At 39.5% G+C, this 72,089-nt stretch overlaps 1 protein-coding gene across 2 annotated transcripts; it reads left to right on the top strand.

Moving 5' to 3' along the window:
• Nucleotides 1–25,748: 25,748 nt before the first annotated feature.
• FAM174B (family with sequence similarity 174 member B) lies at nt 25,749–58,799 on the top strand. Of its 2 annotated transcripts, none has more exons than XM_020964352.2 (3): nt 25,749–26,301; nt 44,801–44,944; nt 57,857–58,799. In XM_020964352.2, exons 1-3 carry the CDS (start codon nt 25,982–25,984, stop codon nt 57,858–57,860), a joined length of 468 nt encoding a protein of 155 aa, XP_020820011.1. In that variant the 5' UTR covers nt 25,749–25,981; the 3' UTR covers nt 57,861–58,799. The 2 variants fall into 2 exon arrangements, with proteins under 2 accessions (XP_020820011.1, XP_020820020.1); XM_020964361.2 differs by having other exon boundaries at nt 25,753–26,301; nt 44,801–44,932.
• The last annotated feature ends 13,290 nt before the right edge of the window (nt 58,800–72,089 follow it).

Genomic DNA, 72,089 nt, shown 5'->3' with positions numbered 1-72,089 from the left:
ATATTCCATTATATCCATATATCCTAATTTGTTTAGCCATTTCCCAGTTGATGGGCACCCACTGTGTTTCCAGTTCTTTGCTGTAACAAAAAGTGCTAATATAAATATTTTTGAAGGCATGAATCCTTTGCCTCTGTCTTTGATCATCTTGCAGAACATGCCTAGAATTAGTATCACTGAGTTAAAGGGTAAGCACAGTTAGTAACTTTTTAGGTAGTTTCAAATTACTTTCCAGAATGGAAGTGGTATTGCTTTCCGATAATAGTGTATGCATGTCCTACCATATCCCCTTCCCCAAATGGTCATTTTTTCTTATCAGTCATTTTGCCAATGAATGGGTAAGAATGAGGTCCAGGAGATGGATCTTTTGTTCTAAGTTATTTATTCTCCTTCTAATTTTTTCCTCAAAAGTTCTAACTTAATTCCTTTCCTTTTTTTTTTCTTCTAGGCACTTTAAGAATTCTTTTTGCTAAGCCATTCTTTTTTTAAAAATAAATTTTTATTTCAATTGTTTTATTGTTTCTGTTTCTTATATCATCATAGTTATTCCCCCTTGCTCCCTTCCCTCCAGCCGTCCCATGTGACAAATAGCATTTTTTTAAAGTGAAAAAAAAAATTGCTGGCATTGATTAATACATTGAAGAAGTCCAAAACCATGTGTAACACATATGGACCTCCCACCTCCACAAAGGGGTGATTTGGGGGGGAGTGTCTTCTTAAATCTCTCATTCAAGTCATATTTGATCTTTATAATTTTGTTATATTCACTTTTGATTTTTTGGTATATGGCTGTTCTTTCCATTTACATTGTTGGAGTTACTATGTGTATTGTTTTCTTGACTCTGCTTACTTCACTCTGCATCAGTTCATATAAATGCTTCCATGCTTCTCTGTATTTATCACATATATAATTTCTTGCAGCATACTAACGTTCCATTACATTTATGTACCACAATTTGTTTAGTCATTCCCCAATCTATGGTCCTGTACTTTGTTTCCAGTTCTTTGCTATCACAAAAAGAGCTGCTAGAAGTATTTTAATGTATATGGGGACCCATATCCACTACAGAGGAGTCAGTATTCTATAGCTTGCAGGCCAACTCCTGTAAAAACCATGATTAGCTCATGGGCTATACAAAACAGATGGTTGACCAGATTTGGTCTTTGGGCTATAGTTTGCCAAACCATGGTTAACACAATACTTTTCCCATATTAGGCACATCATAAATGTCCATTTAATTATTATGTGAGAGACTTAAATTGACATAAGCTGCATAATGTGAATGCTAGAAAATTATTTAAAGTAATATTTTGTTTTATATATAATTTTTAGGTTTACAAAATGCTTCCTTCACAACCACCTTGTAACATTGGTAGTATGTTTAACAGGGATACATCTGATTGCAACTTCCATGATGTCTGAGTCTAGGAAATGATTGCTTATTGGGAGTTCCCAGGAGTCAATTTCCCAGGGGACTATGTGCTTGTCGCTCAGGGCAATTGTGCCACGAGGCAAGAACTCTGTTGGGGTGAAGAAAAGACAACACTTATAGCACCCAGGAGCTCAGGCATCTCAAATGTTCCAGAGACTGTAGGGAGCAAGGAAAAGAGATTATGTATGTATGTATTATGTGGAAAGGCAGTGAGATTGGGGGTGTTCAAAAGTGCTTACAGGCAAAGCTGGCTAATCTAGGTCTGGACTTGCCAGGAACTTTGCCATGTCTTTCCCATGGAACATCAATCTTTTCTGAGTTTGTTTTCCTTGCTCCCAGTTTGGTACCACACAGGCTTCCCGAGTATTCTCATTTTAGAAGTGAGAGAACTGAAGCTTTGAGAGGTTAGGTGATTGGCTCAGAGTTATACAGCTAGTAATGAGGTCTCTTTGGACTCTTATTGATTGCTTACCTAGAGGACTCACTAACCCTCCTTTCAGTACTGCACCTGAGGATTTTTCCAGACATTAAAGTCAACCTTACTGGCCAAGGCAACTATGTTTACAGAACTTCCTTGTATCAGTTTAGTAACCTTGTTAAAAATAAAAATAGTGATCTACCATTCCTTAAATGTTTACTGTGCAGTAGGCATGGTGCTAAGTGTTAGAGATACCAAGAAAAGCAAAACAGGGTCATTGCCTTCAAGAAGCTCTGTTCTAATTTGAGAAATAATATGCAAACAACTATGGACATATAGGAAATATACAAGGTGTCCCAAAAGTCTAAAACTTTATGGACACCCTACATTTATATATATAGATATGTTGTATACATATCTACATATACGTGTATGTATATATATTTATTATATATACACATTTTATATATATAGCAAAGAAAGGTAATCTATCTACAGTCTGTCTTATCCATCTGTCTGTCCATCTGTCTGTCTGTCTGTCTATCTATCTATCTAGTAAATGAGAAGGCACTGATAGAGATTAGGAGGGGACTGAGGAATGCCTCCTGCAGAAGGTAGGATTTAAGCTGAGATTTGTTTAGAGCCGTTTTTTTTTTACAGGTATTTGGAGAGGTTTGGGTGAGAGCTTAAGAAAGTTACTGCTTTTACTCCACCATCTTGCAAAGTCCTTTCTTGAGCTGAGATTTGAAGGGAGGTGGCCCCGTGGATAGAGGGCTGGGCCTAGAGTCAGGAAGACTAATCTTCGCGATTCAAATCTGGCCTCAGACTGGCTGTGTGACAAGTGACTTAACCCTATTTGCCTCAGTTTCCTCATCTGTAAAATGAACTGGAGAAGGAAATGACAAACCACTCCAGTATTCCTGCCAAGAAAACCCCAAACAGGGTCACAAAGATACTACTATAATGATTGAACAACAGCAGACAAAAAGGTAAGGATAGTAACAGCACCTACCTCCCAGTGTTGTGAAGATCAAATCAGATAACATTTGTAAAGCAACTTGCCCAATGCCTGGCACGTAGAAAGTGTCATATAAATATTAGCTATTAATTTTGTTATTCATTTGGAACATAGGGCACTGAGGGGTGGGAAAGAGGGCAGAACTGGATGCTTAGGTGGGTGGAGGAAGGCATTGTTAGCATCAGGACACTAGGCAACTGGGAGTGGTAGAGAGGGCTCCAGGAGAGAGTTGTGGGACCCAGAAAAGTATAAGTAAGTAATCTGGCTTCAATATTTTGCCCAGGGCAAGTCCTGCTACTACCCCTCCCAGATCTGGGTAGGAAGAGTTTCTTCAGCAGCCAATTGTAGAAGCACAGGTCTTTAAATCCTTGTGAGGTTCTTTTCCCCCCAACCCTCACTGTTTAATGGTGCTTGAAATGCTAGGTGAGAAGGGTGGGGCTAACCACCACTGCATCTGGCTGTAATTCACACCTGTGCTTCCAGGCACCCTTTCCTTGATCAGCTAAACACATATGTGGGTCGGCCTGAATCCTGAGGCTATTTAATATCCAAGGAGTGTGGTCTGATCTTGGATCCAGCTATACTGAAAGTACAGTGAAAGGGGGATGATTGCTCTGGGCCTCATGCTATGGAGAGTGGAGGGTAGGGGAGACAGCCCATAAGGCTCATCTAGCCTGTTTTACACACACACACACACACACACACACACACACACACACACAGATGTGTATGTAGGTATATATCTACTCTCTTCTGTATATTTTGTATATTCTGTATATAGTAAAAATAAAATTTATATATATGTATTATGGGTATTATATATGTATATATATGTATATATACATATACACATATGTATATATAGGGGAACACCATGTCAAAAGAGAGCCTTTTGGGTCTTCATTTTATTCTACTGAGTTAAATGCATTTCAGTATTCCACAAACAGTGAATACAGAGGGATCTTGAATTTTTTTTTAGTCAGTTGTGTGACCATGAAGATTCAGAAAACATATATACTATATATACACATACAACTTACATATGTGTTTATATGTAATACACATATGTGTATGTATGTGGATACACATAGAGACAAAGAGAGACAGAGACAAAGACAGAGTCCTCTGACCATTCTGTAACTCCACCCCATTTCCTTTCCCTAAAGCCCTAACCTAGGATTTATGACTTTTCTACATCAAAGCTTCCTTTCATTGTTTCAACCTGATTTTACCTATATAAAACTTTTTTTTTCCACATTGAGAGCACACAATGAGATTTGCTCTGGGCCTCACCTTTCCCTAGACATGACTGCTCTTCAACTGAGTCCTACTCACTAGTGTGCACATGTGTGTGTGCATGTGTGTGTGTGTGTGTGTGTGTGTGTGTGTGTGTGTGTGTACATGTGCTGATCTGCTAGATGCCTCTAGCCTGCCTTGACTTCTGTGGTTTGATCACTGCCTGGCACACCTCTTGGTACTTGCTTATTTGAAACCATAGTAAACTACTCTGGTCCCTGCCTTAGTTTTCTAATATCTGTTTCTTCCTCCTTTTCTGCTTACGCATCCTCATTTCTCTTGCTCCTCACCCCCACCCTTATATTACTTGTGGCCTTGTGAGACATGCTTAAGGAGTAATTAATAGGGAGTAGGGTGTGTATGTGTTCATGGGTGCGTGCAGGTGCCGGCTTCTGTATAGAGAAAGGCCAAATGACAGCTTCTCTTGTTTTCCACTCCACTGATACTGTTCTCTTTAGCAAATTACTTTGCAGACTTCTTACATTGTTTCATTTTCAAGATATTGCAGAGACCTGGATTTAGTGTCAGAAGAACTGCGTTTGAATCCTGATTCTGTTTCTTTTTAGCAGTGGGACCTCAGATAAGTTCTTTCATTCCTTTGTGTCTCAATTTCTTCATCTGGTAGGGGAATCTCTTCCAGCTCCATTTCCTGTGGTCTTAATAGCTTCTGATAGCAACAGGTTTTAAAGGGAAAGCGCTACAATTTTTCTTCATTTCTTTCTAGATATAATTTATGGAAAAGTACAGAGGGCAAGGGTTCTCTCATTTGATCCTTATAATAACCCTGGGAGGTAGGTGCTATTGTTATTTCCATTTTGCAGTTGGAAAATCTGAAGCAGAGGTTAAGTGACTTGCTCAGGGTCCCAGTGCTAGTAAGTGTCTTTGAGTCTTTGAGACTCTAAGTCCTGTACTCTAGCCATAGGCCACCTGGCTACCAGAATTTCAGGCTCACCTGAGAAATCTAAAGCAGTACAAATTTATCTGGCGGCTAGGTTGTGAAGTGGATAGAGTGCTTGGAGTCAGGAAGAACTGAGTTCAAATATGACTTCAGACACTTAGCTGTGTGACCCTGAGCAAGTCACTTAACCCTGCTTGGCTCAGTTTCCTCCTCTGCAAAATGAGCTGGAGAAGGCAAACAACTCCAGTATCTTTGCCAAGGAAACATCAAAAATAGGTCATGACAAGGTGGACACAACTGAACAACAACAACAAATGTATCTAGGGGTAGGAATGGGCCAAATCATTCAAGAGGACGCCTAGGTTTTGGTTCTCATATGCTTTACATATGTACATACCTTACTTAGTTCCTTACAACATTAACCTTATTTTCAGTAACCATACGTTTAAGTCCATTGACAATGAATACAACACATTTTAGAAGTTTTTTCTTTGTTTGCTTTTTGAGACTGGAGCTCCCTATCTTGACCAACCTGGAATTTCAGCCACCTCTCACGGCCCACTGATAGGCCAAAGTGATTTGACCTGCTCCATTTCCAACCTGGGACGGTTTGCCCCTTCCTTGTCTTCAGGACCTTACCATATTGATGATGGACTTAGTGTAGGCACTTAATCAGCTTTAGCTTAATTGTAGTTCTGACCTCCAAAGCTGAAGTGAACCACCAGCCTCAGCTTTCTGGTAGCAGGGAATATAGACATGCCCTACCAAAGCTGACTAATTGTTCAGAAATGGTTCCTTGGAAGTTTTGATTTGGGGTATGAGATAATAAACTACTGAATTTCTTAACAAGGGTATAGGACCTTGTGGTGTACTTAACATGCCTTGTGAGTAAGAACTTTCTTTAGAATGAAAGCCTGGCTTAACCTGTGATTAGAGAAATTTAAAAAAGAATGCTCTGTTCAGTTCAGCAAGAATTCTTGAAGAAACCAAATCTAGGCAAGTGAGAAAAGGAATCTGAAGCAGAAATAAGCCAGAGAAGTCATCATGGAATCAGGTGGAACACATTCATAAGGCAGCAGGAGGCATCAGTTAGATCTGAGATCATGGGTCTCATGCAGACTCTCTCCCCACCACTCATCGTGTTCATTTATCATGGTGGCTTATGATCTATGTCATCTCCTTGGCATCAGCACTGCCATTATCTAGTCAGAAACCAGGTCAAGAACAGGAGAATACACCCACCAGTGTCAAGTGGAAAACCTGTGCATTAAGAAGGTACTGTTTCCTAAGAGGAAGGCTTTCTTAACCTACTGTATAATCATTGGACCGCAACTCAAAATGGAGGCATTTTAATAAGTGGGCTTTATTCTAGTGCTTATATCTGGTAATACTACTGTATTTTCTTGGCATTCAGATAATTATACACTTAATCTAAGACAAGGTTGCAGTGAATCTTTTTTTAAAAGCGAGCTTTTATTGATGTCTTTTGTTTTTTCATCAGTATAGTTTCCCTCAGTATTCATCCCTCCCATCCTCCCAGGGATCTATCCCATACAGCAAAATAATATTTTTAAAGACAAAAAAAAAAACCCCAACAGGAAAAAGAGTAAAAAATCAGCACAAGTTGAAAACGTTTAGATATTGTACCTCCCTGAAGGCCTGGGTTGGGAGTGTCCTCCTGTGTCTCTCTTTTGAGTCCTGCTTGATTTTAGTAATTTTGTTACATTTGCTTTTGATTTTTTTTTCGGTGTTTGATCTTTCCATTTACATTGCTGAGGTCATTGAGTATATTGTTTTCTTGCCTCTGCTTACTTCACTTTGAATCAGTTCATGTATATCTTTCCATGATTATTATAACATTCACCATTTCTTGCAGCATAGTAATTACTCCATTATGTCCTTGTACCAGAATTTGTTTAGCCATTCCCCAATTAATGGGCATGTATTTTGTTTCCAATTCCTTGCTATCACAAAAAGTGCTGCTATAAATATTTTAGTGTATATAGGGACTTTCTTCTTACCAATGGTTTCCTTGAGGTATAAGCCCAATAATGGAGTCTCTCTCTGGGTCAAAATTACATAATTCCAAATTGCTTTCCAAAATGATTATACCAATCCACACTAAATTGAAGGCAGTGGAAGCAGGCACTTTGGAGTGCCTAAAGACTGGTCAGACATTGAAGATGCCAAGGCCATCCACTGCATCCCAGTCCATTGCCAATAGTCCTGACTTTTGTCTTGCCATTGGACTTTGATGACTCTGGAAGAGAGTATGAGGCTGACAACTTTGTGCAACTCTACCTCACTTAAATCCAGTTCACACACACGAATCAAGACATTACTCGATGATGGTGATGTCATTGATCCTTTTCCAAAAAAGAAGGACAAAAAACAATAAGCAAATCACAGTTGTATCATTCATGACCCCTTCAACATTGAGTATTTTCTTTTTTTTTTTTTGCCATTTTTGCCAATTTGCAGAGGATGGGGTAAAAGCTCAGATTTATTTTGATTTGCATTTTTCTGATTATTAATATAAAGCATTCTTTCATATGGTTATGAATAGTTAGCAATTTTTCTTCAAAAGCTATTTGTTCATATCCTTTGATCATTTATCTGTTTTTTGTTGAGTCATTTTTCAGTCAATGTCTGCCTCTTTGTGACCCCATTTGGGATTTTCTTTCTTTTCTTTTCTTTTTTTGGCTTTTTTTTTTTGTGAGGCAATCGCGGTTAAGTGACTTGCCCAGGGTCTAGTAAGTGTTTTAAAGCCTGATTTAAACTCATGAAGATGAGTCTTTCCTGATTTCAAGCCTCATGCTCTCTCCACTATGCCACTTAGCTGCCCTTTGGAGGATGGCTATTAGTTTATACACACACACACACACACACACACACACACACATATATATAATGTTAGTTTGTCCCTATTTATATATCTGCCTATCTTCTCATTTGTTTGTTTGTAACACCCATTGTTATAGAATGCTCTCCTTATTGGTGGGGATGAAGGCCTTGCCCTGTACGAGAGGCAGGATGGAGTTGGTAAGACACAGAGTTTCAGTTCTCAAGAGACATCCCACTTTGGTATTGGTCAAGCTTCAAATCTTTTTCCAGTGTCCAGCCAGCTTGCAGATTTGAGAGAGATGGAAGAGCCCAACCCTACTTCAGATTGTTGAAGGAAAAGACTTTGGGAAGATACAGGAGGAGCAGGCAGTCGCCATCTTGACCTTATAACAACAACAACAACTCTAGAAATGCTGGGAATTTTCCCTTGGGTGAGATCCAGGACCTTTTCTTTTGGTTGAACTGAGTTATTTCACTCCTGACGGGAGAGCTCTTTCACTTTATGTTGTCTGGTGTATATTCTACTATGTATACCTCCTCTGATTTCTGGTTTGCTATGATGTGGACAAATGGACTTCTTTGCTATTTGCTAAATGTGTTCATTGTGGAACTGGTATTAGGTAGACAAAGGGTCAAGCCTTGGACATAGATCTTGGGGTCCCCCTCCCCACAAATAACAAAATGATCAAGAGTTGGCTTGCACCCAATCATATCCCCTAGACAAACAATATGTAAGGGAGCAGGTATACTTCTAGCCTGTTGTTACCTCTCTCTATGGAAAGCAGAGTGATGGCCTCTGGACTCAACCTCCTAATTCCCCTCCTGACAGGAATAAAAGTTTTCCTTGAAGAAGGATAGAGGGAAAAGAGGTTAGATGTTATTTATTCTTCCTTTTTTTTAGCCACACAATGACACTTCTATTCTCCATTTAGGGGATAGCATCTTTGCCATATGTGGGCCCCTTTATATATACGGGACTCACCACCATCACTAGTCTATTCTTTCCTTACATATTCATTGCTTATATATTTTGGATACCAAACTGTTTTCAGAGAAATTTGATACAAAGATTCCCCCCCCCATTTTGCCACTTCCCTTCTCATCCTAGATGCATTAATGTTGTTTGTGCAGAAGCTTTTCCGTTTCATGTAATCAAAGTTAGCCATTTTATATTTTGCAATTCTCTCTATCCTTATTAGGTGCAGCTAGATGGATAAAGTGCAAGGCCTGGACTCAGGGAGACTACTCTTTGTGGATTCAAATCTGGCCTCAGACACTTACTAGCTATGTAACCCTGGGTAAGTCACTTAACCCTGCGTGCTTCAGTTTTCTCCTCTGTAAAATGAGCTGGAGAAGGAAATAGCAAACCACTCCAGTATCTTTGCCAAGAAAACCCCAAATAGGGCCACGAAGAGTGGGGCAACTAACACTGAAAAGGTAGGAACTATTTATCCTCAGAGGCTGATGAGCTTTATTTATATATTGGTCTTCTATAAAAAGATAGATAGAGCATCTCTTAAGTACTTATTATTATTGTCAGACACTGAGCTAAAAGCCAGGATACAAATACAAAAAGCAAAATATCCTTTCCCTCAAGAAGCTTATATTCAATTGGAGGAAGATAACACATAAAAGGGAGCTGGGAAGGGGAAGAGGTAGAAAATGAAGTGACCTGGAGGCCTGGTTCTGGGCAAGATAAGTGGAAAGCTCATCTATTCTGTGCCCCAGGGTCAATGTTCAGTGTTCCATGGTGGGGGGGGAGGGGAGGAGAAGGATTTGAGCTTTGACGGAAGTGACTTCTAGCTTTGGGAGCTCTAAATATATTACTGTTGAATCATCCATCTACTGATATGTGTTACATATTGGTAGGGCTGTGAAGTTCTAGACTGCTTCCCTTCCCTCATCCCCCCATTTCTACCAGTGAGACCAAATTTTACCTTTTTTTTCCAAGCTATGGAACTCAACCTAATATATCACTTTGCCAAGGACTGAATCTGTGTCACAGTATGTTCCATTTTGTAAAGCTGCTGGATAGTAAAGATGCGTAGTAGTACTAGGACTCAGTGGACCAGGGCCTAGGCATGTGATTTTGGTCTAGTCCTCAGAGTCTCAATTTCTTGACCTTCTTGACCTCACCTTCTTCTTCTTCTTCTTTTTTTTTTGGTGAGGCAATTGGAGTTAAGTGACTTGCCCAAGGTCACACAGCTAGTGAGTATCATGCATCTGAGGTCAGATTTGAACTCAAGTCCTCCTGATTTCAGGGCCAGTGCTCTATCCACTACAACACCTAGCTGCCCCTTGACCTCACCTTCTTGAGGACCTAGAGGGCCACATGTGGCCTTCAGACTGCAGGTTCTCCACCCCTGCATTAGACTTTGGGCAACTTCTCCTTAGGACTCTATCTTATTGAGCTGAATTACCTCACTCCCAATGGGAGAGCTCTTTCACTCTGTTCTGTTATATATTCTCATGTATACTTTCCCTGATTTTTGTTTTACTACTGATTTGGATAAATGTTTTTCTTTGATAATTGCTATTTGCAGTGTATGTTCATCGTGGAATTGGTTTTTGGTGGGAAAGGAGTAAAGTTTTGGATATGGAGCTTGGGGGTCCTACTCTTCTTTGCCAGTAATGAAACAGTGATCAGAAGTTAGACAGAACCTGAAAACTTCATCTTCTAGACAAATAATATTTAAGAGAGAAGATGATGGATATAATTCTAACTTAGTACCCTCGCTCTCTGAGGAGAGCAGGGAGGTCTCTGGCTTCAGCCTCCTGGTTCCCCTTCTGACAGAAATTAAAATCTCCCTTGGAGAATGGGGGGAGGGGCAGAAGAGCTAGAGAAGTCTATTCTGTTTCCTTTTGAGTCATACCCCATTGATGACACCCCACATTATATGTGGGGGACAGCCCCTTGCAATTACATCTGTAGAATGAGGGTGTTGGGCTAGGATCTCCAAAGTTCCTTCTAGATCTAAATTTTGTCAATTTGACTTTCGAAACTATTCTAGTTATTCATGTTCAAAACGGATTCCCAGATTAAGATGACTTGGAAGAAGAGGAAGTCATGGAGTGACAGCTTTAAGGATTGAAAAATGTATTTGGACCAAGGTATATTTCTGTAGCTGAAGTCTTTTCAACAGTTTACATTCTTATTAGATGTTTATATTATATAGCATTTATTTATATATGTGTGTTGATGTTATATTTGAAAAGCTAGTAAACCCAGGGTGCCTTTTATTTATTGTAATTCTGTTAAGCATGATGTCACCAAAGGGCACTGTGAAATCATGCAGTTCCAAGCAGAAAGGGAAATTTGTCCAAGTTATGCAAATACTATTTGAAATAATGGCAATCAGCCATGAGAAAAATCCCTAAATGCATTATATTCAAAATAGCTTTCAAAGATGTTTTTTATTACTAACTGGTTACTGCAAACATACTTTCACCAAAATACAGTAGAAAATATGCAACTTCCTGACAACAGGGAGTTGTGAAGTCACTTCCCAAAAGTATTTGTACTTAATGTTGATGAGCTATTTTTATGGCCAAACAGCAAACACTTTATGGAATGACAATCTATTACCTTGCTAGCATCCTTGAATTATTGGTGCATTAGTAGATTATGTTTTTGGTAACACCTGTTAAACCATTTACAATTTTTATTTCACTATGGGTAGGACATGCTTGCCTATTTAAATGATGGTTGATTGGCTTTTAAATGATAAGCTGTGTGTGCAGACTCTATTGTTCCAAAGTCAAAACTCTATTTCATATTATTTTAGCAATTTGTTGTTATTAAGTGGAGAGCTAACCCTGGGACTTCAGGACCACGGGAGGAACTCCCAGTGTGGAAAGCCCCTCTAGCATAGATAATGGCAACTATTCTGAAATTTGTTAGATTGCCTGGGGTTTGAAGAAATTGAGAGACTTCTCCAGGATTATGCATCTAATAAGTATCATAGATAGGACTAAATCCGGGTCCTTCTGACTCTAAGGTTGGTCTGCTGTTCACTCTACCAACTTACTTCTCTTTTTAAACATATACTATAAAAATTATAGTTTGATAATAGCCTATAGCAGGTATCTTATTAGATATTCAGTCTTGAAGATAAAAGAATACTGTTCCATTCAATCAATCAGTCAATAAACACTAAGTCTCACTGTGGCAAGTGTTGGAGATAGGACATTATTTGTAATAAAACAATTGATAAAAATGAATATTCCCCTAACAAAGGCTAATTGGAATGCCTATCTGTCCTTCCTTTTTTCTAAGGTTAATCTCTCTGCTTGTGTTCTTGATCCTAGGAATCCTATTCTTGCTTCTTCAAGGACCCTGCTCCATCAGTTATTGCCCCTTTTCTTTATATGTTCTATCTCTCTTTTCTGTGGGTTTCTTTTCTACTTATAAACATGTTTCAGTCTCCCCCGTTTTAAAATAACACTTCCCTGGCCCTTGCTGCTAACTTAGCCTATATAATCTTTCAGTCTGTTACTTTATTGCAACTTTGTAAAAGAATTATCTGTACTTGGTACTTCCACTTATTAACTTTTTTACTCCTTATTCACTTACAATCTGGTTTCTGCCTCCATGAATTCACTGAGACAACTCTGCCAAAGGGGACAAATGACCTAATCCCCAAATCCAATCTCATGGTCCATTTTCAACTTTTTCTGCTGTAATTGACACTGCCTGCCACCCCATTCTCATCTCTGTGAGAACTTCTGACTCAGCTACCTTCCTGCTAATACCTTTTCTATGTTCTTCAATAATTCTTACTCCCATACCTGTGTTCTAAGCATTGACATTCCTCAGGGATGTCCTTCTTAAGTGTGGTACCTAGAAGAGAACACAATGTGGTATGACAACCAGAGAGAACAGCTGAATGATCACCTCCCTAATCCAGAGCTCTATAACTCTCCTGACTTATATTGGGTTCATGTTTCTTTAAAATTGCTAGATCTTTTTTTTTTAAAAGATGAGTTGCTATCATCAGGGATGGGGAACCTGTAGCCTCAAGGCCACATGGGGCCCTGTAGGTCCTCAAGCGTGGCCCAAACAACAGATTCAATCAAAGGGCCACACTTGATGACCTAGATGGCCCCATGAGGCCTCGAGGCCGTAGCTTCCCTACCTCTGATTTTAGCCCCTAACTTTTTTTTTTTGAAATTGACTTTTTTGAACCCAAATGTAGGGGTTTACCTTTATCATAATTGCATTTCATGTTATTTGACTTGGTCCAATGTTTTAGCCTGTTTAGGTCCTTTACTCTGTGATGTGTCATATATTCCTCTCAAGTTGGTATCATATGCAACCTTTATCTAAGTCATGTTAAAAAATAGTAAACACAACAGAGCCAGGCACAGATCCCTATAACCCAGCAATCAAAACATCCAACCAAACTGATATGGAGTTACTAATGATATTCTTTGGGTCCTACAGTAGTATATGCTGATAGGTAAATGTTTAATAACTGGCTCTGTGTGTGTGTGGGAAATGTGCACTTAACATACCTTTATGTTTAATCTACATTATTGACATCTTCTACATTGCATTCTTAAGTCTAGTAATCAACAAAACAATAAATTAAAGCTTTCATTTGTATTATTTACCAATTTCTGAGATCAAAGGCACACACTAAAAATTTAACAATGGGCTCAAGAGCCAGTTTGTGTTGGCTCTAGCACACCCCTGGTCCTACCATTGAACCAGTTTTCTATTCCTTATTCATTCATTCATTCATTCATTCATTCATTCATTCATTCATTCATTCACATTTTAGGATTTTTCCAGGAATTAAAGTCAAGCTAATTGGCCTATACTTTGTATATGCTGTTCTTCTTCCTCTTGCCACCTTTAAAAAAAATCAAGATGACATTTACATTTCTGCTGTCTTCCTGTACCTCTTTATATCATCTTTCAAAGATCTCTGACTAGTGTTCAGTTCTACTAGTGATGAACTGGCTAAGGAAAGCTATGTATTCTCTTATTATCTCCTTACTTTTCTTGGGTATCAACTTCCTATTAGCCATTTTTTCATTCTGACCTTTCACGTCCAATGATCATTCCCTTTGGCAGAAAAAAAAAACCCAGAAGAGAAACAGAAGTTGGGTAGCTTTACCTTCACACAGTAATCCATCACAGTCTCATCCATCCTGAATGTCAGTCTTCATCCTTTTTCTTTTGATCCTTTCCCCCCCATATAGCTTTTTAAACATTCTTTTTGTGACTCTAACTTTCCTCATCAGTCTCAGATCATTCTGAATGTTAGAACTCCTCGAATTATTAGTACAGGATTGTGTCATGTTTTTATATCCATCCTGCCTTCCATCTTTTGCATGTCTTTTAAAAAATAGGTTAGTTGACAAATTTGCTGTTCAACTCTCTGACAACTCTCCTTTCTCCTCCACTGGAACTGTTTTTGTGTTTTCTGAATTTTATTCTTGAGAGCTTCCTATCCCTCTTTTGTTGCTTTTCCCTACATAATTTTAACCCATTGGATTGTATTTATCCTTTCTCTTAACCTTTTAAGATCTACTCTCCCCAAACTGAGGACACATATTAGAATATTTCTGACTTTCCATCCTTCTCCATCATAAATTCAGAGGTGTAGTAGTCACTTCCTTCAAAGGTACCCATGTTTTGTTTTTTTTTTAATCACAGCAACCAGTTTTTCTTTGTTAGTGAGAATTAGATGCAGTACTGATGTTTCCCTACTTGGTTTTTCCACCTCTAGAAGCATTTCAACACTAATGAAAGTCAAGAAGTTATTAGCAGCTCTGATTTGGTCAGAAAAAATGTACAGTTAATTTAAATCCCTCTAGCACCTAATATTTACCTTTGTGAAATGCTGTAATAGGGAAGACCTGATTCAGGCTGGTTTGGTAGCTCAAATTCAAGAGTGGAATCAAATGAGACACTTGTAGAACACCTAATAGTTACCAAATGGAAGAATATTTAGCCTTAGTGGGGGAAGGATATTCAGCAAAGATATAGTATTGGGCATAGTTTTCCTGCCTCTGTGTTATCAGGTCCATCAGTCAAAAAACTAAGGGAGAAGTTGCTGACTTTTCATGCTCTGGCTATTTTTTCTTTTTTAACCTGGGCCATCAGAAAGCTTAATCAAAAGCCTGACCTTTCAGTGCTCTCAGCCAATTAAGATAATTCTAATACCTTTTAAAGAAAAACTAGCCTAGCTTGCATAGCGGTGGCCCCAAGACATTTCTCCCATCTCAGGTGCCATTACTCACCTCTGAGCTAGGCTTATAGTCTGTTTCCCAAACATCTTCTCTATTTCCTTTTTCTGTTCAGATGATCTATAATGTATTTTGGTGATCATATTGCTTCTGTTTCTGCTTCCACTAATATTTACTTAAAAGCTCTCCATTTTTCTCTGTGGCCCAGGTATTCTGAACGGTAAGACTTCATTATATAGCTCTGACCATGCTTCTTTACTCCAGCCATTTTCTAAATTGCCATGCCCATGTACTTTCCCCTCCCTTTCCCTTCACTCTGGGCAGTATAATAGAATCAACACTTCCCTTTGTTCTGGAAAGGTCTTGTCTTATTGTTCCATTTATAATCCCTGTGACTTCTCAGATCAAAATACCCTTTCCTGACTTTCTCATTAGAATGTAAACTCTTTGAGGGCAGGAACTATCCCTTTTAGGGAAGGGAGTTATGCTTACAGCTAGTGGGGATGAGAAAAGGCTTCATGTAGAAGGTGGTACTTGAGTTGGGTTACAGAGTCAACATATTAAGCCATATAGGATCACAGGATTTAGAACTAGAAATGGTGGAATCCTAATAATGCCACCCCCAGCCCCAATATTCTAACTTCCTTATGGGCCCCACTGAACAACACGCATGTGCTGATTTAACCACACAATCTGACTCAGGCCCCCAGACTCAATACAACCATTGCCCCTAGCTAGCCACTGCCCCCAGATCCAATTCACATGTTTAAACTGTATGTGTCCTTGTACTCAACCACAATCACATCATAAATTTAGCCCAAGATAGGACCACAATACCTACCTGTCCATTTTGACCAGATAGGACCACAATAGCTAGCCAATTAGAAAGCAGCATGACCAGAATGTTTGACAATCGAACCATAGGAGGGACTCCTCCCCATTATCTAATCCCTTAACAAATGCCTCCTGCCTTTTTAATATTCATAATTTCTGTCGTATAATCAGCACCAATACACTATAAATTTGCTTGTGTTGTCTTACTAAGTTGCTCGTTCCTCTTGGAACCTAGCCTGCTTCTGAAGGGTGTTGATCCTTAATAAATGCCTGTACTTGATTAGAGGTATTCTGACTGAATTGTTTGAGATGGTGCCGCCACAATACACCATGAAACCCCAACAGAAGGAACCCTAGAATTCATTTAGACCAAGCCTCTTATTTTGCAGATGAGTAAATCAAGGCTTTTACAAGTTATATAGCTCATCCCAGATTATTTGATGGCAAATAGCAAGAACAAGATTAAAAACCACATTCTTTGTTTTTTAGATTCAGAAATCTCATTTTCTTTATAATATACCACAGGATTGAAAAGCTGATCAATTCATGGTGCTTAGATCTCAGCTGAGGTACCACAAAACTGAAGGGGAGCTTATAAACATGCTCTTTCAAAATGTCACTGGTCTACTCATAACCTTGCATGGCTACCATTAATAAAGTCATGTTGTAAACAAGAAGTAACACAGGGCTAGATTTATATCTCCCTTAAGCTAATTCTGTGTCTTAACTTGACAAAAGAAATAGGACTTTTTATTGGGAGTGGAATGATACCAAGGGAGTTGTTCTTTAGGTTTAAATGAAGCCAGAGGTTCTTAAAGAGGCTGAGGTCACTTAAAGGGGAGCTGTCCAAAATAGACAAACTCACTTTTGGCAACCCTACCTCCCAAGGGCTGAGTGCCTTCATAATTGTGCTTATGACTGCCTGCTTCTCACACTAATATAACATATCTATGTCCCTATCTTTTAAAAAATTTATTTTTCAGTTTTCAACATTCACTTTTATAAGATTTTGAGTTCTAAATCCCACCCCCCCACCCCAAACACAGCATGCAATCTGATATAGGCAATACATGTAGAATCATATTAAACACATTTCCACAGTAGTCATGTTGTGAAAGAAGAATCACAACAAAAGGGAAAAACCACAAGAAAAAAAAGAAAAGAAAATAGTTTGCCTTGATCTGTATTCAGACTCCATAGTTTTTTCTCTTGATATAGATAGCATTTTCCTTCATGTCTTGGAATTGTCTTAGATCATTGCATTGCTGAGAAGAGCTAAGTCTAACAAAGTCGATCATCGCACAATGCTGTTACTTTCTACAATGTTCTCCTGGTTCTGCTCACTTCACTCAGCGTCAGTACACGCAAATCTTTCCAGGTTTTTCTGAAATCCTCCTGCTCGCTATTTCTTATGGAAGAATAGTATTCCATTACATTCATATACCATAACTTGTTCAGCCATTCCCCAACTGATGGACATCCCCTCAGTTTTCAATTCTTTGCCACCACAAAAAGAGCTTCTATAAATATTTTTTTGTACATGTGGGTCCTTTCTCCTTTCTAAAAATCTCTTTGGGATACAGACTTAGTAGTGGTATCACTGGATCAAAGGGTATTCACAGTTTTATAACCCTTTGGCCTGCCTCTGTCTTTTAAGAACATTCCAAAGTGCAGACATTTCTTAACATCCTTCAGTCTATCAAAACTTATTTGTCCTATGTTCTTTTATTTCTGGATGCTGTTTCCCTATTGGTAATTAACGAATTAATTCAGTATAATGTGATAATGCTTAACTATAGCTTTCTATCACTTGCCTCATCATAGTGTATGGTGTGTTGCATATGTGTGGAGAGGGTTAGTTAGGGTAGGGAGAGGGAAAGGCAAATGGGTTCTGAAATGCTATATGAGCAGAACATAAGCTCTAGAAAAACTTCAAGTATAAGCCTAGGGATCCAGGACCAGTCCAACTAAGTTTCTAGAGGATTATCATCAGAGCTTGGTTCCTAAGTAGTGATTTTTTTTGGGGGGGGAGGTTGGGAGGGGGCTACAGAAGCTTAAGAAAACTCTGTTAAGACATGGAGGAATTGGGAAGACCTGAATTGGTGGAAAAATTACCCATACCAATGAGATTAGGACTCCTTAAAGAACAATGGGATCATGGGTTAATGCATTCCATTTATGTAATTCATATTTACATTTTAAGAGAGACTTTATGGAAACAATGCCTTAATTCAAAGGAATGGTGTTAATAGTTGGAAGTCATTAGGAATAGGTCTGTTGGAAAGAAGTTCTTTTGGTTGGTCCTAAATCTAATAATGATGTTAATAATATCTGACATGTACATAGTGATTTAAACTTTGCAAAGCACTTTATATATGTTATCTCATTTGCTCCCCAAAACCACTCTGTAGTGGTGGTGCTATTATTATCCCCATTTTATAACTGAATAACTTCCCCAGAGTTATATAGTGAATTAAGTGTCTGAGGCAAGATTGGAATTCAGGTCTTTCTGACTTAAATATACTGCTCTATGCACTACTTCATGCTTCCTGTTGATAGGATAATAGACATAGCACAAGGAAGCAGCAACTGGCAAGTTTTCATGGCTTCAGCTAGATCCAGTCCCATAATCACTATTTATAAACTGCAAGTCAAAGATGACTCCCTATGTAAAGGCTTTAGTTGGGTAAAGTTGGTAGCACCGTATGGACTTGTTTAGCTGGTCTTTGCTCCCTGGAAACCCACAGAGACTTTAATACAGACCAGGCACATGTTTGAATGAATAAGTAGCTACAGACAGATGGAACAATCTTTCCATTCAAAGGTTTTGTGGATATTTCCATCTCTGCATTATTCATTTCAATACTGCGAAATGGCTCCTTTTGAAATAAAAAAAAAATAGGTGGGTGGCACTTTTACATGCTGCTTGATTGGTTTATTAAAACTGGTATTATTTCATTATGTATTTGTGCCTCTGGGAGGATGCTTGAGAAATAGTTTTTTACTTGGCAAAACCCTGTCATTTCCATTATTTTTTGGGAAAATTCTTATATACCAACAAGACTGTATAAAAATTGACGAAATGACAAATGTAAAGAACTTGAACATAGTGCTGTTAACTTAGCCTGACCTGAATATATGGAAGAATCATTTCTTTTCATTAGCTACAATTTAAAGTTAATGGTCCTTTCACTTGATATTGATACGATGCTTATTACCATAAAGAATAGACCCAAATGTCATTTTAGAAAGCAGGAAACTGAACTGATTAGCTCAAAGAATGAAATATGTAAAGTCACTTCTTGTAAAAAGTGTATGATATTGACAGAAACAGAATGACAAGTAGACCCTTTTTTTTTATCTAATGGTAATTTTTTTTCCAGTGTTTTCATCTTTATAAAAAAGTAATCCAACTTCCAGAATTGGGAAAAAAAAAGAAATTATACAAACCTTAATTAGTTTTGATCCCATTTCTCATAATCACATCTGACAATATTATCAGAGGTTGGCTTTCCTTCCTTTTTTCTCTCCTTCTCCTCATTCTTATTGGTATCTTCTGATGTAGAAATTACGTGTTCATGTATTTGACAAGGTAAGGTTTAAAAAAATAATTCAATAAGTTATATATACATGCATACATATATTTCAAATTATTTTTAGATCTATGTACAAAAATGCTACTGGCTAGGGAAAGCCCATACTAATTCCAAAGAAAACATAGATCTTTTGTACCTATCAAGAATGAACAGAGACAGAACTTTGACAATATTTTTCCTGCTAAAATGTAGAGACAGCGCTTAGTGTATTTTAGCTTCAGGACTTGTACAAACTGTCTGGCAACTGGCACATGATTCTTTTATGAACACTGTATAACATTTTCTTTGAAATATTCTTGCTGGAGGCTATTTTACTTCCATGCAAAAATGATCAATAATTTATAAAATTAGGTATGAATATCAGATGATAAAACTTTCATTTCCCATTGGAAAGTAAAATTAGTGGCATCAGGCTATCCATCAAAACCAACATAGCACTGACAAAGGGAACAAGTTGAGAATGGGGATCTGATCCTTATGAATGAATTCAGTTCTTAAAAAAAAGTTAGTTTTTCATGTAATTACATCATAGAGAGATTTTCTAATTCAAGATGGGACCTTTATAGTCTGAGTTATGGGAAAAATTGACTTTGGTGTGTTATTAATTTATTTACAATATCTGGGAATAATTTTTTTGGGGGTGGTGAGGTCAATAGAACTTTTAAAAAAAGTTTTTTTGCTTAGGCAATAGGGTTAAGTGACTTACCCAGGGTCACACAGCTAGTAAGTGTCTGAGACTAGATTTGAACTCAGGTCCTCCTGAATCCAGGGCCAGTGCTCTATCCACTGCACCACTAGCTTCCCCTCTAGGTCAACAGAACTCATTGAGTGCTGTGTTGCTCTCAGTTTGTGTCAAAAAAGAAATAGGCTAACGGATTATTTTAAAGGCTAGCGGGACTTCTGTGGGCAGGAACGTTAGGATAAATTTGTCCTCTACTGTTCTTTTCCTTCTCTGATAGTATCACATGTCATCCAAGTCCCTTTATTATAGCTCTGGGCTCACTTAGACAGCGTTTGTTCTTGAAGTCTTCTCAATAATAACTTTATAACTTATTTTGCTCCCACCAAGTAGTCTCTCTGGGAAAACCACAATCTAATTTCTTTTAAGTTCTCCTAAGAGTATTTAATTTTCCTCTAAGCACTAAGCTTAGAAAGCATGGAACACAGCATTATTAAAGTGCAGGTGAAGATACAGAAGTGACTAGTCTTTTATCTTGAATAGCAAGAAAATAGTTGTAGCCTACATTCTGTTGAGTGCCATTTTCTTCCTCAATCTCCAAACAGCTGAATCTCATGATGCCCACAAAATGAAATTATTACAACAAATTAATTAATTAAATGAATAAGCTTGATGGATGGCAAAATCAGTGTTTCTCCCATCAGCAGCTCACTTCGTCACTCTGGCATTGATATACCTGGTTTGCATCCTCTCTCTCTCTCTCTCTCTCTCTCTCTCTCTCTCTCGGATTTGCTAGCTTAACCACAGAGCTATAATGAACACCTCAGCCTTTGCTGTCTCTGCCACTTTTTCTTCTTGCCACTATGAACTGTAAGGCCCATCTGTCTTCCTTGTAGCTCACTCACTTCCCCAGGAACTACTGCTCGCACTGTTTTAATGAGCATTTATTATAGGGCTTTTCTTCCATTTATTGCGTGGGAAAATTCCCTTTAGTAATGATTAAATTATTCTGAGGTACTACCTCATACCTGTTAGATTGGCTAGTAAGACAGAAAAGGTAAATGACAAATGTTGGAGGGAATGTGGGAAAAATGAGACTTTAATGCACTATTGGAGTTGTGAACTGATTCAACCATTCTGTAGAGCAATTTGGAACTAGGCCCAAAGGGCTATAAAACCATGCATACTCTTTGACCAGCAATACCGCTACTAGGTCTGTGTTCCAAAAGAGAGAAAAAACAAAAAGGAAAAGGACCTATATGTACAAAGGACCTATATGTACGCCCAGAAAAGAGCTGGGGGTAAAGAATTAGAAGTTGAGAGGATGTCGATCACTTGGGGAACCACTGAACAAGTTATGGTATGTGGTTATGATGGAATACTATTATGCTATAAGAAATTATGAGCAGGATGCTCTCAGAAAAATGTGGAAAGACTTGCATGGGTTGATGCAAAATGAAATGTACTGTGTATAAAGTAGCAGCAATATTGTAAAATGATCAGCTGTGAATGACTTAGCTATTCTCAGCAATACAGTGATCCAAGACAACTCTGAAGGACTTATGATGAAAAATGCTATCCATCCCCAGAGAAAGAATTGATGGTTTCTGAATACAAATTGAAGCATACAGTTTTTTTTTAAAAAATATATACTTTCTGTAATTTTGGTGAGGCAATTGGTTTTAAGTGACTTGCCCAGGGTCACACAGCTAGTAGGTGTCAAATATCTGAGGCCAGATTTGGACTCAGGTCCTTCTGACTCCAAGGCCCCAGAACTCTATTTACTGTACCACCTAGCTGCCCCTACTTTCCTTATTTTTCTTGAGTTTTTTTTTGTCTATGTTTTCTTTCACAACATGACAATTATGGATATGTTTTGCATTACTACACATGTATAACCTATATCCAATTGCTTGCCTTCTCAATGGGGGGGTGGGGAGGGAGGAAAGGAGAGAATTTGGAACTGAAAGTTTTTAAAATGAATATTAAAAATTGTTTTTACATCTAACTGGGGGAAAAATAAAATACTAAATAAATATTAAAAATAAATGTACACAAGGAGAGAGGAAAAAAAAGAAATGATTCAATTATGGTGTCATGAATCCTATCTGCCCATACCTGTTACATGTAGAAATGTTGGGGTAATATCATCAGACCTGGGTTTTAGGGATGCATTGATGATCCTGCAGACCCAATAAAAATGCATATAATCCTTAATTTAACTATAAAACCCTAGTCCATCAGACTTGGTTCTCCCCTCTTCTTTGTACCATCCTGGTCTAGCTTCTTCTAACTTCTATAGCAATTATTGTTTGTATAATTCATTGGGGGTAATTAAACACATACTGCTTTATGACTGCTTTTCTATTGTTGTCTTGAAGGGTTATTTGAGGACTCCTAGGAAAAACTGTTTTTAGGTCCTTTGGAGGCAGCTGTCAGATGTCTAGAAAACAAACCCTGCTATTCAGAGAACTTGTTCATCAGGAGCAGGTCATGCCAGACTAACCTCATTTCATTGTTTGACAAGATTAATAGATGTGTAGGTTGATCAAGGGAATTTCAAAGATGTAGTACACCTGGATTTCAGTAAGGCATTTGACAAAGTCTCTCATGATATCCTTGTGTACAAGGCAGAGCGAAGGTGGCTAAATAATAGACAGTTAGAGAAAATGAAAAATGATGGAAAAAGTGGCACCACCACATATCTAGAGATCTAAGTTTACAACCTTCTGTTTTTCACTTTTCCTTACCTTCCCCCCATCCAATTAGCTTCCAATTCTTGTTGATTAGATCTCCCCCTCCCCAATCCATCCTCCACACACCTACCTAAGTGATATTCCATATCTCTGGTCATGTCACTGCTCTGCTTAGTAAGTTCCAGTGGCTCCCCTTTATTGCCTTTAGGATCAAATGTGAACTCTTCTTTTTTGTCATTTAAATTTCTTCACAGTTGAGATAATATTTAAAAAGTAAATAAACAAATGAAAGACAGTTCTATTCAGATGAATTGCAATGAACAATTTTGAACAGATAATGAAATTTTTTTCTCTCTTTCTCTACTGATGGGTATCTTCATGGCATTCTTCCTTCTACCACCTCCAGCCTCCACTTCTGATCTGGTACTTCAGTCCTTGCCCTGTGGCCCTGGAATCCTGATCAGGTAAGAGTTCTGCATATCTACCCCAGCCCTGACTGCTAACCTCCCCCCTTCTATTTCATGCTTTGCAAACAATAATTAAATCCCTTCCCACCTTTCCCCTTTCCACTCCTGTCTCTGGAAATAATAATCATCTCAGTGCTATAATTCCTGGAAAGAATAAGTCCATCAATTGTCCTGGGCCTCATTTCATGGTCCCTGTGGCTTCCCAGACCAAAATCACCTTCCTTGGCTACCACTCTCCTATATGTTCTATGTATTTTCTTACCCTATTAGAATTTAAATTTCTGGAGGGGAGCAATTGTCTTACCTTTTAAATTTGCATCAGGTCAAGGATGACTCCAAGGCTGTAAACTTAGACAAATAGAAGGATGATACCTACATTAGCATAAATCAGAAGGATTGGAGGAGAGATGAATTTTGGAGAAAGATGAGTTCTGTTTTTGAACTTGTGATAACATCCAGGTGGAGATATCAAGAAATTAGTTGGTAATAAAGGAGTGGATGAAATTCAGGAGAGATTAGGGTTGGATACAGAGAATTAGGGGTCTGCAAGTAGAATCTTTAAGTAGCTCCTGGGGAAGCTAATGAGATCTTTGAAGAAGAGATTATAAAGAGCAAAAACGGACCAGGACAAGCTTTGGAGGACCCCCATACTTAGTGGCAGGGTAGAGGATAACAATTGACTAAAGGATATTGAGATAGAATAATCAGACAGGTAGGAGGAGAACCAGTAGAAAGAATACAAGTTCCTTAAGGGCAAACACTATTATGTCTTTATATCAACAGCACCTATTTACAATGCCTGGCACTGTAGTAAGCACTTAGTGCTTGCTGGGTTGCACCGAACCAGAGAGATCAGTGTCATAGTCGATAAAAGAAAAGAGAGTGTCAAGGAGTTTAACAGTGTCAAAAGCTGTATAGAGGTGAAGTAGAATAAGAACTAAGTAAAAACTATTGGATTAAGCAGCTGAGATCATTGGTAGTCTTGGAGAAATCAGTTTCAGTCTGCTAAATGGAGTAGGAAGCCAGATTGCAAGAGCTTAGATTAAGTGGGGAAAGTGGTATGTGTGTATGTGATGGAAAAAATGGTGGCAACAAGTGTAGATAAGCCTTGCTAGCAGGGTGGCTGTGAGAGGGGGTTAAGTCCAATTTCATTCTTGGTTCTGCTGCTGCCTTCTAAAATGATCTATGTTAGCCATAAGTGGTCTCTTGTCTCAGTTTGCACACTTGTAAAATAGTATTGCAAATCTCTGCCTTATCCAAAGGAAGTTAATTGCTGGGTTGTGGGCCCACAAAGTCCAAATTATAATGGTAATGCAGCGTTCAAGAACCAAACTGTTTTACCCCATTAGGAGGTAGCAAGAAGTTCTGATATATCAGACTCTTAAACATGGATATGATCTATGCCTGAGAAAACAGCCCTGCCAAATATGGCAATGGAAATTATTAAAGTTTCTTGAGGGAAAGATAGATGGCTTTTCCCACATAATACACATTCAGCAAGGAGTTGTGATTTCAGCAGCAGGGGATTTCCAACGTGGGAAATTCTATCAACTCTCAAATCTCAACCCTACTGTGACTAACTAACTAGCAGTGGCCTGCAGTGCATAGAAGTTAGGGTCACATTGCTGGTGTCAGAGACTGGGTTTGAAACTAAGTCTGCCTGACTCCAAACGCTCCACTCTATCCACTCTGCCAGGCTGTTTTGTTTTTACAACGACTATTATTTATTTAACAATAAATACTTCTACAAAATAAAGACTTATCCTTCAAAAGATAAGACTGTCACTTAAACGTCTTTAGTTCGAGCTGTGATTTGTTCTTCCAGTAGAGGCGATATATTTACGTGGGCCGCTATTGGGGGTTTGTAATTAATAGCGTCTCCTTGTCTTTGAAGAAGACCCAAGAAAAATATAACTGAGTCTGGCACATGGATAACTCATTCTCACTTCACGCATTCTTATTTTTTTAAAAAATTCCTTCTGTATTTTTTCTTTTTCTCCAGGGAAGAGGACGAATAGGCGAAACGAGTCATTTACCTCTTAAAGTCGTACTCTGTGGCTCAGCTCGTACGTAAGTTAATATACCGAAATGTTATAATTGTTATTACTAACAGCTACTAGCGTTCTGGCTCGTGAGAAAGAGCTGGCCAAACTCGGACCTAAATAACTTTCGCCAGGGTCCCCGTGGGGATATGGGAGGAAGAAAAGGCGTTTGGAAGCCCGAGCAGGGGGAAGAGCTGTGGCCAGAGGGGTGCCCCCATCGCTAGCCATCCTCCTTGCACAGCATTGCAGGGAGCCGGGGCGGGGGACCGGGACGGAGCCGATGCACACCTCCCCGCCCTTGCCTCGCCTCCCCTCGCCTCGTCTTGCTGCCCAGACCCGCCCACGTGAGGCCGCAGCCCATCAAATGGCTCGGTGCAACGTGTTGGCGGCGGCTGCGCGGGCTCTTCCGGCCTCCGCCGTTTCCTGCAAAGCAGAACCCCCCACCTCCTGCTCGGCCCCTTGTCTTCTCCAGCCTGCGACCCCGGCAGCTTCCCCTGGCCCGGCCCAGCCCAGCGCGGCCCCGGCTGAGCGCAAGGCTCTGGTTAGCTGCAGCCGCGAGCATCATGAGAGCGCTGCCTTCGCCGGTGCTGCTCTTACTCCTGCTGGCTCCCGGAGCCTGGGCTAGCGTATTCTTCCCTTCGCCCAAGCAGCAGCCGCAGCCTCAGCCGCCTGTGCCGCCGGAGGTAAGCCCCTGGTCGGGGCCGGGGAATGTCACCCAGCTGGAAGGAGAGGCGGCGGTGGGCGGCAGCGCCAACCGGAGTGAGACCTTGGTGACCCGCATCTCCAGCCTGCTCCGGGACCTCCCCACCCTTAAGGCGGCCGTGATCGTGGCGTGCGCCTTCACCTCCTTCCTCATCGCCTGCCTGCTGCTCCGGGTGTTCAGGTAGCTTCTTCTCAGCCCGTGCCTGGGCTGGCCCTCTCCCGCCCGCTTCCCCTCTCCTGCGTCCCCCTGTCTGTTCTCATGCCAAGTGATGAGGTGTGTTCTAGGAGAGGGCCTTGGAGAGCACCAGCAGGGTCGGTGTCCTTGATCCTGGAGATGCTTTAGGGCCGCCACAGCTGGGCAACAGCTGTCATTATAATCAGTTTGAGACACATCAAGTCGTATGCTTGGTTTTCTACGGAAATCTCGACTCTTTGCTCTAGGGTAATTGTAGCAAATTGGGATCCCCATTCCCTGGGGTTGATGTTATTCTATTTGCAGTGGTGTTTCGATTTTTATATAATTTGGCAGAAACTTTAGGACTACTCCATGGACACCTTCAGCCCTTTGGGCCTCAGTTCCTTAGTGTATGAAATGATGGCGATCTTCAAGGTTCCTTCAGACTCTGGAATGCAGTGGTTTTTGTGACCCCTTTGCTTTCTGCCCCCCTTTTAGTGTTTCAGTTGATGTCCTTCCTCAGCCAAAAAACTCTCTGCCTTTCAGGCTTTTCTTTTTAGCTTCCATGGTCCCTGCCTTTGACCTCTGATGGCTTTTCTTCCGATCTGCTTTTTAGCCTCCGAGAAGAGTTTGTGAATCGGAGTACACAGGTGCTGCTACAGGCTGGGTGTTAAAAGGGTTGGAACTCCACAAAAGGGAGTCTCAAGATTTATTTGCTCTAGTTGTGGCTTTAGCATTAGTTCTTTGTGTGGCCAGGCAGCTCATTTTCTCAGCGTAAATAATCCCATTTTCTCTCCCTGTCCCCTCCCCCTTCTCCCTCTACAGATTTAAGAAAGCCATAGAAAGAGCATTGCCTGGGGCAGCTGAGTGGCAGAGTGGATACAGTGCTGGCCTTGAAGTCAGGCGGACTTGAGTTCAAATCCCGGTCTCAGACCAAACACTTGACACTAGCTGTGTGACCCTGGGCAAGTCACTTAACCCCAACTGCCTTAAAAAAAGGAAAGAGCATTGGTCTTATAGTTAGAAAAATCATAATATTATCCCATTTGATCCTTTCCACAACCTTGGGACATAGGTGCTATTATTACCCCCATTTTGGGGTTAAAACTGAGGCAGACCGAGGTTGAATGACTTGCCTAGGGTGACAGAGCTGGTGCTGAGGCTGAATTTGGACTCCTGACTCCAGGATCAGTGCTCTGTGCACTGTACCACCTAGTTGCCTCATCAGAAGACCTGTTTTTTAAATTCAAGATCGCTTATTTGTTAGCTTTGTGTAATAGTTGGAACTTTTCTGAGCTTATTTCATTATTTATAAAACAAGGATGACAGTACTTGTGCTACTTGTATCACAGAGGTGTTCTTTTTTTTCGGTCTATCTATGATTTCATCTGTGTACAGGACTCACCTTCACCTGTGAAGATTAACAATCCATTTGTAAAATGAATTGCCTAGGAGATTTTGAGTTGCTCAAGGTCACATAGCTAATATGTATCAGAGAAAAGACTTAATCTTAGACTTCTTTATTCCAAGGTCTGTTTACTTACACCATGATGGCCTCTCTTGTTGGACCAATCTAACCCAATCTCCTTATTTTACAGTTGAGGAAACTGAGTCCCAGGGAGGTTAATGACTTACCCAGGGTCAAGTTAGTAAGCAGCATAGCTGGGGATTTGAACCCAGGTTTTTTGACTCCAAATTCAATATTCTTTCCAATGCATCATGCTCTCATGGTTGTTACAGAGAAAAAGATAATGTCTGTAAAAGTGCTCGGTGACCATAAAGCGCTATGTAAATAGAGGCTATTAATTTATTTATGATAACAGAGTAGATTAATTGGGATATAAATAATGAGACTCAAAAGTTGAGTAAGTGAAACAAGGTTGCACACTAAGGAACTTATAAATGAAAAGTTTATAGATTTTAGGGCCAAGATAATGGGTTGATTATATTTCAGGCTGCATGTGTGGTGGTGGTGATGGAGAAAGGAGTGGTTTTGTGTCTGAGAGTAAGTGGAGGAGTTCATGTTCACCATGGGGAACGGTGTATCTGTGTGTGGCCATACAATAATGCGCTGAAGTGGCATTTTGTGTAATGGCTGCAAGATGTTGATCCTGCATGAAGTGTAACAAATATGTCTTGTTGCTCAGCAGAGTTCAGCTGCCTGTAACTTGTAGGGGGTGAGGGTTTCATGGGTCAGGCACCTCCATCTCTGGGCTAGCAAACGAACACTTTGATGTCTGTTGTATTCATAGGAGCCCGTATGAAACCAGCCACTCAGTAATTGTTTGAGCACCATCAACAGTTGGGAAGAAACTTAGGTAGGAACTTTAGGGTTCTTGATGAAACTTTTTGATTCTTTGCTGCAGAACTTTGGGTAAAGGGTTTTCCTTATGGAGAAATGAAAATAAACAACACACTGTGTCCCAGAAGTAAAGAGACCATGAAAAACAAGAGATGGGAAACCATAAATCCCAGAGTTCTGCTGGCTTTCCAGTTGGAGAACTTAAGTGGCCAGAGAAGCAGTTGCTTGGAGATTTCAGTTGCTAGCTGGGGCCAAAACATGAAACCAAACCCATAAGTCTAAAAAAAAATTAAAGAAAATATTTTAACTCTTCAACCAGCATGCTCCTTGTTATTGCCCCAAGAATGGGAAATAGAATATAAACCAGCATGGCTCCAGATGTGAAACGACTGCCCTGCATATTTGAGTCATGCAGCTTACTCTACTGGCTAGAAAGGGGGTGGATTCTTGTTTACTTGGGAGTGGAATGATAAAAAGAGATTAGTCTTGCTGAGAAACAGCTGTCATGGCAAACTGATTGGTGTTCTCTCCTGTTAGACCATTTTTATTTGAATAAGCTTCTGCTCTTATACCTGTGGGCAAGAAGAATCTAATTAACCACTGCCTATGTTGGCAAAAAGGAAACTAACCATAGACTCAGTAAATCTGATACTTAAAAATGCTACTTTTAGGAAATTCATTTTCAATTTTCTTTGACTTGTATTTCCTAAGGATAGCTTGCATGGCTAATTGTTATAAAGCTGGATTAGAACTGATAGCCTAAATGAATGTGCCGGTTTTTTTTTTTTGAGGAGGTGGGGGTGAAAAATCCTTCACCTAGCACAACCTAAGTACCTCATTTCTAGGTGTTTTCACTCTACTGCCTTCTTATAAGCAAATACTTCAGTTAGGCTTCATTGCTTACCATCCCCATTCATGTCCTGTACTTTCCTTTTGCTATGTTTTTGTTTCCGTGGTTCTTGTTGAAAACCCCCACCAGGACTTTAATGACCCAAATTCCACTTCCTTCATGAAACCTTCCGTGCTCCTTTACATCAGGGCCATGATCTCTTCCTCTGAAACTGTCAGCACTTTATCCATTACCCCTACAGTTATCGTATATTCTAGTGATATAGGTATTTGTCTAACTGCTGTTTTCCCTACTAAATTGTAAGCTTCTTGAAGGCTTATTTCTCATTATTTCTCACCTCTACAAGCACAGTGGCATGTACATAGTAGGTATTGATTGAATGTTGAAAAATAGAGATGATGTGGGAAAAAATGGAAATAGTGTTTGCAAAGTTGTAGGTACCTCCATTAAGTGAATCATCTAATCCAAAAACAGGGCTTGAAGAAGGAAAAAAGGAGGAGTCAAAAGAATAGATCAACTGGAGGAAGTGGTGCCTTTGTTTTTTACTTTCTCAAGGTAAAAATAGTAGCTCCTGGGCTGCCCCCAAAAGTCACTTTTCCTCTGGCTTTCCTCCTAATAATTCTTTACTTTAGTTCCTGGTGTGGAGATCGTAGGTCAGATTTAGAGCTGAAAGGTACTTTAGAACTGTACCAACACTTGCTCTTCCAGCCCCACATGTTTTCTGAATATAAATATACCAGTTCTGCCGTTTTCTCAAGGCATGTAAGGTCTGGTGAGACTGGACCAAAGGTTCTAAAAATAAGAAGAGTATTGTCAATCTGTGATTTACAAATGCCCAGCTTACAAATTACACATCTGTAGCATGGTTACTTCTGTCCTCCCCTTCCCAGATTTTCTCATTACCAAATAAACTGTGCTTTTAGATGTGAAGCAAGGGAAGGAGCTAGATAAAAAGCATGATAGCTGAGGTAAACTGACCTAGTGGAAGGCTCCCGGGCAAAGTGGCCTGCCTGGAAGGTGATGTTTCCTTTCTGAAGGACAACTGATCTAGAATTGGAAGGAACCTCGGAAGCCAATCCCCCTCATGTTACAGATGAAGAAACTAAAGCCCAGGGCACTAAAGTGAAAACACAGGTAATCTGTTATAAATACAATACTAAATGTCAATATGCCCAGTAAGACTTACTTCACAACTGTGTACATTGAAGTAAATGGGTTTTGAGGCATAAAATGGCATCACTTGACTCTTCAGAATTATTTGTCCATTTGCTCCCATTTAGTTTCTGCTTAAATAGCTATATTTAATGTGTATTCTTCTACTTGTTCAACCACTTCTCTAGAAATCACTATGAACTCCTATCTGAAAGGAGAGTTTTCTTTGGTTCTTGGGGTTGGGCAATATAGGTCAGCTAACGTTTCCCAGTTTGGATCAGTGGCAAAACTTTGAGGTGGGATTCTTTCCTTGTGGAGGGAGACTTCTGAGACCCTGAGAATTCTGTTTAGGTTGTGTACTAGGCAGAATCTAAACAGTAAATAAAACAAAACATCCCCCTCCTCCTTTGCCCCCTTTCACCCTATCCCAAATAGACTAGTTGTTGCTTATAATTTGTCATCTCAATTACATGAAAAAAAAATCCCCCTGTATCTTTGTCAACAAAAAGGAGCTCCACTGACTATTTTTATGAATTTAGAAGAGAACATCAATATTCCTTTGGTTTGTTTATTGTTATAAAAATACTGTAGACCTGAACCGTTTATTGAGTGTTTTATGTTTCATAATGTAATAAGGTGTTAAAGTATCATAGTGGATAGAGTGCTGGACTTGGAATCAACAAGATCCTAGTTCAAATATTGCCTCAGACGTTTATTAACTATGTAACCCTGGGCAAGTCATTTAATCTTTCTCAGCTTCAATTTTCTCATCGGCAAGGTGGGGATAATAATAGCATCTACTTTCTGGAGTGGTTGTGGGGTTCAACAAAGATAATATAGGTAGAGTACTTGGAGAAGCTTAAAGTGCTTTATCAATGCTAGCTACTATTATTAATGCTTAATGAGTAAAGGTATTAAATAAACTGCATACAAATCAGAGTGAGAGTGAGTGCCTTTTTTTGTTAGAAGTCATAAGATTTGGGTATCATTTCCCACTGTCTCTCATTTGTTGCCTTCTGCCCCATTTTTACAGTATAGCACTTGACAGATTCAACTCAACTTTAAAATACTAAACTCTCTTCTAATGCATTTAAATTATGATTCAATTTACCAAAATTTAATTTGTATTCAACTTTTAAGAAACAAAACTGACTTTCAAACTGTGGTATCCCTGTACCCAAAATAATTTGGAGCAGAACATCTACCTCCTTGGATTAGAGGCTCTTGAGTCCAGAGGGTCTAGATTTTTTTCTTCTTTTTGAGACCTCATCTGCTTAGATATTGGGCTTGTCCATTACGTCCATAACATGAATTGAGTTTTGTAGCACCATGGTTAGACTTCATATGCTAAGCCATGGGTCTGCATGAAATGTCACTTTGGTATCTTCTCCCAGTTGAAAAGAAAAAATCTTACCTTTAATTTGTTCCTGAGCCTTTTGTTTAAATATGTTTTTTCCTATATACTATCATACTACATAACGCTTCTGAGTTCAAGGGTCCCTGTAAGTGCTTGTCTTATAGACACAGCATGAGGTATTTTATATATAAAACATTGTAAAGGGAAAGATGAAGGAGTCTCTCCCATAAATGACAGAACAGATGGAAATAAATTCAGATTTTAGCTACATACTCTGTGATCCAGTGACATTGACCTCTTTATTGTGCCTCTACAACAGGGCTTCTTAAACTTTTTCCACTTGTGACCCCTTTTTGCCTGAAATTTTTTTTTCATGACCCTGGGTGTATAGGTACATAAAATAGGTATATAAATCAAACATTTATTGATAATAAATCTTAAGGAAACAATTCTTTGGTGTACATATAATTTTACCATTTATTAAAGATGAAAGCACATTTGCATACTAATGAGATGGATGTGCTTTTTAATTTTTACATAAAGAATTAAATCTTGGCAGAATATTTCATGCTGTAGGATGTACAGCATCTTCAACGTTTTTCAGAGTTGATCGATATTTTGATTTTATAATTGTCAATGCTGAGAACACTGCTTTGCATAAATACGTAGTACAAAATGGCAGAAGTATGTTTAAACCATTTCAGAAACTGTTGGAAATTCTGACCTAATCCCACACCAAAATTCATTTAATGATTTCATATGTACAACAAAACCATTGCGATTCATAACATGATAGTAGTCTTGAATCTGAGCCGAGGTAGTTCTGGCAACATTCATTGGCATTGTGTGGCATGGTGGCATGTATGTTGTGTGTTCATATAAGCTTTTTTTTTTCTCCCTTCTTTTTAGGCAGTTGGGGTTAAGTGACTTGCCCAGGGTCACACAGCTAGTAAGTGTCAAGTGTTTGAGGGCAGATTTGAATTTAGGTCCTCCTGATTTCAGGGCTAATACTCTATCTACTGTGCCACCTAGCTACCCCTACTCGTTTGATTTTGAATTAATTTTTGTTTGTTGCATGTTCAGAAACCTTTTACTGTTGCCAAATTTTTTGTGACCCTCACATTCTGTAACACGAGCCCATATGGGGATCCACAGTCTAAGAAGCGCTGCTCTACAAGTTTCCCGATTCTAGGTATTTTCACTGATTGTCCCTCATGCCTGGAATTCTCTCTCTCCTCATCTCTGCCACCTTGCTTCCCTGACTTCCTTCAAATTACAGCTAAAATCCCATCTTCTACAGGAAGCTTTTCCTGATCTCTCCTAATTGTAATGTCTTTTCTCTGTTAATTATATCCAATTTATCCTGTATATAGCTTGTTTGTTCATAGTTATCTTCATGTTATCTTCCCCATTAAACTCCTCGAGAGAAGGGATTTTCTTTTTTGCCTTTCTTTGTATACTTAATGCTTAGTAGTGCCTGGTACACAGTAGGCACTTAATAAATGTTTATTGACTTGCTATAAAGGGCTTAAAGAAGAAGAAAGTGGAAGGGCATTACAGGTAGGGATAATGATATGAGCAAAGGTTCAGATGTAGAAAACATGAGACATTTCTAAGAGACAACGTGTAGACCATTTTGGCTGTAATGTCAAGTTGAGGAGGATGGAGCTAATGCTGGTAGATAGATACAACAGATTTTAGTCTAGATGGTGGAGGGCCTTAAATTTGGACTTCAATCTATAAATGATAGGGAACCATTGAAAATTTTGAGCAGGGAAATAAATAAAATTATCAAAAGGATATATTAGCATAATTAATCTACTGATAGTGTACTGTATGACTTGGACACTGGAGGCAGTTAAGGAGCCTTCCAGTACTCCAAAAATGGACAGAATTTATTGAATGACTGCGTGAAGGTTGGAAGGGAAAGGGAGGATTAAAAGGTGACTCTAAGGTGACAAGATGATGACCCCCTTTAAAGAAAGAAACAAGTTGAGAGGGAGAGCTAGTGTGGGAAGTTAGACAATGAGTTAAGTTTTAGACTTGAGTGTGAGGTCAGTGGAAGTGTAGAACAGACCTTTGGAGATGTGAGACTGGAGCCAGAAGACAGATCAGGAATGGAGATGGATAATTTCACAGAAAAATAAATTTATAGCAGGAATCAATCTTTGAGATAATATAGTACGACCCCTTTATTTTACAGTTGAGGAAACAGGCCCAAAGTGATTAAGTGATTCCAAAGGTCACACAAGTAGTAAGTATATTGGAGTCAGATTAGAACACAGTTCCTGACCCCAAATCCAGTGCTCTTCCCACAGCATGGTGGTATCTTCATGGGGTTGATAACTGAAGAATGGGAAAGGATAAAATCTTCATGTGTGAGAAGAGAGGAGGGATAGGAGCTGAAATCTTTCTCTTTCTTTCTTTCTTTCTTTCTTTCTTTCTTTCTTTCTTTCTTTCTTTCTTTCGGCAGTGGGGTTAAGTGACTTGCCCAGGGTCACACACTAGTAAGTGTTATGTATCTGAGGCTGGATTTGAACTCAGCTCCTGCTGAATTTAGGGTCAGTGTTCTATCCACTGTGCCACCTAGCTGCCCTCAAGAGCTGAAATTTTCAAGGCTTTTCACAGAATTGGTGATGGAGTGGGAGAAACAGGTTCATGGTAAAGATGTTTCTACAGTAGTTTCTATTTTGCCATATGGTTTCTTATAAAGGCTTTAGGGTTCATGAGAGGTAGTATGTTGTTCATAATTAATAGAGAGCTGGCCTTGGAATCAGGAAGATTTGTATTCTCAAGCCCTACCACTAAAACACGTTGTCTGTGTGACTGGACAGGTTCCTTAATCTCTCAATGCCCCAGAGAGCTCTTTAAGACTAAACTGGAGAGCAGGTACCTTTGGTAGAGGAAGCTTCCTCTTTGAGATTTCCCTATACTTACACAAATCAAAAATATGAAGCATCCAGCATAGGATATAGTAAGACTATTACACCATGGAAGTTGATAGGTTACAATTTTGCTAGGGATAGGGTGGCTGTGGCAAAGCCAACTCCTAATAATTCTGCTCTTTCAAAAATTCTCTGGAGAATGGCTTTCTCATTTTCTGTTGGCAATCGCAAACTCTATTTGTTTGACTAATAAAAAAAAATACTCAGCTCTTTATAAAGTGCAAACCTGGAGAAACTTGTCTAGCAGAAATTGTTGTCACTCTTTTCCCCGTGACTCCGCTAACAGATTAAACATAGAGGGTCACAAAGACCTGGCGTGATGATGAGAGGAGTTTGGAAAGATTTCATGAGAACATTGAGAAGTTACTTCCTGGAAGATTAATGGTACTAGTGTTTATCTGCCTGCTAAAGGTTAAAGGAAGGAGAAGAATGGGGACTGTGTGTGTGTGTTTTGGGAGGGAGGAACTTCAGTGTTGCAAAGAAGACCTGAGATTTTAATCCTCCCTCCCAGATGTTTTAACTGTTTGAAGTTATTTTTATCAGTACTGTCTAAACTGTGAACAGTTGGGGGAACACTTTCCTCTCTCAATCTCTCCATCTCTCCTCTGCCTCCTACTCCTCAAACCTGCTCTGTTTCCTAGTGTATTACCACTTCCCCAGTTCAGTAACTGGATCCCATAACATGGTGCTCTGATGGGTCAAAAAAAGTTAAGTGGTAAAGGATGTGACCAGAGGGCAGTAACTTTGATGCACACAGTTGGAAACAATGCAGCTTTTGTGACCTAGGGAGATTTGGAAGCATCAAGATTTTCTTGGCATCCTTTTTGGAAGAATTTTTTTTTTTTAGGCAATCGGGGTTAAGTGACTTGCCCAGGGTCACACAGCTAGTAAGTGTCAAGTGTTTGGTCTGAGGTCAGATTTGAACTCAGGTGCTCCTGACTTCAGGGCCAGTGCTCTATCTACTGTGCCACCTAGCTGTCCCTCTTTTTTTTTTTGTGAGGTGAAGAACTACAGATGTTGTTGCCCCCTTTTATAGATGAGAAAGCCAGAAGATCCTTGAGGTTAAGGGACTTGCCCAGAGTCATACAGAGGTGTTAGGGGTGAAATTTGAACCTTGGTGTTTCTGACTCCCAAGTCCATTTGAGTAATCTATCATATTCACTAATTCCCCAGAGAACTTACATGCCTACAAATTGTCCCACTAAAGATAAGTTTCCTCCTGAAAATATGAAAATGTGGATGGATCTGTAGAATTCTGGAGAACGCTCTTCCTTCTTCTCTCTTGTTTGACTTGTTGGGGAGTAGTTGTTCATTGTTTATTGTTCCTTGTCTTTCTTCTCCAATCCCCAGGATAGGAAAATCTATCACCAAAGATCTATCATTCTCACCAAAGATGAGAATGTAAATAAGTTTAATGGTGGGGAAATTTATGCTTTCATGGTAATGCCTTTGTGCTTGAATGTAATCTACTGAAGGCATTGTATTGAACTTGCTGGCTAGCAATCCAGGCCACCTGTCATTGTAGTTTTAAAGGTTCAGGTTCCATCTTTGTGTACTGTTTTCATTAGAGCAATACTGACAGCTGCCCTGGAGAATCTGATTACAGTAACAAATTATTGCTTGAGCAGCATAATCTTGGGACACTCCCCCTCTCCCCCCCTTATCAAGTGTGCAGGAAATGTTCGTGTTGGCCTTGACAGAGCAGTGGGCTATGGCATTCCAGTTCCACATACAACTCAGGCATTGCTCTTCTTCATTGTCACAGGCAATGAGTTGAAAAGTCCCAGCGAAGTGACCCGTTCTCAGCTCTTGAAAAAGAAATTTGGCTTTAATCAGGGTAAGGTGAATGGTAGGGCCTAGATAAAGAAGAAAATGATTGACACTGAGTAACTAGCTAAATGAATGTCGTTATAGTCTTAAATAGTTTCCTCTTCTAGTTTACTCTCCTCTCATTTCTAAAAGCTTTACTTGTGTTTAGGCAGTCACTTTATCAGCAGGTGTAAGTATTTGACCTGAGTGTTAATCACTGCCCGGAGATGGATAGTTTTTGATTCTAAGGCCTGTACTACTTAGTAATTTTCTCTTTCCTGTTTTGGGGCAGTATAGTATTTTAAGTTCTGTTATCAACTGTGTTAGGTAACAAATTAGGTATTAATTTCAATGAATATTTTGCTTTATGTTTTTATAATTATTTATGCCTTTTCAAAATACTTGTATTCATTATTTATTCGACAAACAGTAAGCATCGACTATGCAAATGTTAAATCTCTACTGTGTGCAAGATACTGTGTTATAAAGTTTGGGGATACAATGAAGGAGTCCTTGTCCTCCTTAAATTTATTGTTTAACGGAAGAGATATGATACAAAACAAATATTACTATAATGCAACACATTTATGTGGTAAGTGCCATTTAAGTGATACTAATGACAAATGCTTAGGGAAGTGAAGGAGGTTGTGTTAAACGACTTCTAAGACAATTTTTGGCTTTAAAATGTTGAGTCCATGAATTTTGAGGAGAAAAAGATAACTTCTGGCAGAGATGATGAGGGATTTCATGAAGTCTATACCATTTGAGTCCTTGGGCTTGTCAAGTAGACTTAGGGCAAAATTTGTTCCCATTTGGCAGATGAGGAAATTGAGGCTTAGATGGATTGAGCAGTTTGTCCAAAATCATTCAGCTAGTTCAGGAGTGGGGAACCTGTGGCCTTGAGGCCACGTGTGGCCACAGGTTCCCCAGCCCTGATTGCTGGCTCTTAGAGAAGCTGAAAATACAGTTTCTAGCTCTGTTCAATAAATACCTCACCTTGGAATGTAGTTTCAGACAAACAAAAACTTAACCCTCAATTGTATTGATAAAAAGGGCCGCTTTCTGAATTGGTCAACTGATCGTTGGTCTCCTGACCCCTTCTTGTAATTTTAAAATCCCTACATTATTTATAGGATTTTAGAATTAGAAGGAATCTCAGAGAGCATTTAGGACAAACCGTCTTATTTTAAAGATGCAGACCTGCCCTCCCCCCCCAGGTGAAGTGATTGGTCTGAGATCACATAGATTATAAATGTTCACTCTTGGGCAAGACTCTGGCTTACAAAAACTCTTCTCTGTTTGTGGATTTTCTTAAAGTAAAACTGTGACATTTTAAGTTAAGAAGGAATGAAAGAACTTAAACTCCAAACATGAAAGAAGGCCTTTCTGGGCAGTCATCTCTCAGCTCCATTTTCACTTCACATCATATTTTCTATTTTTGCCTTGTTTGTGCACCCTTTTAGGAGTTTTGTGGCCCAGGTAAGTTTAAGTTGGGATATGATCTGTGATAAATAACAATTTCAAGTGATACAACTGTGAAGATAGTACATTAGGTTCCTGATAAAACTCTGTGTGGACAGCTAGGTGGCACAGCGGGTAGAGCTCTGGGCTCGGAGTCAGGAAGATCGGAGTGCAAATCCAGCCTTAGATAAATACTAGCTGTGTGACTGTTGGCAAGTCACTTCACCTTTTGCCTCTGTTTTCTCACCTGTAAAATGGGGTTAATAACACCTACCTCTCAAGGTTCTTGTGAGGATCAAATGAGATAATATTGGTAAAGTGCTTATAGCACAGTGTCTGGCACGCAGTAAGCACTATCTAAACATTGGCTCTAATTATTATAATTATTATTACTAAAACCAAGAGGTGAGAAATTCCAGGGAAGAGAGAGGCTTGAATTGGGAATAATTCAGGAAACAAAGATAAAAGCATTGTCATCTGCTGGCCCTATCACTTTGATCTCTCATCGTCTGAACTCTGCACAAGTGAACTTCATCGAGCGTCACCTGCCAATCTTGTGCTTAATTTCTGCTCTTAAATTTTTTTTAAACTACATCAGGTGGATCAGAGAGTTGTTCCTTTCCCCTACTTGTTCTATTTCCCCTTTGTCATCGATATACGTGCATTTTGCTGACCTGTGAGTGATAACTATCCACTGGGAAACCCCACTAGATTATAGAACTATTCAGGAAATAGGAAGAGTCTGAAAATTGGTGAGGCTGGTTACAGGATGGCCAGGTGCATGCACTATCTTGCTTTGATTGTTGAGGCTCTTCTGGTCTGGTATAATCTGGCTTCTCAGCATCAAGTTAGGCCCATCTTTTGTGCTTGGGTGTTTTATTGGAAGCCTTATTTAGTCTCTTTGTAAGAGTGGGGCTGGAATAGGCCCTCCTTTCCTCTTCTCCCTTCTCATTGGCAGCCAGCTGCTTAGGGAAAGAGCATATATTTTTAATTTGAAAAATATTTGACAAGACTTTTGACCCCTGCTGGAATCTTGACTCTGCCAGTGCACAGCATATTTTTCTCTGTGGTCTTTCAATCCAGCTTCTATTTTTCACCCCTCACTTGACATTACCTCCAGTTGAGCCACAGGCAAGAACTTGTCTAGATGTCATTAAAGACTTCACAAGTTTCAGTTTCACCTTATTAACACCCAGGACAGTTGAACAGCATAAAAATTGCTTCCTTTCCATAAGGTTTGGGAGAATCAGTGGTTAGAAATGTAATTTCTAAAGTTCATTACATCAAAATTGTTGTGTAAATCATGCATGAAGGCTTTTTCTAATGGCCATTGGGATAATTTTCAGAGTTTTAAATTATTCTCTTAATAGAGACAGCATGCTTAGAAAGCGCTGGCTCTACAGGTAGTGACTTTAAGCCCTCCATGTTTCTCCCCCGTAGGTTCTCCTGTGGACTTAGTAAATGTTTAGGGACCTTATTAAAGCTTTGCAGATGGTCTTAGTGTTGTGACTGGGAAATTAATTGAGAAGAAGGAAAACAAGTTTAGACTTCAGTGTGAGGCATTTTGTTTTTTTCTGAAGCCTTGGCTGAGCCTTGAGGGATCTCCTCAGTGATAAATTTAGAGTTTTTTTGGAAGCCTTTTCTCTCAGGTCAGCAGTGGTTTTACCTAGGGGCCATTTACTCAAATAGATGTGCAGTTCCAAGCCTAGAATCATTTGGTGAGACTCTGCATTTTCTTGACCATGTGATGCTCCAAAAGCACGAATAGCTGTATATGATTCCTTGGACAAGTTTAGCTAGACCATGACATCAATTATGAGGCTCTTTCAAATCTCTGGACGCTAAACATTCTTCTTTCTCCAGCCCTTGATATTCCTACCCAGTTCCTAAGATCCACACATTCTTTTGAAGCTTGAAGATTTGTTTTCAGACTTGATTTGGGAGCCAATTTCCCCAAACACATGGGGTGATGGAGCATTGAGGAGGGAGTGTTGACTTTTTGTTTTGATGAGAACTCTAGGAATAATTCAAAATCACCCAGGGAGTACCCAAAGTGATTTCCCAGGGTATAGTATAGCATGAAGGTAGGAGGGTGGGTTAGTAGTTTGATTTTGGAGGTTAGGAATTAGGAATCTGGTAAATTTTAATGGTCCCTACTTTAACATCTTCTGTTAAGTTATTCTTTTGACTTCCTTTTATTAAAGTTTTTCCTTGGAGACTAGGTGCTGAGTAATGGTGGAGGAGGAGGAGGAAGAAGGGACTTTGTCCCTGCCCTCATGGAGCCTACCGGCGGTCTAGCTATCAATTTATTAAGCACTTACTCTAAGCCAGGCACCATGGTAAGTTCTGGGATACAAAGAAAGGCAAGATGAACCCACGCCATCAAGGAATTTATATTCTAGTGGGGCCAGGAGGTATGTGACACAAAGCTACTGTCATGTAACACTGTATATACTAGGGGAGGTTCAAGGGGGACTTTGTAAGGGATGGTGGGAATCGGGGAAGACTTTATGAACAAAGCAACATTTGTGTTGCACTGTTTAAAGGATCAAATGAGATAATAATTATAAAGTGCTTAGCATAGTGCCTGGCATATAGTTAGCATTATATAAATGTAGCTGCTATCATCATCATCATCATTATCATTTTAAAAATTATTATTATTATTGAAGGATGTGCAGGAATTCAACAGGGAAAGGTCATTCTAGGCATAAGAGCCAAGTGTGTTTGAAGGAAAGACTACTGGAGTTTATCCATCAGTAAAAACAGACCTTTCAAAATAGTATTGTCAGAGTAATTAGAGGAGTTTTAACTAACCTAGAAATTTTTTTTTTGCCAGAACTAAAAGATTTAGGAATTATCTCCTATTTGAAAGAGAGGGAAGAATGCAATGATGAAGAGAGAGGGCTGGCCCTACCATCTTTACATTGGCGTTAACAATCACTGGCCCACTTATTTCCTTTTAAAGGCCCCCCCGCCATGATAATATTTTCTCATTGGACCAGTTGCTTCCCTGTAACTCTGCCTCCCTCTCTTATTCCTACATTGAGCCTTATGAGCTTGTTGTATCCTGATTACGTGTACTGTTTGAACTTGGGCTCAAAACTGAGTTTTGTTGCATGTACTTTTGTGTTTCTGAAAGTGAGGAAGGACAGAATATCTAAGGATGTAGGTCGGTCATGCTGAAAACTTAAGATTGTATGATGCAATAGAAGAAAGAATGTTGGATTTGGAGTCTGAGAGCCTGAGTTCAAATTCTGGCATCAATATTTACCACCTCTGTGACCTTGGGCAAGTCACTTAACCTCCCTAGTCTCAGTTTCCTCATGGGTAAAAGGAGGATTTGGACTAGGTGACCTTAAAAGAGACTTCTTGTTCCAAAATCCTTAATCCAAGGCTTACTTTAAATATTTTATTGTGTATTTGGAGTACTTACACATTGTCAGTTTGGTGGACCTCTGCTAGCCTGCCTTCCTTTCTCTCCAAAGGCTTATCTCTTCTCTTTCCAAAGAATCGCTCAATGAAACTTTGTGAAATAGGCACACCTCTGAAGAGTTTTGCAGTTTTAATACAATCATATAGTGAATTTTTTGATAACAGTGCTTTTATACAGTGAATAATCACGTTCTAATTTCTGTCTTTATTGACTTAGAGGAATCTGTGATCTCATCAGCGTGGGTACCTTTTCCACCAGTGCATTCTCATCCTATGCAAGTTTCATCCGTGTTTTTCCATGAATCCTTCATTAGGGACTTTTCACCTTTTTCTTGGCTCTTCAGATAGCTTTGAGATACCTTGGTAACATTGGGGTTGCCCAGGTATTGGCTGTTAGTCTTTCTGCCTGAATGACTTGGTCATATGTGCCCAAGATGTGTCTTTCTTTTTTTTCATTTTTCCTTAATAGTATTTTGTTCTTTTTTCCCCCAGAATGTCTTTCTCCTGTCATCTTGTCACTGCCAATATACCTGCCTCACTGTGCAGCTTCTCATTGCTTTTTGGATCACCTGCAATTTTTGTTCTTCCCAGATTGAGTTTTTCCATAACGGGCAGCCATATAACACCGGCAGGCTATCATTGTCATGAAAGAGACGGACTTCTGTGGAAATGAGCAGTTTAGGATCACTGAAAACACTGCTGCATTTTCCATATTCCATCTATGATATTCTTGTCTTCCCCCTCATTTCTAGGCGTAGCTTGTCTTCCTGTCTAAAGACATCCATACTAATGGACTAACTTGGTGTACTGTCCATTCACCAGCATGGCAGTGTCTGGGAGGTAGACATTTTCATTCTTTAGTTTGAATTTTCATATGTGTCTTGCTTAAAAGTGAGTACATAGAACCCATATGTAAAAGCATGACTGGAGGAAAGTGCTAACAAATGAAAAGTACACCATTATTAATCTTATTCCAGTGTGGCAGCATGAATTTACCAGTTATGTGTTCTGTTTTTTGAGTAATTGTTTTAGAGAGATGTTTGAGATAGAGAATGCTGTGTAGCCTTTCTCCATTAGTGACCCACAGCAACCCTTTTCTTTCCCCTAGGTGAAAGTTTATTACAGTAACGCACTGTCATCATAAATCATCTTCATATTGATTATGTGGATTTGTTTAAAGCAAATAGCCTGTCTTGTGTCTTCATTGAACATGGTTTCTAAGAGTATGTGTAGATACACATGCTTGTTTTCTGGTAGTGATTTGTGTAAGAAAAATAGTTTTATACTCATGTATTTGGAGTACATCATAAAGGATCTAGTATGCCTGGCTTGTATTTTGTTTAACAACATTCCCAAACTTCACACTTATGGGATTTTGTTATTACTGCCTTGGGAATATCCTCCTGACTTTCAGCTATAATTGGCCACTTTACTTATGTATTCAAAATTCTGAGCATAACATGGTGTGCCTCAGAGCAATGTGTGAGAAGGGTGCCAAGTCTTGTGAAATTAAAATGTGCTTCTTTGGTTTGAAAGGCGCATAATTTGTAGTGTTCAACACCTGTCTGAATCCTTGACTATTTTAAACTAAATGAACCACCGTCCCTTTTCTTGAAAAGAAAATAGAAGGGGAAAGTCCCATTAGAAAAACAGTTGTGAGCAATCCTATGGTGACTCATCAATAGAGGAGGAAATTCAGCTCTAATGGTCTCAGGTTTTGAAACTTGACTGAGAAGGGTTTGGTTCTATGCCAATACATTTAATATTTTTAGGAATTTGGTGATTCATAATTTTATAAATGGGCAGCTAGGTGGTACAGTGGGTAGAGTGTGGAGCCTGGAGTCAGGAAGACTAATCTTCCTGAGTTCAAATCTGGCTTCAGACACTTACTAGCTATGTGACCCTGGACAAGTCACTTAACCCTGTTTGCCTCAGTTTCCTCATCTGTGAAATGAGCTGGAGAAGGAAATAGTAAACCACTCCAATATCCTTGCCAAGAAAACCCCAAATGGGGTCGTGAAGAATTGGACATACGTGAAAAGCGACTGAACAACAGCAACAAATTTTATGAATGTGAGCACTTGTTTTTATTAAAGTGTCTGCTGAATGCAAGGTACTAGGCTTCTTCTTTGCTTTAGTCTATAGTCTTGGTAAGTTGGTGGGGCCAACAGATTTATCCTCACCCAGTGGGCAACTTTCTGGTGATGAAGCTCTTTGAACTTAGCCACTCAGTGTAATCTTAAGATGATAGGGCCCGTCACTGGGTCCTTTCTCAAAGTCTTACTGATATGGTAGGATGTATGAGGGGTTTTGCTCTATTAGCATAGTCTTAAAGACTCAAAGTCTGTTTTACACCTATGTTTTATACACGTAGAGGCATTAGCATAGGACTTTAATCAAGGAATATTTTAAGAAAAATGCTGTGGTTGAGTATTTTCCCAGCAAAGATAGCCCTCTGCCTTAATTCTCATTTCAGCTTATGTTCTTATAGTATCACAGAGCTGGAAGGAAGCTTAGAGTTCATGTAACCCAATCCTTTTATTTTATTAAGGAGAAACCTGATGCCTATAGAAGTGATGTGACTTATCCAAGGTCACATGGCTGCCTGTGGCAGAGCGAGGAAAAGAACCCTGGTCCAATGCATATTCCGTTACCCCATAATATATCACCATATCTCTTGACAGTTCTTCAGTTGGGCACAATGATGACTCAGAAGCAGAGCAGTAGAGCAAGTGTTCAGACTTTCCACCATATTCTCAATGGTTTGTCAGTGTGCTGTAAAATAACATTTTAGAGGCTCAGATCTCCAAATTTCCTTCTCATTTCCTCTTTCTCTGTAGGGATAACATTTCTTGCTCAACCTTGTTTGGTTAGCAGACTGCCACAGGCCTCCAGTGATTCGGTGCCTTTAATTAGCGCAGCCGTGAGATGTCATGTTGGTGGTGGCCCTTGGGAGGTACAGCGGCTAGGGTGTTAGAAGCAGAAAGATTGCCCTGGAATGGTGTGGTTTATATGAAACAAGGATCCTGAGAATGAGCTCAGTTGCCAGTTCAAGAGAAAGGAATACACTGGGAATTGGTCTTCTGTGTCAGAAAGCTATAATAAGCCTGTTCCCTTTGCAGACTGAGGTGAAGGCCAGGGCAACCTATTTCTTTTCTTTCTCTGTTGTATAAGTATGTTTTTTTCCCTCCTAGGTCTGGAAAGAGAATAAAGAAAACCCGGAAATATGATATAATCACAACTCCAGCAGAGAGAGTAGAAATGACTCCTTTAAATGAAGAAGATGATGATGAGGAAGACTCAACAGTTTTTGATGTCAAATACAGGTATATGTACAGGTACAATATCAGTAGCTCTGGTAAAAGCTTCCTCCTTGGCCTCTAGTGTTTGGGTGATTGTGGTGAACTGTATTTTGTGCTCTGACATGACAGGCCCATGAAAGTAATGTCTAGCAAAACCTATTCTTTCTGTATACTTGTTCTCTCTGTAAGTTCCTGCTTGAAGAATCCCATTTATGAAAGTGTACATATCTGACCTCCTCTTAAAGGAATACTAACAGGATGGAGAGTATACACAACCTCACGTTTTGACCTTTAAACTAACATTCATTCCCCACCTTTTCCACTCCGCTGCTTCCCAAACTGAGAAATGGATAAACTGAGAAATTTGACCTAAGTGAGGAAATTCTAGGCACTGGGTCTAAAATAATCAGCTCCAGCTCTTGTTTCTCATGCATGTGCCCTCGTGTAAGATGATTATATAAATTTGTGCCAGTCAAACAGAATGCACACAAACTGGAATTTCTAGCCTTGCTTTAGTGGGTTCAGAAGTCAGAAGGTAGATTAATGCATAGGAAAGAGTTCATTGCCTTGTCAAGCTTGAAACATGGGGATGCTTCTTCAGTAAATCGGAACAAAATCAGAATGACTTGTTTTTTTCTTTTTTTTATGACTTTGTTTTTTCTAGAACATTTGTACCTTTTAAGCTCTTACCCTCCTGGAATATTTCAGAATAGATAGATTCTTTGAGTTGGGTAGTATCTTAAGAAGTCATCTAAGTCTAGTCTAAAATCTTCCTTTTACAGAAGAGGAAAGTGAGGCACAGAAAGTGTAAGTGACCAAAGTCACACAGTTATTCCATGTTGAAAGCTGGTACTAGACCCAAGGTCTCCTGATTCCCAGGCCAAATAAAACATCTGTGAAATGTGTGCTGTGTATAAGGAAAGCACAGAGCTAGGCCATAGGGACATAAAGACAAAAATGAAAAACTGCCCTCCAGGAGCTTGTATCCTTCTGGATGATATGTTTATGAAGCTAGGCAAGTGCTAGAAAATTTGAGGAAGGAGAGAGTATCAACACATAGGGAAAACAGAAAGTTCTTCCCATAGGAGGTAGAATTTAGGTTGTACCATGGAGGGAGTTAAGAGATAGAAGAGAAGAGGAGGGCAGGCCTGGCATATAGGGTGGTCTGTGCAAATATTTGGAGGCTGGAGATGGAGCATTGAATTCAGGAATAGTAAATAGTTTGTTTTGACTACAGCATAAAATATGTGAAGGGGAGTAATGTAACATGTCTAGAATGATAGGCTTAAGATGAGAACTTTAAATGTCAAGCCCAGGAATCTGTATTTTATCTTTAAGGCAATAGGTGGACACTAAAATTTATCTGAGCAAATCCCAGGCCTCCAAGGTTTCTCATTCACTTTGTGTGGTTCTTGTCTATATTTTCTCATGAATCTCCAAAAGGATCTGCTGGAGGAGATGAAGGTTTTTCTCTTATTATTTTGATATCTTGGGGGCTCCAGTATACCACTGAAGATGGCCATTTTTCATCCTTGTTTGTGACTGTCCCTGCTCACTTTTCTGGTCATATCTGTTTTTAGTAATTCGTTTACAGTATCCTGGAATCCTCAAGAACATGCTACCGCCCTCTTCTAACCATGAAGTATCTTCCTGTTGCCTTTTGGGTTTATTTATAATTTTAAAAAATTCTTCTGAGAGTACGTTGCATCCTTCACAGATACATAGTATCACTAGGAGAAGATTTTGTTGGAGAAATAGCCATGTGTGGCAATGGACAGTTTGGAATGATTGAAAAGAAGTGCCTGATTTCCAAATGCAGTTCAAGACAGTTTCTTACATCTCTTCCTTCTGGCCCTCTTCCTGGATCCTGGAGCCAACACAGTATTCATCTGCCCCAGACTGATAAGCTAATTTGACCTTATGTACCTGCATGGTATACCTGGGCAACATACATTTTTCATCCCCTTTTGTTTTTGCATGTGGATGATTAGATTAATTTTGGAGGGGAGCTTCTCTATCAGCTGTGTTTTAATGGATAGAGACTGTTATGTGGTGAGTTACTGAATAGCATGGAGTTTACTTTTTTATTGCAAGATGGGCATGTTTCAAGTTAGAGCAAAGTCAGAGCAACCTTGTGACTAAATAAGAAAAAAGCAACTCTTTTTTATTTCCTATTTAGTCATAATTCATCCATGGTCCTTGGGCTTCCTCTCAGAAAAAGCTACATTTAATATTAGAGATGTGACTGAATCATGACCTTGTGTCTTGATGGCTTCAGCACATGATATCCCACCAGCCCTTTTGCACAGAGGAAGAAGGGAAGTCATGTTTTCTGCACCAGGACAATAATCTGAGGATTATTGCACTCACAGTTCTTATGATAACACCATGTGACTGATATCCTGCTGTGAGGGTAAAGGCAGGTTTAATTTTCCTGAGGTTTTCCACCAGGTTGGAAATTTGATTAAGAAAGAAGAAACCAGGCAAGCCTGCCTCTGGTTACATCCTCCCTCTTCTCTCTGCCACACCCCCCCTTCTGCCACTCTCCCCCCAAACAGGACATTCTAATCCATGAGATAAAAATCTTTAATTTTTAGGGTCAAATCTGAGGCTATTCCTCCAGAAACACATGTTTCCAACTCTCATTAGCAAAAAAAGCAGGCTGATTAAAAGGTGGATAAACCAGCTTGAGTCACTGTGAAGGAATTAAAATGGTTGCATGTTACAAAAGGTTAAGACCTGAATTTTGAGGGTTTGGTTAGATGGACTATATATGGTTACAGGTACATCGATTTATTTCCTGAGTACAAGTGAGCTGCAGCTCACTTATCCTCACTATGCAACCAGGGCTTATGGTTCTGTAAAACCCTGTAGGCCATTCCTTGGGCATCTCAGGCACTCTAAATTCCAGCCACACTGGCCTGCTCCATGTTTCCTGTGCACAACATTCCACATCTGTCTTCCCGTGGCTTTGTACAGGCTGTCCCTTTGCCTGGAATGCTGTCCCTTCTCACCTCTGCCACTTACCACCCAAGGCTCTCTTCCTCTAAAAGTCTCAGCTCAAATGCCACCTTCTACAAGGAAGAAGGGAAGGACGGAAGGAATGAAAGTAGGAAGAAAGCATTTATTAAAGACCTTCTCTGTGCCTGGCCCTGTGCTGAAGCACTTGAAAAATATTATCTCATTTTATCCTCATAACAACCCTGTAGGGTAGGAGCTATTATTATCCCCATTTTACAGTTGAGGAAACTGAGGCAAGCAAAGGTTAAGTGATTTGCCCAAAGTCACACAACTCAGGTCTTCCTGACTCCAGGCCCAGTGCTCAATCTGTTTTGCTATCTAGCTACAAGAGGCCTTTGTCCCAGCTGTCGGTGCACTTACTGTTCACTAATGACTTGGTATGTATTTTTAAATTACTTACCTGTTTTTAGGTTATTTCTCCCCAGTAGTATGTAAATTCCTTGAAGGCAGGGACTGTTTTGATTTTTTTTTTTCAGCATCCTTAAGCCTATCTAGCATCGTGCCAGGCCCATAGTATTTAATAAATGTTTGTTGAACTGAATCTTCATATCTTGGCTGTGGTGCTCATTTATTTGACAGGGAACATTTGCCATTTTGACAATTGTAGCACAAACTGACGCTCATAGGAGAACAAGTCATCTCTGCTACTTCTTCTGCCACAGCCTCTGGAGACGGAACCCTCCCCTTCCTCCTGGCAAAGAAACTCCTGCTTGTTTAAAAATAAAGTGACTCTTGTGGAGTAATGGGAGGAATGCTGAGGGAGGGGGATGGGCATAGGGTTGGGCACAGTTCTAGAAATACCCACCTTCACATCCTGTTTGTGGATGTCTGTCCATGTGAATGTGATTAGAAGCTGTTGAGTTTTTCACTGGCATGCTAGGCAGTGTGCCTAGCCTCTTGTAGGACTAGGAAATGGCTTTCTTGTACAGTTTTCAGGCTGGAGCTCCCTGAAGTGCAGACTAGGACTGATCTGAAGTAGTCCAATATGCCAGAAATGGGATAAAAAAGACCTAACTAGCTAATCTTGCACCAAGGGGCCAAAGATCAGAGTCTGTCTGGGTGCTTTTATGCTGGTGCTGCACAAATTAAAGTGGGTTGATGTGATGACTGTTTAGTCAGCATCTCCTCTTCTGAGGTCTCATTAATGGACTTACTAGGAAGGCTTCATTTTCGCCCCATGCCCATCCTGACAGCAACCTAAACCATAATAATCTTTTGAGGGTTGGATTGCTGACATTAGTAGCATCATCACTGAGACTAGGGAGGATGGAGATAAATGTGGAAATAGTTTTAAGTTGTTAATTAATGAAGGTTTGAAATAATGACCTCTAGAATCCTAGAAGAGGCATGACAGTGCAGAATGACTGGTAACTTGATAGGAAACTGGAGTGCCCTTTGATGACTAGAAAATGATTTTTTTCCCCAGCTTGATCAGTTGTAATTTCCACATCACTTTGGAAGAGGGCTTGTCAGTCCATCTCAACCTACGCTTCAGCTTAAAATGTATTGGTATTAATACTTATTAAGTATATAATTTTCTAACATTTCATGGGTGCTATTTGATTTTATGTCACATTAATTTCTTAATATGCCCTTTCTGCTCCCCTACCTATCAAACCTTCCTTGTAACAAATTATTTTTTAAAAACCTAAACAAAAAATTTAGCAAAACCAGCCAAGATATCAGTCATGTTTGACATATATGCAACATTGCATACCTATGGTCTCCCTACTTCTTTAATGAAAGGAAAAGAAATATATTTTCTCATCTCTTCTTCAGGGCCATGCTTGGTCATTATAATCATGCAATGTTCAATTGTATTATTATTTCCCTTTACATTGTTTTATTTACTCTATAGAGTGATTTACAGGTTCTGTATACTTCACTCTGCATCCATTCCTATGTCTCCCATGTTTCTCTGAGTAATTCATATGTTTTTTCTTATGACACAATAATATTCCATTGTATTTGTATATCACAATTGGTTTCATCATTCCCCAATCAATACTTTTTTGCCTCACTTTTTGCCCCCACAAAAGGTGCTGCTAATCCTAAAGTAGAAGTAGCACCTGTTTTGTATAGGTTGAGCTAGTCTTGGAAGGGAATGGGCAGGGGGAGCTCTTTGCTTTCTTTTGCCTCTTTAGAGGCCCAGCCTATCGGGAGTTAGTGTCTGAGGTTTTAGTGGGATTCCTATTGACCCACAGGGACATCTTTCCAACCTAGCATTGCTGATTGCCATGGTAACCACAGAGGTTGAGAGAAGTAGTATTTCATCTGCATTAGTATCCTTTTTAACTTTGGGAAATGCATCCTTTTTTTAACTTCATTCTAGTAAAGTCACTTTTATTGCATTTTATGGGCCATGAGTGTCTCATTGCATTGGAAATCTGTGAGTGAATCACTAGACTGGCCTGAATTAGGCCTGTCCTAGAATATAGTGTTAACATAAACTCTTATAGGTTATATTTTATCAACATTTAACTTATTCATAAAGTAAGGCTTATACCCAATCAATAAGTCCATTTTCGCAGTCCTTGGGTAAGCTTTGATTTCTCCTCCTATCTTTACCTAGTTTGATACACAATTTTGAGCACTGACTGCCCTGAGAATTCAGAGACCTCTATTCTAAGCTCAGCATGGTTTTTGACTGTGGACAAGTCACTTAATCTCTGGACTGCAGTTTCCTCATTTGCACAATGAAGAAATGGGGTTGAATTCATTCAGTTTATTCAATAGTTAAAAAAATTTTATATCAACAGTTTATGTTTTTACATCATCTTAATTTCAAAATTTATCTCTCCCTACTCCTTTTGTTTTCAGAGAACTATTCTTTGTAACGAAGGAGGAAAAAAGAAAAGAAAAAAAAACCAGTCAAGTAAAACTAACCCTCAAGTCAACCAAGTCTGGCAGTATATGTCACAGTGCATAAATATAGTGGTCCTCCACCTCTGTAGAGGGGTGGATTTTCTTGTCTTTTCTTTGAGGCCAAACTTAGTCATAATAATTACACGGTCTTCTGTTGTGTTGTTCCCCTTTACATTGTTATTGTCATTGAGCATATCATTTTCTCAGTTATGCTTATTTTGTCTGCATCAGACTTGCTGGCAACTCTCAGAATTCTTCATATTTATTTTTTCTAACAGCACAGCAATATTGTATCACATTCAGCTACCTTTTGTTTAGCCATTCCCCCCATTCTATGGGCCTCAATTTTGTTTCAGTTGTTTTCTACTGCACAAAGTGCTATGAATATTTTAGTGTGTATTGGACCTTTCTTTCCAACACACATTTGATACTTACCTTGTATAAAGCCCCCAGCTAGTAGAGTAGGAATACAAAAAGACAAAAATAAAAGGCAATGTAGAGCTTTCTGCCTTCAGGGAACTTCTGTTCCACACATTAAACAGTTAAGCAAACACAAAATAAATTATCACAAGGATGAGGATACTGTCTATGGGGAATAGGAAGGGCTTCATTTAGTAGGTGGCACCTGAAGTAAACCAAGGATTCTAAAAGGCAGAGAAGAGAGTGAATTCCAAACAGCCCCTTAGCCTCTTCCAAGGCCCAAAGGAAGGAAATGGAATGGAATCTAAGGGGTTACCCAAGTTTGTTCCTTGCTTGCTCTGAAATTCTATCATTCTCTCAACTTCTCTCTTGTAAAGTTTTATCAGAAGTAGCTGTGCCTGAAAATTACTGTATTAATCACCTACATCTGTTTGAACCTCTAAATTTACATGTAGCATTGAAATGTTTGGCAGCGTACTCACAGCAGAATATAGATTTTGTTTCTTTTTTTAAAATTTGAGTTTTATTTATTTGTTTTTAGTTTTCAATATTCACTTGTACAAGATTTTAAGTTCTAAATTTTCTCCCTTTCCCTCTGCTCCCCCTTCCTCAAGAAGGTGTGCAATCTGATATAGACTATACATGTACAATCATATTAAACATATACCTACATTAGTCATGTTGTAAAGAAGAATTAGAACTAAAGGGAAAAACTATGAGAAAGAAGAAACAAAAAAAAGTGAAAATAGTATGCTTCAATCTGCATTTAGATTCCGTAATTCTTTCTCTGGATGTGGATAGTATTTATATCATGAGCCTTTCGGAATTGTCTTAGATCCTTGTATTGCTGAGAAGAGTTAAGTCTATCAAAGTTAGTAATCAAACAATGTTGCTGTTACTGTGTGCAGTATTCTCTTGGTTCTGCTCACTTCACTCAGCATCAGTTCATGTAAGTCTTTCCAGGTTTTTCTGAAGTCTGCCTGCTCTTCATTTCTTATGGAACAATAGTATTCCATTACCACAACTTCATCTCCTTAATTTCCAATTTTTGGCCTAGGTTTTGTTTCTTGGGAGGAAAAAGTAGTGAAATGCTCATTCTTTCCCCCTTTGAATATTTTGAACCTGCTTGTTGGACGTGGCATAGAAGGGATTCTTTTCCTCTGTGGATTGGACTAGAGGGTCTAAAGGTCTCTTTGAACTCTCAGGTTCTGGGATTTTGAATCTATTACTTAAAGCTATGAAGTTAAAGGGGGGCAGGAGCCCCAGGTTCTAGTCAGTGTTTCGCACTAACTGGGGGACGTTAGACAAATTGCTTTATTCCTTTGGCCCTCGGTTGTTTGATCTGTTTGCGGGCTGTCTTTCCCATTAGATTGTAATCCTTAGGACAGGGACTGTCTTTTATAGCTTTTTGTATCTCTGTTACTTAGTGTGGCACATAGTTGGTGCTCAATAAATGCTTATTGGCTGATTGATCTATAAAAATCGGGTTAAGTTAGGTGATTTCTAAGGTTCCTTCAGGTTCTCAACTGCTCCAAGTCTATGGGAAGACAGATTTCCTGTTGAGGAGCTTGGGAATGTTGAGGCAAGACCTCTTATTCTTCTGTGGGTTTTATTTTCCTGCAATTGGATTGGTCTGATTTCACATGTGTAGTCTTAAGATCTAAAGGTGGAAGGAGTCTTAGAAATCATCTAGTCCAACTCCCTCATTTCACAGATAAGGAAACTGAGGCCCAGAGAGGATGATATGCCCAAAGTCACTTGAATTCAGGTCTTGTGACTCCTATGTTCAGTATTCTTTTTACTGCACTGCTGTGATTGTTATCGCCATATTCCTTCAGTTTTCAACAATGGGTCTCCCCTACTATCTGCTTTTATTCTTCCTTCTCCCAAGCTGTTGAGCACTTCTGGAGGAGTCAGGAAACCTTTGAACCTGGGTCCTCTATCTGTTTATATTATTTAACCTCAACTGTGCCTTCACCTCTGTACACCGATCTTAGTCATTTCTGCTTGACTCACTACCACATTCTTCACTAAGGCTGATAAACCTTATGCACCCAACTTCACTCCTACCCTATCCTTTTATTCTCTCAGCATTTGACTTCACCTGTTACTTTACTGAGATGATAGCTCTGTTTCACGAACTCCCCTCATATCATATGCCTCTGCCCGCTATAGTTTTCCCTGCTGTCCACAAACATGTCTAATCTCCCCTGTCCTTAAAAACAAAAAACCTTCCCTTGACTGTCATACCCTCAAGCTCTATCTCTCTTCTCATTTTCATTCTTCACTCCTAGAAAGAACAATCTATACTTGCTGCCTCTACTTTCTTATTCTCTGTTCACTTCCCAGAAGGTCTTTGCAGTCTGCCTTCTGATTGCATCATTTTGTTGGAATGATTTTTAAAAGGTCACCAGTGGCCTCTTACTTGCTAAATCTAATGACCTTTTCTCAATCCTCATATTTCTCCTCCATCCTTATGTTTTTCTCCAACATTCTATGTGGTTGTCCAGCCTCTTCTCTTGCATGCTTTCTCCTCATTGGCTTCTGTAATGCTGCTCTCTTGTGGTTCTCCTTCTTGTCTGACCACTCCTTCTTGGTCTGTTCCTTTCCCACTAAACGCGGGTTTCCCTCAGTTTCTGTTGTTCTCTTCTTTCTCTACATTCTTACCCTTGGCAACCTTATATACACTCATGGTTCAGTTTTCACATCTTTATAGATCCATAAGTCCAGGCCTAAAGTGTTTATATCCATGTAGATCTATCTCTCTGAACTATCTATGTGACTTTCCCCTGAAATGCACTGCTTTGGATGTCCTACTAGCACCTCCAAGTCGCTTTGTCTGCAGCTGAACGCATTATTTCTTTCCTCCTAACCCCATCCTTCCCTCCCTTGAAACCTCACTTTTCAGTTGATGAGACTCAGTTCTCCCAATCACCTCAGCTTGAAACCTTCTTCAGTTGGTTCCTCTCCCTTGAACCTCATAATCAAGTCAAATTCAGGCAATTTTAGTTTTCCTCTCACATACTTCCTCTTCTGTCCGCTCACACAGCCCCGACCCTGTTCAGGGCCTCATTGATTCTTTTCCATAACAGCCTTGTAACTAGTGGCCCTGTCTTTTTCTTATCTCTGCTTTCTCCGTTCTATTCTTCATGTTGTTGTTGTAGTTGTTCAATTGTCTTCAGTCATGTCCAACTCTTTGTAATCTCACTTGGGGTTTTCTTGGCAAAGATACTGAAGTTGTTTGCTATTTCCTTCTCTAGGAAACTGAGGCAAATAGAGTTAAGTGACTTGCCCAGGGTCACACAGCTAGTAAGTGTCTGAGGCCAGGTATGAACTCAGGAAGATGGGTCTTCTTGATTCCAGGCCTGGCATTCTATCCACCGCACCACCCTAGCTGCCCATCTTTCAAGCAGCTGCCCAAATAATCTTCATATGCAGGTCTAACCATGTCATTTCCTTGCACAAAAACTTTCAGTGGCTCCCTGTTGCCTGTAGGATAAAATACAAACTTCTTAGTTAGGCATTTAAGGCTTATTCACAATCTAACTCCAACCTTCCTTTTCAGCCTTATTTTTTACATTCCTTCTATTTCTGTTCTATATCTAGCCAGACTAGATTACCAGCTGCTCCCTGACCTTGACGTGCCATCTTTTTCCTCCCTGTATTTACGCAGACTATTCCTTGTGTCCAGAAGACACTTCTTCCTCAGTTGCCTTCTTTTGTTTCTAGGCTCAGTTTAGTAGATGTCTCCACCCTAATCTCTCTCTTCTGTCCCTCTTTGCCCAAGAAGAAAACATTCTCTTCCTCTTAAAATTTTTCTAAAGCACTTTGTTTGCATCTCTCCTTTGCCCCATCATGCCCTATCATGTATGTGTATGAGTTTATGTATGTATATATTTATATTTATTTACATATTTAATTCTATTGATATTCATTCAGACATTTATTTGTATTTGTTTATACTTATAAATTTATATATTACATACATGTATACACACATAATAATATATACACGTAATATATATGAGCTATGCTTTTATATTATGTTTATATATGTACACACATAAAACATATATTCATATATGTACACATATATAAAATATGCTTGTATATGTGTATATATGCATATATGTGTTATATTCGCCATACTAGAAGTTGAATTCTGAGGATGGGGCATATTCTTTTTAAATCCTTGTGTACCCATCACCTAGCACAGTGGCTTGCACGTAGATGCTTTAATTCAATTCAACATCGAAGAGAGTTTGTGTGAGGTGGAGAGGCTGTGTGTATGTGTGCATGCATATGTGTGCATTTGTGTGTATGTGAGTAGGGGACAGTTGGGGGAGAATGTGAGGGGGGAAGAGTATTATGGGATGGGGAAAGAGTGTGTGGGGAGTTGAGAAGGAGAGAGAGAGCGCGAGCGAGCGCGCGCACACAGAGAGGTTCAGAACAGCTTGAGCACCAAGAGTGAGCACTGTGGAAGCCTCCACATGAAGCAGTTTTAGATCTGGGAAGCAGTAAATTTGAATACCTACTGGCGGATTTTCTAATGCATCAGTAGTTAAGCATTTTATTTGTACAACTATTTCTTTTTTTTCTTAACTTTTTTTTTATTGATATCATTTGTTTTTACATCACCTTTATTTCCAAATATATCTGTCCTCCTGTCCTCCCCATCAAGCCATTCTTTGTTGCGAAGATAAAAAAAGAGGATCAAGCAATTCGGAAAAACCACCCGGTGCATTAATTGAGGCTGACAGCGTGTGGAATATTCCATCCCCATGGTTGTAGTCCCCCTCCACTCCACCCAGCCTTTGCAAAGAAGGGAGGGAGGTGCATTCTTCTCCACTGTTGAGGCCAAGCTTGATGAGGATAATTACATTGCATTCAGTTTCCACTTGATGCTTTTTCCATTTTCGTTGTTAGAGTCATTTGCACAACTACTTTGGATTGTTACCAGTCCTTTTCAGATTCACTAGGCACCATTCTATTGTGGGCATTCATATGAATATGTATGTTTAAATATAGCTTAACATACTAGATTCATGCCAACTATAAATTTCTTGACTCAGTATTTGGGAGAAGAATCCTATGTTTCTAATTAATCAGTCAACAAGTATTTTTAAGTGTTTCCTATGTCACGCGCTGGGTTAGGTGCTAGGGATATAGATACAAAAAGTGAAACAATTCCTGCTTGCAAGAACCTTATATTCCAGTGGGGAAGATAGCAATTACATATAAAAATTATATAGCATAAATATAAAGTTAATAAATACAAATATATGTATAGTAGTTAAATACAAGGTAGTTTGGGAGAGAGGTCACTCAAAGTTGAGGGATCAGGAAAGGCTTCATATAATTTATGGACTTCAGTTTAAAGGAAGAAAGGGACTCTGAGGTGGAGGTAAGCAGGGAATACATTTCAAGAGTGAGGAGACCACTGAAAAGGCACAAGAATAGGAGATGGGGTGTCTTGAGTGAGTATGGAGAGAGCAACAGTTTGGTTTTATAGTAGAGTTCAGAAAGGGGAGTAAATGTCCAGTGATGATGGAAAGTTAGGTTGGGGCCAGGTTGTGTAGGTATTTCAAATCTAAACAGAAGAGTTTCCATTTTATCCTAGTGGCATTAGAAAGTCACTGGATTGATTGAGTAGAGAAGTCACATGGTCAGATCTATATTTAAAGAAAATTACTTTGTGTGTAAGATAGATTGGAGTGATAGGAGACTTGAAGCAGGAAGACTACTTTGGAGGCTGTTGCAGTAATCTAGGCCAGAGGTGATGAGTACCTGATAGTGGGTAGCAGCATGAGGTGAGATGGGGTAGGATGTAAGAGTCATGGGGAAGGTCGAAATGGCATGATTTGGCAACTGAGGGGCTCTGGTGGGGCAAAGAAGAGTGAGGAGTAGAGGATAAAGCTGAGATTATGAATCTCAGATCCTTCAAGGATGATGGTGCCTTCCACAGCAGTAGGGACGTTTAGGAGAGGGGAAGGTTTAGGGGGAAAGGTGACGAGTTCAGTTTCAACTTGTTGAGTTTAAGACACCTACTTTAAAATGTCAAATAAATTATTGGTAGTGCAAGATTTATGTTGGGGGCAGAGACCCTAAAGACAGATATGTCATTAAAATAGTTTGAATGTTGAAATGTTAAATAAATAATTGGCAGTGCAGGGTCTGTGTTCAGGGGAGAGACCCTAAGGATAGATAGGTGATTAAAATAGATGATGTTTAAACATTTTCAATATGACTGATATTTCCTGTACATGAACTTCTTTGCCTTTTGCCTTTGTTTTGGGATTGTGAGTGGGAAACACAGTTGCTGACTGAAGGATATCTCCCAGTGTCTCATCATAAAACTAAACTTGACCAGATTGAGGGGAACAGCTATTAGTAGGATCAATGGAGTTCTCATTTCCATTGTATTTTTTGGTGTTTCTTTCCACAATTTGTAACTGCCAGCATCATCATATCATGACAGAGGTAACCTGCAAAGAAACAAGCACCAAAGAATGAATACCAGAAGCAGAAGCATTTAGATTTACTTCCTTCTTTGATCTCCCTTAAATGAATACATGAATGGAATTAATGAAAATATTACTGGAAGGTTCTAATTCTCATTCTTTCCTTGTTTTTTCCTACTAGGTAAAAACTACTTTTCTGGAGTTGAGGCACACCATGGAAAATCAGTCAGCTATTGAAAGCCCTGCTGGACCCTGAAGTGTGAAAGGGAGGATGGAAGTCATCGTCTCTGAAGCATTGATACCAAAACAAATATTCCCTCTGACTCCAGAAACTTATTTATAAACTGTTCAGCAGCAGGCGGGCCTGTGTTGAACTTCTGTGTCAAAATGTCAGAATTAAGCTCTTCATTTACAAACCACTACCTTAGGTTAACCTGTGTCACTCCTTTGAATGTCTCTTTCAAATGCCACCAGGCTCCAGTTCTCTCTTCTTGAAGAGGTTCTTTGATAAGGGGGGAAGGGTAGAAACTCTTTTTTATTTTTCTCCTTTTAAAGCAGATTTCTGCAAGATGAGAATATTAAAAAATAATATCCAGACCCCAAGTATTAAAAAGCCAGAAGAAAATTCATTTCTACGATTTAGAATTAGATGCTTTTTCTTGTTTGGCTCTTGAGTCTTGAGATTTGAGGTTATACCAACCTCTTGGCTGCTTTAAATTCCAGCCACTTGCCTTAATCTTTTGGTGAGTGTGTTTCATGGAAAAGCAGATTTCAACAATGGTGGCTAGTGGCTCTATGCTAAACCAGCCTTGCTAGGATTGTGTGTTTATATGTGACAGACTTATTGGTGAAGAAAATTGTGATGGCTTGCTACTGATTTCGACAATTGCACTAGCCCCTACTGAATCATGCTATTCCTCATGCTCCAGTGGAGCAAATTGGTGTCTGAAATGAAGTAGTTTTTGTTAGGCTTATTATTTTTTTTTTTAAAGAGTGTGAGTTCAACAGAATTAGGCATGGCTGGTTTGAAAAGAATTGTGGATTTCAGGAAAAAATATATTTTTATGATTTTTCCTCCTCTGCTGGGAAAATAAAACGCCAGGCAGCTTTTCATTTGTGTAAAAGTTTGTGCCATTTTTCTTCTAATTTTGCCACAGCTATGTGTGTGTGTGTGTGTGTGTGTGTGTATGTGTTTGTGTGTCTGTTTTTCAGTTGCCTAAATTTAACTGAATGGCAGTTTGGACTGCTGAAAACAGAGTTTGGTCAGTGACTGTATCAGAAGTAAATTCAGAACTGGAGAGAGAACATTTTTTCATCAAACTGGAAATATCTCTGTCACTTTGGGCTGATGTATCTCCTTTTGCTATAAAGCACACATCTATGTAGAAGTGAGGGATATATTTTTGTTTCCTCTTATGCTTCAGGAATAATGAGTTTAGGCAATAAGTATTTCTCTTTCGAAATTAGATTTGCATCATTCCCAAGGATTGCTGAGCTCATAACTTTAGAAGTATGCGCATCTGTTGATTGCCAGTCACCCAGAAGTGACTGAATTTGCCTCTGCTTGAACATTGCACTAAAGTCTGTTAGTGGTACCTTTTGGGACCCAGGGAATTCAATCTGACTTGAAACAGTTTTTCCTCTCCTCTCCTTCTTCTCCTCTTCCTCTCCTCCTCTCCTTCTCTCCTCTTTGTTTGCTCTACTTTGTCTTTCTGGACCTTCTCGACCCATTTCTCTTTATACACTTTGCAGTTGATTGGAGGAAGTCTATACCAATAAATATTTCTCTTACAGCTCCCTGGGAAGGTCTCTTAGCAGTTCCTGAAGCTTCCAGCATTCTGGAACCCTTGGGACATCCATTAACCTTTTTAATACCCTGTTTGCTGGTACCACAAATAACTTGTGCAGAGAGGGTGCTTTGAATATAGCAGGCCATGAAGATTCCCTCTCTAAGAATACCTCTTTGTACTGCCATAGCATTTTGAATCAAACCAAGAAAGGCTTTGTAGCTATTGAAACCAACATACAGTGCCTCCTGGACCTTTGCCCTGTGCATCGACTCCATATGTTGACCTTTTTTCTTTTTTCCCCCTTTTTTGTCATCTGCCAAAGGGGGTGGGAATAGGAGCAGAGAAGGATGTGGTTACTCCATATCTCTTGAAAATGTACTCTCAGCCAGAGTGGTGACTATAAATGACACCTTCCTATTTACCATCTGCTCTTTCTATACCTTTTAACTGGAACTGTGCTGATACACTGGCTTTTAAAAATATTCCCTTTCCTCCCTCCCCCCATTCCATTTGCAAGATGGCCAAAAAACTGGATTTTCTCTCCTTTATGAATTGGTTGTCAGAATTATATTCCTGGAATCATTAGTGATATCTGAAGCTGGTCACTATGAATGACCCTTTAAATTCTTAGTAGAAGTTTTAAACTATAGGCATTTAGGTGACTCTTTGGCTGAAACAAATGATTTTTGCTAGTGATGCTTTTTGAAACAGAACATGGTACCTTTTTCTCTTAGGGAAACAACAGATCCCCTTTAAGACTTATTTATTTCAAAGCTTTATCAGCATCAAGTTCATTGGATGGTTCTACAAACCTGGTGAATTACAAAAAAAAAAATTAAACATAAAATGATGATGGGGAAAAGTTTGTTTTTATTTTTATTTCCACATGGGCCTGGTGGACAAATCTTTAGAAACTTCCTCTCCTGATGTTTAATGATGAAAGCCCATTTTCACGATGGACAGTTTCTTGGGAATGTCTTTGCGTTTCTCTAAAGATTATGGACCAGCTGTGTCAGGTCTCTCACCTTTGACCTGAATTAAACTTTCTGATATTGTCGTTGCTCATCATTTCATATGTATGTATGTATGACGAAGATGAGCTTAATGGAAGGAGTTCGCAGCTCCATTTTAACTAGAGATTAAATAACCAGAAATAAGAGGTGTCTAGTTCTTTTTCTAGAAGCTCCATTTTTTAAAATGGCATTCTGAACAATAGCGAGAGCTTAAAAGCAGCTCTTTTCTGAACTTCAGAAACTGTGCTTAACCTGCACCCACTAGGCCAGGGGCATTTTCTTCTCTAAGAAGTCTGTCTTACACTGGTCTATATGTACATCCATGGAGAAGCTCAAGAAGAGGAAAAAAAGCTTGTTCTGCAGGCAGCCTTCTTTATTGATCGACTGAGCCACAGATAGAAAATGACTTTTTCTGATTCCCCTACTTGCATTTCACTTGGATAATGAATTAGGAATTGGGAAAGTGTCCTTCAGCATACATCTTTCCAATAAAGGAGATAACTTTTTTTTTATTCCTCACTATACTATGTAAAGCCCAAGTGGAAGGCAGAAAAGATAATGACTCAACACTTATCACCCCTTCCTTCTAAGTGGAGAGCATATTGAAAAGGTGATGTTAGTATTGATTATTCTATAACTTACTGTTGAGGAGGAGGAAGACATTGTAAGAATGTTTAAAAATGACAGCCTTCAATTTTTAACCCTAAAAGACTCTTGGAAAAAGCCTTGAGTTTTATTTGCTAATCCTTCTTTGATAAGATACCTATCTTCTGGACAAAACTTTTCACAAGACAAAGGTCAGACTGGCTGGTTGGAGGAAGGGTGGCTCCTGGTAGCATTAATGTCAACATTTGCCTAAAAAAAAAGGTTACTGTGCTGCATTGTCACCCAAAGACTCTTTATTATGGAGACTTGAATATTTCTACTGGATGGACAATGGCTCCAAGCCCTGGGCTTTATACAGCAGAACCAAGAAATTTAAGCCATCTTGAAAGTACTTTCCCGGAGGATTAAAAAAAAAAAGTCTTATGTGGTGTTTAGGTCACTAGTTGATAATTGCTGACAAATTTGGAGGAATCTTTTCCTGGTACAATTTAACTGCTTGAATCAGTTGAATCTGTGCTTTTGGGGAAAAAAACCCCAACAACGCCTGGGGGCGTGTGGAAGATGCCCGAGTACCATGAGCTGGTTACTAGAATGAAGGCTCTCACTTTGTTACCAGTGACTCCTTCAGCGACGTGGGTCTAGTTACCGCTTGGGCTGTGTGTTTCTACTTCATGCTGTGTTGATAAAAGAAAAATTCTTAGTTTTTATTGAGCAGAGAATATAGAGTTTATGAGCATTTGATGTAAACTCAGTAATATATAGGATTTTTTTTTAAATGGAGGCTCTAAGTTGCATTATCTTTTGGAAATGATTGAAAATGAATAGACTTGGTCCTTTTGAATGATTTGTCTTTTACCACTACGTGGATGTAAAGTATTTTGTATTGCAGAGTACTGGTATGGATATACTTTTAAAAGTGTCTCAATATTTGCTGCTATATTTTGTGTACTTTGTCTTTTGCCTGCTTCCACAGTTGGTTTATGGAAACAGGTCTCTCCACCTTGCTCCACCCCCCATTTTAAAAATTTTCTGTGAATAGAGAGCAAATCAATAGGTGGCACACACCATGATGTGGCTTTCCAGGTAGACCTGGGTCACTTCTTAACTCCATTATTTTAAATCTTACTAGTTGATTTAATGAGACTGGAGGGAAAATTGCTTTTTTTTTTTTAAGGCTGCCTGCTTTAAGATGGGATTCTAGCATTCTTGTATAATTCTGCTGGGATATCCTAAAGTTAATAGAGAAGAGTCATATAAAGGCCCATTCTTAAGAACCTTCTTATCCTTGAAGGAAATCTATAGGTCATTTTAGTTTTTTTGGGTTGGGGGAAAGTAGGGGATAGGGAATCCTCAGAATGGCTGTCACTTAAAGCCCTTTGTAAGAACTGAGGCATGCTTTGGTCTTCAGGTTTGAAAGAATAATCATTTTCTTGTCTTGTTTGCTTTGTGTGTTTCCTGAAAGTATTTTTCAAAAAAGACTGATAATGACTAATAAGCAGCTCATACTGGGGTGCCACCCTATCATGATACATAATATTATGACTAGATCATTCTTTAGAATTAGACTAGGGTTTTGGAGGGGGCCATTATTTCTCTCCTTTTTGTCTTATAGATGTCAAAATTTGTTTTGCCACAACCTTTGCTCTGATTCTATCATTGTTTCTTTTGTAATAATCCTGTTTTGTATGATTCAAGATATTGAGAATATTGTTCATATAACTTGTTTTGACAAAAGTCTCTGTTTTGTGGTGTCTCTTTCCTCACCTTGCACTAAAGATTTCCCAAAGGATTTGGTAAAGCTTCAGGGTGGTTATCTCCCCTCACTAAAGCAGGAAACCCTATCTATGAGACAAGGCTTGGAAACCTCCTAGAATAAAAATGGAAGAAGAATGGAGATAAATAAGTATACCATGAAATAACTAATGGAATGGAATAATAGCATTTTTGCTCAAGAACTGCACTTAGGGATGTATTATGCTGCTTCGGGCATCTTATTACAAGTAACTACAGGAGACCTTCTGTAGTCTCAGATTCATCATTCACCATTCATTGTGCCAGCCAGCCCACTCTCCTCCCTAACAATGATCAGTTTACTGCTGAGCTTGGGAGCCTGGCCCCTTTAAAAACATATGTGTGTGTGTGTGTGTGTGTGTGTGTGTGTGTGTGTGTGTGTGTGTGTGTGTGTGTGTTTAAATTGGGGGAGGGTTGACAGACTAGCTGATTACCATTAACCTTGGTAATTCCATATATTAACCTGTGGTGGACTAGATTCGTGGGGAGGTGGTGGCTGCCTTGCTTAGGTAATAAGCACCCAGAGTCCCTTAGCTCAAAAACACCCCATGCATTTTACCACTAGAAATTCTTTTCAGGTAATTAGCCTTTTGGGAATACAAGTACTTCCTGGGAGGGGTCAAGTCCAGTGATTATTCAATTCTTGGTATCCACAGCTTTAATCAGGAAAGACTAGAAAAATGAATGGGAGTTTTGATTTGGGAGAGGGAGTGGAGGAAATATTTGTTAGGATAAGTGAGATTCTCGTTAACTTTTCTCTCTCCAACCACCGTGACTCCTAACACCACACATAACACCTCCACTGCACTAACAGCTCACATTTATATGTTGTTTTTTAATGTACGTTCTCCCCAATCTTCACAACCCTAAGAGATCTGTGCTCTTTTATACATTTTACAGATGAAGTGACTGAGGCTAAAAGGTTAAGTGACTTGCCATAGGCCACAAGGATTGGAACCCAGGTTTTGACTCCAAGTCCAGAGCTGCTCCTCCAGGTTGGCTCTGTCTTTATTGTGGGCAATCCTAGATCCCAGAACCCACATGTGTTTGAGTTAGATCCTCAGTACAAAACAGAAGGGGTCCATTTCTAGTCAGACATTAAGGAAATTTTAACTCGGCTCCTTTGTTTGCATTGTAAAAATGTATTTAATTGCCCTTGGGGAAATGGTGCTAGATGCGATCTCTAGAAGTAGCTGACAGCTGGGTGAGGCTGACCCTAAGGTTTATTGCCCCCAAACTGTGACATTGGTATTTTCAAATGTTTGCCTGAAACTGGGTTTAAGCTAAAGAATTTCTCAGATGCTTAGCTCATGTGGTTTCCATATTACCTTGGCATGAACTTGGTATTTCCCCTTCCCTGTTGTGCCAAGCAATTAGGACTGGAGTATCTTCCTTTCTGACCCCTTCCTCCTCCAACCCCTGCCAGGGAGCTCAATGATAGTCCGGCAAATAATTGAGCACTGCACACAAAAGACAGCTGTTGTCCATCTGGTGCTTTTAAATTTCAACTGTTAACTAAATGAATTTCAATTCTTTGCTGATGATAAACCTACCAAAAATACCCCTGAGCTTCTCCCAGCAACTGCTGGGGGTCAGACTGTTCAGTTTCTTGGTTTGATTCGTACACAAGAATGGAGCCTCCAGTAAAACTTTTCTATGCATTAGCTGCTAGGGAACATTGACTGGTGATTGAGAAAAACAACTGACTAACAAGTTATTCAACTACCTGTCTTTCTGGTCCTTTGCCTTTCCTTAGTTTTTGGCTTATGGGCTAGAATCGGGGTACTCTTGAACCCCAGCCTTACTATTTCCCAAATTAAGCCATTCTGCTACTTATCACTGACTGGTTCACAAAGGAGCCTAAATATGTCATTAGTAATAAATGACATTTATATAGTGCCTTAAAGTTTGCTAAGTGTTTTACATTGATTATACTTGAATCTTAAAATAATTTCGTGAGGCAGGTATTTCGTGTGGTATCACCATGTTACTGAAGAAGCTGCTGAGGCGTAGATTAAAGTGACCTGCCCATTGCTAAGTGGTTAGTAGATGTCAAAGGTGGAATTTAAAACTAGGCTTTTCTAATTTAGGGTCTAAGACTTTAGCCACTGGACTTCTTATGGTGGTCTTCCTTCACTTTTCTCTTTCTTGAATGTGGCTTTCTGTACATGTATACTTGTGTTTTTGTTTATTTTTTTGAGACTGGGTGTCCCTGTGTCACCCATGCTGGAAGTACAGCAGCAATTCAGGGGCTCATGTCACTGCTGATGGTTGTGGAAACTTTGACCTTCCCTGTTTTCCAATTTAGGCGACCTTCTGCCCGTCCCCTACCCCCCTGTCATTGGTCTCAGACTTAATGCAGACATCTCAAAGCCCTTAGCCGTAGTCCACTTCAAAACTCTCCAGTTTGAACAACCTACCGGCCTTAGCTTCTTCAGAGTCAGGGGCTGCTGAAATGTGCCACCATGTGCAGCACATGCACCTGTTTTTAAAGGAGACATAGCCTAGTGATGAGATTGTCAGATGTGCAGTAGTCATCATATCCCAGCGTAGTTATTTAGAATTATAGATCTAGGGCTGAGAGACTTTGGAGACCTATGAAATCAAAACCCTTCATTTTGCAGATGAGGAAAATGAGGCTCAGGGAGATTGACTTGCTTAAAGTCAGATAGCTTCAGAGGCAACCTTAGTTTTTATATCAAGTTGGTATGATTACATTCTTCCACCTCATGGGGGCAGAAAAAGGATTAATGAGCTAAGATCTTTCAGACTCCACTCTCCTGCCCCCTCCCCTCATGCATCTTTCATAGCTGCTGCCAAAATAATCTTCCTTATGCATAATTCTTGTCATATCCTCTTCTCAAAGATCTTTAGTGATCCTTATTGTTTAATGGGTTAATTTCAAATGTCTTTGCCTAATATTCATGCCCATCCACAATTTGACACTACCCTATCTTTCTAGGCTTGTCTTTAAAAAATTAATGATAAATTTAGTTTTTTACATCACCTTAATTTCTTAGTATACCCCTTCCCATTCCCCTACGCAGTGAGCCATTCCCTGTAACAAAGATTAAAAAAAGAAAGGGGGGAGAAACAATTTAGCAAAATCAACCAAGCCATCAACCATGCCTCAGAGAGTGTGCACTCTGCTGTATCCCATGTTGTAACCTCTGGAAAAAAGGGAAGGAGAAACATTTTCTCAACTTTTCTCTGAGCTGAGCTTCAGCTTTATGTCTTATTATACTCCTTTGTATACTATATGTTCTGGTCAAAGCCTCAGTCACTGAACCTTCCTATGATTTCTGCCTCTTTACCTTCTTCCTCTTACTCCTTGTATTTGGAATACCTTCCTTTCTTTTTGCCAATTAATTCTTGAACCTCATTTAAAGCACAGCCTGAATACTTTCCCTTCCTGGAGCCTCCTCAGACTCACTGGTTAGTAACAATCTTCCATCTCAGATTTCACATACTTGTTTTACACATCTCTATAATATACTTATATAATATTGTATCAATTGGTTATCTGCATTTGAATTTTATCCCTCCTTCTAGGCTAATAAGTTCCGTGTCTTATCTGCGCTTTGTCTAGTTCTTTAATGCCAACTACAGTGTTCTTTACAGAGTAGACATTTAAATATTTTTTGAATGTTGATATAAACAAAATAATTGACCTTAATCTTCATGTAATAAAGTGAATGACCAAAGCAGGGAAAGACAATTAGCAAATTCATGACCAGTTGTTGCTTTGGCTAAGATGTTGTCATGTAGGTATCCATTAATAGTAAGTGGTGCTGAATTATAAAAGTATATTTGCATTTCTTAAGTCTTTTATTTCCTGCTGGAAAGCTTAGTTCAGTTCAAGCTTCACATCTCTGTTTGATGCTTTAAGGGTTTATTTAAACGAGCACTTCAAGCTAGAGCCCTAATATAATACAGTGATCCTGGTGTGTCAAAACAGAATGATGTATGACCACAGTTTTTTTCTCAGCTAAAGATTATCATTGTTCAACATTTTGTTAGGCAGTGAAAGATACCTAAGGATAAATGAGATTGTCCCTGCCTCAGGCATATTATACATACACAATACGTATCTTGCATGTATGATATAACTTAAAATCAACGTGACATTTGCATATGAGAGGTACAACTAAAGTTCTATGAAAGTTTGAAAGGGATTAGTGCTGGCTGGGAAATAGGGAAAAGCTTCACAGAGGAGATGACATTTTACCTGGACCATGAATGATGGTTAGAATTGGCAGATATGGGAATGGAGGGAATTTTGGGTGTAGGGAATGGTGTGAGCAAAGACCAACAGTTGAAAAAACGTGGACTGTATTAGCAGTTATCAAGAGGATAGGGCATAAGGCTGATCTAGAATAATTCTGTCAGAACAACATTTGAGGCAATGACAAATTAGACAGAATCGGACTTCCCTCATGAGGTGGTTTAGATTACAGCAAACTCGGTATTCAATATCCAGGTTTCTGGGACTGATGTCAGAGATGGCTTCACTGTCTGTCCAGGATGGTACAATAGAGGGCACTAGGTTAGTGTGAGTGATCAGAATAGAGTCATAGGACTGAAATATGGATGCAGAAATCTGAGAGATGTGCTCCATTTCCTGCTTTGCAGAACCTTCCTTGTACCATTTGCACGTTTTCAGTTTCCCCATCTTTGACTAGTTCTTTGTAGCCTCTCTCTGTCACTACGATCCCTGGTTGTGCCTCTTTCTGATAATCTACTTTATTGTATCCCCAAAGCACTGGGCCCACTTTAGCCCCAACATGGAGCAGCTGCTGGGGAGGAACCCTGCTGTCCCCTATTATCTGCATGTCAGTGACATTTATTGAATGCCTTAGCCTTCCACATCCATCAAGTGCCTGCTGGGAGCAGAGCCTTCTGGTGGGGCAGTTAGCATTGCTTCAGCACTAGTGGATGCACCGCTTTGCAGGGTCCCTTGCTGGTTCATTCCTTCTTGCCAGGACAGCGGGATGCCCTTTTTCAACCTCCCAATCCTGTATTTCCCACCTGTCATTTCAGGCCCAGGTTAAATGCTACATCTTCCATGAAATCTTCCCTGATATCCCAGAGTTACCTCTACTTCCCTCCCCCCACCAGTCTGACAAGATCCTTCATCCTGCGAACATTGAAAGTATCTCATTTTATTGTTCTTACTAAATTGTAAGCTCTCTGAGGTACTGTGTCTTATCCATCTTTGTTTCCTCCTCAAGGCTTTGTCCATAGGGAGACCTTATAGAATAGCTAGGTGAAAATTTAGAGCTGGAAGGAAACTTGGAGATCATGCACCCAACCTGCTCATTTAACAGATGAGGAAACTGAGGCCCAGAGAAGTGAAGTAACTTGTCTATGATCATACAGTTAATAAGTGGCAGAGACAGGTTTCAAACCCAGTGCCTCTGCCTCTATCACCAGGGTTCCTTCTATTGTGCCAGGTTGCATACTGCTAAGTAAGACTCAGTGCTAATGGAATGGCAGTACTATTAGAGTACATTGATCTCTAGAGGTGGAAGGCAGTGGAGAATCTGTTGCTAGTTGGCACGGTAGATAGAGGGCTAGGCCTGGAGTCAGGAAGATCGGAGTTCAAATCCAGCCTTAGGCATTTACTAGTTGTGTGACCCTGGGCAAGTCACTTAATTTCAGTTTGCCTCAATTTCCTTACCTGTAAAATGGAGATACTAATAACATTAACCTTGTAGGGTTGTTGTCAGACTCAAATGAGATGATAATTGCAAAGTACTTAGCACAGTGCCTGGTACATGGTAGGAGCTATATAAATGTATATTCCCTTCCGTTCCTTCTTTATCACTCAAGTGCCTTCTGCTACTTTCTCCTACTCCGCCCCTGTCTCACATGATAAAGTGGCCTAAAAATCCTTACCAAGGTTAACCCCTCTTACTTGTTCAAGCAATCTCATCTCCTTCAACAGATTGACCCCTCTGTCATCCTTACTCTTTCACTAATTGTCAATCTCTTCTTGTCTAGCTCATTTCCTACTGTCTACAAACATGCCTGCCTCTTCCCATCCTGAAAAAACATTCACGTAGTTCTTCCATCCTTAATTATCAACTTATTTCTCTTCTACGCTTAGTAGCTAAACTCCTAGAAAAGGCCATCTACAATAGGTGGCTCCACTTTCTCTCCTCTCACTCTCTTCTTAACCTGTTACAATCTGGCTTCTGACATCATTCCACCAAAACTGCTCGCTCCAAAGTTACTAATGATCTCTTGGCTGACAAATCCAAAGGTCTTTTCTTGAGCTTCATTCTCCTTGACCTCTCTGCAGCTTTTGACACTCTTGATCACTCACTCCTTGATACTCTTTTCTCTCTAGGTTTTTGGAACACTACTCTCTCCTGGTTCTCATCTTACCTATCAGACCTCTCCTCTGTCTCCTTTACTAGATCCTCCTTGGGGTCACACCCTCTCACTGTAGGCATCCCTTGGGGTTCTGTTCTGGGCCCTCTTGTCTTCTCCTTCCATATTATTTCACTTATTAATTTCATCAGCTCCTGTGGGCTTAATTACCATCTCTATGTTGATAATTCTCAAACCTCCCTATTCTTCCCCAGTATCTCTGTTGACCTCCAGTTGCCTTTTAGACATCTCAAACTGAATGTGCAGTAAACATCAAATTGGAACTCATTATCTTCTCCCCTAAACCCTCCCCCTTCCTACCTTCCCTCTTACTGCAGAGGGCAACGTCATTCTCCAAGTTCTTCAGGCTTGAAACCTAGGGGTCATCCTGAATTCCTCATTCTCTCTCATGTCCCATATCCAATCAGTTGTCAAGGCCTGTTGATTTTACCTTTGAAACATCCCTCAAATATGCCCCCTTTTCTCTTCTGCCACTATCACCACTAGTGTAGGCCCTCATCACCTCACACCTGGATTGTTGTAATAGCTTGTTGGGGTGCATCTGCCTGCCCCAAGTCTCTCCTCACTCCAGTGTATTCTCCATTCAGCCACCAAAGTAATTTTCCTAGAGTGCTGATCCTATCACATCACCCTCAATGTCACCCTCAATAAAATCCAGTGACTTCCTATTGCCTCTGGCAGCAAATACAAAATGCCCTGTTTGGCATTCAAAGACCTTCATAGTCTAACCCCCTCCTACCTTTCCAGTCTTCTTACACCTTACTACCAGGCACATACTCTTTGATCCAATGACACACGCCTTCTGGCTGTTCTACAAACAAGATGCTCAATCTCTCATCTTTGGGCGTTTTCTTTGGCTGCCCCCCTGGAATGCTTTGCCTCCTTCCACTCTGACTGCTGACTTCCCTGGCTTCCTTTAAGGTCTAACTAAAATCCTGCCTTCTACAGGAAGTCTTTCTCAACCCCTTTTAATTCTAGTGCCTTTTCTCCATGAGTTATTTCCTATTTATCCTGTATAAAGCTTGCTTCATATACATATTTGTTTGCAGGTTATCTCCCCTATTAGATTATAAACTCCTTAAGGACAGGGACTGTCTTTTGCCTCTTTTTGTATCCTCAGCGCTTAGCACACTGCTTGGCACATAAAATGCGCTTCATAAATGTTTATTGGTTAGGTGATCTCTAACTAAGATGCAATTGTCTAGGGATAGAAAGGATGGCATTGATATTACAGCTGAGATAACTATTTAGTAAGTGTCTACTATGTGTACTACACAGTAGAAAGACGTGAAGGGGAAAGATGTGAAACAATATGGTTCCAGTCCTTAGGGAGCTTACAGACTAATGGGCATGATGAGATGTACACAAATGTTGTTTGTCCTTTGTTTTTGAGGAGGATTGTGACATCAGGAGAGTGATACCATGGCTTGCAAGTAAATTGGATCTAAGTGAGGGAGGGCTCTCCAAAGTCAACAGCCTCATGTTCTCCTCTATAGCTATTTGGGTCCAGTGGCAAGCTATAGATCAGGATGACTGGAGATGGCTTTGGATATACTGGATACAGTGGGAGAACTTGGCCTTTTTAAGTTAAGATCTTTCCCAGGTCTCAGTTAAATATAATGGAGGTAGGGAGTGAGCCTGTGATTTAATTGGTACAGTAAATTCCCCCTCTAAAAATTCAGGCTAGCATCTTCTTTGTAACCTATAGTGCTGGTGTTGAGTAGAAGACTTGAGAATTTAAGTGGCATGTCCAGGGTGATACAACTAGTAAGATTTAGATGTGAAACTTGAACCCAGGCTCTTTTGGCTCTGAAGTTGGGTCTCTATCCATTATGCCATGGACAAATATCACATAAATGAGAACATAAGTATAGAAAAGGAGGACAAAGTGCTATGAAATCAGTTTTTTAAATCATGAATGAAGTAGGTGAAATATTTCTGGAGTTGATACAGCATTTGGTCACTGAAACTGCTGTTAAGGAGGATACTCAAGACTGAAAATAATGGTAGGGTCCAGGAAAGGAGATTCCAGAGTAGGTGGCCTGTGACTATTCAGATATGGCCCTGAAATAGAGGGACAGATGTAATGAGAGGATGGTGGCATCTGTGTTTGAATAACTAAATTCAGCTTTTGGGATCAGCTTTCAATTAGGTGACTTCTCAGTCATTGCAGAATTTGGTTAGGGTGCTTTCATAGAATTCAGAGCTAGAAGGTTTTTTGTTTTTTGTTTTAAAATACCTTGTCTCATCTTTAAGATCCTTTATCTTTCAGAAGGGGAATCTGAGAGTCATAAAGGTTGAATGATTTGCCCAAGGCCAGTACCTATTTGGTGCCAGAGCCAAGAAAAGAAACCATGATTTTTTATTTTTGAGCTGAATACATGGATTGACCCACATTTCTACTCTTTCCCTGTTTCTGGAGAGGTACTTTGAATGTTCAGCACCTATAACAGGGTGCTATTTCTCTCCCCCCCTCAAATGTTGTTTGCTCATTTTTTCAGGATTATAGAGTTGAACTGTATATTTTGGGTGTTTCCAGATGTTTCTTCCTTTTATTAGCAAGCATTTTACAAAGTCAGTAATTCCATATTAGCAAAAATGAAAAGATATGGCCTGAAAGTAAGATTAACAAATAAAAATTTATTTATTATTACAAATAAATATTTGTAAATATTTATTTACGATATTGCTGGTCTGTTTTAGTAGTGATTGACTTTGCTCCTGTTTCTGTGCTCCCATATTAATTATATCAATATCTCTCGTAATCAGTGTACTCACTTGGACCTTGGAAACCAAAACTTAGCCTTTCTCCTTTGCT

The sequence above is a fragment of the Phascolarctos cinereus genome, unplaced genomic scaffold, assembly GCF_003287225.1.
Source record: "Phascolarctos cinereus isolate Bilbo 61053 unplaced genomic scaffold, phaCin_HiC Scaffold_3;HRSCAF=262, whole genome shotgun sequence".
Lineage (NCBI taxonomy): Eukaryota > Metazoa > Chordata > Mammalia > Diprotodontia > Phascolarctidae > Phascolarctos > Phascolarctos cinereus.
Note: the sequence above shows the minus strand (reverse complement) of the source record. Positions and strands in the feature narration are given on the sequence as shown.

Coding starts and splice junctions, on each gene's coding strand:
- FAM174B (XM_020964352.2), top strand. CDS start 25,982: ATGAGAGCGCTGCCTTCGCCGGTGCTGCTCTTACTCCTGCTGGCTCCC. Junction 26,302..44,800: donor CTGCTGCTCCGGGTGTTCAG/GTAGCTTCTTCT, acceptor TTTCCCTCCTAG/GTCTGGAAAGAGAATAAAGA.